At 38.7% G+C, this 61,889-nt stretch overlaps 4 protein-coding genes and 1 pseudogene across 4 annotated transcripts; all 5 read left to right on the plus strand.

Moving 5' to 3' along the window:
• The first annotated feature begins 5,763 nt into the window (after positions 1–5,763).
• LOC128365139 (arrestin domain-containing protein 3-like) lies at positions 5,764–7,907 on the plus strand. Its single transcript, XM_053325783.1, has 4 exons — positions 5,764–6,196; positions 6,623–6,725; positions 6,841–7,106; positions 7,244–7,907. Exons 1-4 carry the CDS (start codon positions 5,987–5,989, stop codon positions 7,337–7,339), a joined length of 675 nt encoding a protein of 224 aa, XP_053181758.1. The 5' UTR covers positions 5,764–5,986; the 3' UTR covers positions 7,340–7,907.
• A 1,891-nt stretch (positions 7,908–9,798) lies between these two features.
• Positions 9,799–12,758, plus strand: LOC128365142 (arrestin domain-containing protein 3-like). The gene is made up of 6 exons (XM_053325789.1): positions 9,799–10,149; positions 10,242–10,311; positions 10,549–10,696; positions 11,129–11,231; positions 12,143–12,408; positions 12,544–12,758. The coding sequence occupies exons 1-6, from the start codon at positions 9,855–9,857 to the stop codon at positions 12,637–12,639; spliced, it is 978 nt and encodes a 325-aa protein (XP_053181764.1). The 5' UTR covers positions 9,799–9,854; the 3' UTR covers positions 12,640–12,758.
• Positions 12,759–35,973: 23,215 nt separating this feature from the next.
• On the plus strand, positions 35,974–41,164 carry LOC128365136 (arrestin domain-containing protein 3-like). Its single transcript, XM_053325780.1, has 7 exons — positions 35,974–36,256; positions 36,977–37,024; positions 37,530–37,590; positions 37,831–37,981; positions 38,725–38,821; positions 39,333–39,589; positions 40,151–41,164. The coding sequence occupies exons 1-7, from the start codon at positions 35,998–36,000 to the stop codon at positions 40,403–40,405; spliced, it is 1,128 nt and encodes a 375-aa protein (XP_053181755.1). The 5' UTR covers positions 35,974–35,997; the 3' UTR covers positions 40,406–41,164.
• A 3,717-nt stretch (positions 41,165–44,881) lies between these two features.
• Positions 44,882–48,900, plus strand: LOC128364936 (arrestin domain-containing protein 3-like). The gene is made up of 6 exons (XM_053325554.1): positions 44,882–45,134; positions 45,271–45,331; positions 45,416–45,563; positions 45,672–45,768; positions 47,810–48,066; positions 48,637–48,900. Exons 1-6 carry the CDS (start codon positions 44,882–44,884, stop codon positions 48,898–48,900), a joined length of 1,080 nt encoding a protein of 359 aa, XP_053181529.1.
• Positions 48,901–50,837: 1,937 nt separating this feature from the next.
• LOC128364937 (arrestin domain-containing protein 3-like) lies at positions 50,838–52,895 on the plus strand (annotated as a pseudogene).
• Positions 52,896–61,889: the final 8,994 nt, after the last annotated feature.

Consider the following 61,889-nt stretch of genomic DNA (forward strand, 5'->3'; position numbering starts at 1 on the left):
TATCTCTTAATAGTTCCTAAACCCAGACTCTCCTGTTTTCAATGAATAAAAGTGCATAAAAATGTCTCTGTAGAGAAGAAAGGGGCGTCTGAAAGCTTATGCATTAGCTAAACTTTCCAAGACTGTTACAAGCAAACCTCAGCAACAGAGTGGCCCTGCTGCAAGGCAGCTGGCGATCTTCATTTCATGAGAAGTGCGTATATCTAGGTCTCCTAGTACCACTGGAACAATGAATTCTTTCCACTGGATGTTGAGTCTTTGAGTAGCTAATGGACAGTTAGACTGAATAACAGAGATGATTAAAGTTTGTTGATTAAAGCATTTTTTTTCTTTTTTTCTTCCTGTTTCAAAACATGGCTGAAGTGCTTCATAAAGACTCAGATATGACTGTCTTGTCAAACATTTGTCTTGGTAAAGTCTCAAATTTAAATGAAATCCCAAAACAGGAGATTGGTTGATGTAATTAGTTCCACTGAGATCCTGCAAAGAAGTCTATTACTCACAGTGCTGTTCATCTATCTATCTATCTATCTATCTATCTATCTATCTATCTATCTATCTATCTATCAAAAATCCATTCTTGAACAGCTATTTTAAAATACAGAAGATATTCCATCAAAGATATATATATATATATATATATATATATATATATATATATATATATATATACACATACTAATATATATATATATACACATACTAATATATATATATATACACATACTAATATATATATATATATATATATATATATATATATAATTACTAATACACTCACTCATCTGCAGTCAAATCTCTGAGAAGTAATTTGTACTCTATGTAGTGCTACTGTAATGCCACACCAAAGAAAAAAATCTCATACTTGAGAAGAAACTGCAGAACCTGCTTTAATTCTGTATTTGAGAATTAAAGCAGGTATAAAAAGATATGTGGTCAAGTTAAGTTGTGCCGAGAGCTTTTATATGCCCTGTGCTGTCAGTTTTAATTGATCATTACCAGCATTTTATGGCTGCAGTGTGTATCATAAACCCATCAAAAAGGCAGTTAAACTATTTGTTATTAAAGCATGACACAACATTATGTTTTAAATTGTCAGTGCAGTTTATTCTGAGAGTAGTTTTGAAATAATTTATTTGCATCTGGAGGAAATATGACGTTTGGGTCAGTAGTGGCAAGTCATGTTGTAAGTTCTGTATAGTCATGGTTATACTGTATCTGAGCATCATAATTAAGCATTCAGTGCCATCTAGTGGTTATAAAATTACAGCTGGTTGAAGGACCAGTTCACCCAAATTACAAAAACAACCAACCAAGCTAAATAGTTTGGGTCATTTTCTCAGGTTTTCCAGATTTTTGTCTCATCATGTTAGTATGTTATGTCATGTTATTATAGTCTAAGTTCATTGTTATTTTGTTCACTGTGCTTGGAGCTTTGAAAAATAGTTAAATCCCTTAAAGAGACAGTCTATCTCCAGAAACAATGTTGAGTTAGTATGGGTAATATCACTCTAAACAGTTTTTATAGGAACTTTCAAGAAAACAGCATTACATTGTTGAATTCTGCTGCTAATGTGCATTAATTCTGAAATATGAAATTGTACTGCCAAAGTCCTTTATGGCATTTATACATTTTCTATCTTGGGATACAATCTGTTTTTCATGATAAAGATTATTAAACAGATCAGATCATATTTTTTGGGGGGATAAAAAGTCCCATAAGAATAAAAAAAAACATTTAAAAAATTAGAAAGACTCAACCCATAAGCCAAAACCTCAAGATTCATCACTTATTACAGCTGACGTTAAACCCCCCCAAATTGTTTTCATATTTCATCATTAGATAAATAATTTTCAGAGAAGGTTATATGAGCTACACAGTCTTTATATTTTTAACATTCAATCCCTGTTCCACTCTACTGTCATTAAAAAATAAGGTGTCAGTAATCACGCTCAACCATGGGCCAATGTTTTAAGGATTTTTCACTAGGGGCCAGCAGAGCAGTGGAAACGCAGGCCTATATGTTTTATCTATTTCTTTTTACAATTTATTTATAACACTGTTTAGAATTGTATTTATTTAGGTTATTTTAATACTCAAGTGGCCTGTTTCATTCATGGTTGACTGAAAGTATTGTTGTTGTTGCATCAACACATCATTGCTGTCAAGACTGCTGGCTGTTTGTGTTTGCTAACAACAAATATGTTATGGTCTAATGGGCTAAAGTTGTCAAATGAAAACAATGCTAGAATTTACTGTCTGGTAGGTTTATTAGACTCACTTTAGGGGGAGATGTTTTTTATTTTGAGAAGTTATTATAGATTTCTGTCATGTAATCTGTACTTCTTAAGATGTACCTGAGAATTGTGTATAAATGCTAGGCTGCTATATAATAATCATGGTTGTTGTTGTTAAAAATAAAAAATACAATACAATACAATACATGTGTGCAATGTTCCTGGGATTTACATACATGGACAGGACCAGTCTTTTTTGTGGGAACAACAAAAACAATCAAAAAACTATTAGAAATGATTGATTGTTGGAATTGAAATGTGACTAATTAATTACTGTTGATTGCAGAGTGATTTATTAATGTTTAAATTTCTTAGTTGAAAATGATCAATGTGCCTTACACTATAATATCACAAAACATGTAATACATTTAAACATATTACATATTCCATCATTTAAAAAAGTCTCTTTACATTGCATTTTTCCCATTACAACTTGGTGTTAGTGTTGCTTGGTGGGTGTGCTGCGATAAAGCATTTATTCATTTTAATTATTGAAAAATAAAAAATAAAATAAAAGGACAGGCAAATGAGAACAGATGTGACATCATTCAGACTTTCAGTGTTTTGGTATTTTATTTACTTTTTTCCCCCAGGTCATTTGTAGATTTTCATTAATTTTTCATTAGTCCAATGCAGTGCACTGATTCCTGCAGAAGTGAATGGACATGGGAGAGGGTCCATCTGCAGTCTTGCAGACCTCCACGACACACCCACTTTAAGCTACTATATGACACATCGGCTCTGATGTAGTTACCATAACTACATTTACCCTAGACCAGAGGTTCTTAACCTTTTGCAAGCTGCCCCCCCCCAAAAAAAAGCTGGCTCAATGCAGTTGGGGCCCCCCTGGCGCCACCCACTCACCTTGCATAGATAGATAGATACGTAGGCCTATTATCATTACTAGGGTATTGCTATAATTGAGAATTGGCACCAGACCTCTGATATGAATGTTTTATTATTGTTATTATTAGTAGTATTATTATTACTAGGCCTAATAGTAGGCATATCATCTGCATTTGTTTTTACAGAAGCTTGCAGGTATACAGGCGATGTTAATGTGAGACCTGAGCCTGCTTTGCCTTGCCTGTATTCTTGGTGCAATGTTTGATAAACATAGCCTCAAATCATCCTCGATTTGTGCACGATTGCGGTATTTCGGTTTGAGTCCAGTCACTTTTGAGACTGGATGCGAAGTGATGGGTCTCTCCTCTCTGCTCTGACTGCAGATGTGACTGCTGCGCGAGGCTACTGTGATACGTGCTTTCATGTCAGAGTCTCCAAAACACCAGAAAACTCGCCAATAACACCGGGAAAAGTCACTATATTTGCCACTAGTCACCTTTGAGAGAAAAAGTCGCTAAGAGTTGTCAACACTACTGCGTGCGGACGTAGCACTGACGTCACATCACAGATTCAAAACACTACCCTCTGTTTTAATTGGTAGATTTGACATGAAACTGTGTGGTTGATTTGTCTGTGTTATAATAGTACAACCGCATGCATTTCGACATGGGAGGAATCTGCTGCATCTCCCCCCCCACTGCCCTAGACCTAAGTGAGTGGGTGCGTGATAACGGGAAGTTACCGTCTCTTAGTCCCTAGACCTACTAGCCCTGCTTGCCACGCCCGTAATCAAGGGCAGCGGCCAGGGCCAACCCTACATGTTTGGAGCGTGCGCACTGGGTGCAGTCTGTCATTGTAAACAGATGCATAGTATACGTTTCCCTTAAAATAAGTTCACGATGTTCGGGGAGACGTTCAAAAACTTCAACATCAATTTTACCGGTTTGAACGAGAGGACTACTTTCACCTATGGAGACTTTATAACAGGAAATTTTTTCTTCGACCTCGCAAAGGAGACAAAGATCACTTCACTAACATGTACACTGTTGGGATTAGTACATGTCCACTGGACTGTCAGAAGTGGATCAAAGAAAAGGAGACACACACGACACTACAGTGCAAAGCTGGAGTTGTTCAACTTTAAAACTGAGATCCTGCAACAACACAGAGGTATGCACTCATTCACTGAGTTTGGATAGGCCCACATGGAAATGGTGAAAACAATTAGTCATCATTGCTCAGGAAAGTACGGAAGCGCATTGCATTCACTGGATAAAAAAAAATAATATAAAAAATATAAAAATTTAGACACCTTATCTCGTAATTACGAGAAAAGATCTCGTAATTACGAACCCAGATATTAGCGTATTAACGTTATTAGCCACTAACAAGTTCCTAGGACAATTTAGAATTATGAGCTGACAAAGTCTGTGGAGTTAAGTCTGTGTTGTAGCCAATTTTCACGTGTGTGCTGGTTCTATGTATGTTGTTGTTTTGACGTCACCTGAACAGCTGATCACACACAGTGGACAGGGAAGCCACACAGTTTTACAACCGTGTGTCTGTGTGTGCGCAAGAGATAATATGCGTTTTATCAAATCACTGCAAGTTTTATTAAGTTAAGGAGCGTGGGCGAGCTAAACGTTTGATGTCATTCATTCATTCCTTCATTCGTTCATTCATTCATTCATTCATTCAGAAATGACAATGTTGAAAAAAAGCATGGTAAAAAAGCATTAGTATCTCCCAGTGTCTCAAACCGAGAAGGAAGTATTGGCAGATTAACTGTGATAGCGCCATCATTGCCATACGCTTCCATACAACTGAGAGTGGAAGACGTACGAGAAAAGATCACGTAATTACGAGATCGTTTCTCGTAATTACGAGATAAGGTGTCTAATTTTTTTTATCCAGTGAATGCAATGCGCTTCCGTAGGAAAGTCACTCAAAGTCATTTTATTGTCTTTTAGGTACTGATGGGACAGTAAGACTTCCGCCTGGCACACACAGGTTTCCATTTACATGCCAGATCCCGCAGGGGTGGGTATAAGCCGACTTCATATCCAGTGTAAACTTGTCATTTCTTGTGTCCGTTACAGAAACTCACCACCACATATACTATTTAAGATAAAGTCATGTTGAGTGAATTGTCAGATTTATGTAGAAAATGTTTAACAAAGCTCATACAGTGAAGGGGCAGGACCACACCACAGCTGCTGTGCTTCAGACCTTTCTTTACTACCTAGCCCTCTTCTCCACCCTTTTCTCTCTTTCTATTTCTTCCTCTCCTTCATAGAGTACTGTAGGGGTCCGCATTGCCCGGGTGCTATGGCTGACTTCCTACAAGCGTCCCCACAACGCAGTCATCAAGCAGAAGAACCATGCTCACTAATAAATTGTCTTTTCTTAATAGATCGTTGTGCTTAACTGCATCTTGTTGTTGGTATGGTCCCTGCTAGTGCATTGATGATAGATAAATAAGGGTGTAAAATAGGAGGTTCAGAGGAGGTATGCTATCGTGATGGGCATCGGTCAGGATGCATGGACACAAGACCGTGAAACTTGTCTTCACTCAAGAGGTTTATGTCAATAATGTAGATTGTGGCAGTGAATGAAAAGGGGAAAGAAAAGACACACATGGGTCTTAATATCTGAAAGAAAAAGATACAAGATTAAATGAAGTTTCATGGTCATTGTGTCCTTGCATCCTGTCCGATGCCCATCACGATAGCATACCTCCTCTGAACCTCCTATTTTACACCCAGGCCACATCAATATGTTTCCTATCATGTGACTGCCAGGTTATATCTTGAATCCTCCTTGTTTCTTGCATGAAAGTTGAATGTCTTGTCTGCAGGTTGCGTCTCATTGTTTTTCACTTTTTGTTGTTTTGCATCAATGCAGAGACTTCCCGTCAACCTTCCATGGCGTTCATGGAAAAGTAATGTATTCCCTGACTGTCAGCATCGGCAGACCCTGGCGTCTGTCCAAAGACTTTGTTACAGAGTTGAACTTTGTAAATCGCATTAATACCAACCAGCCAGAGCTGCAGGTAAGTGATAGCTCCCATTCATGGCCAGATTCCCCTGCCAGTGGCCTATAGAGATTAACCCTGCAGTGCTTCTGCTCTTTGTGCAGTATGTACAGTGTTTCTGGAACATCATTAGGGAAAATGCAACATGTAAAACTGTAACTATAAAGATCTGTATACTAGATTTATCATCTTCAAGACCGGGCCTTGAGGTAAACCTGCGGGCTCTACTTGATGCTGTGCTTCATAGTGGTTTATAGTAGTAGTAGTAGTAGTGCATATTCTCAGACATATTCTTGTTAAATTATCACTGATTCTTCTTTGCCTTGGGCATACACAGCTAATAAATGAGATAAAAAGAAAACAGACCTAACTACTGTAAATATTCCTTAAATGCTATTTATGTCTGCTTTTATGTCTGTCCATTGCTCTGTTGTTCTTCTGCAGTCTCCACTCTCAGGCACCAACACCATGACGGTGTGCTGCCTGTGGTGTGCCTCAGGTCCTATCACAATGAAAGTCACTACGGAAAAGAAAGCCTTCGTACCAGGTACTTTTCAGGGGTTTCCAAAATCCACCCATCTGTTTTTTTTAAGTGGAATGACGTATGAAGGACAAGCTCAGAGAAGTCAGTGAAAATAACACTGTGTTTGCTTCTCCTCCAGGTGAGACTGTGAGAATAATCGGTGTGTTAAGTAATGGTTCATCTCGAACAGCTACCCTAAAAGCAAAGCTGCAACAGAAGCAAACTTTCTACACCCACAACCAGGTCAACCGCAGGGTGGTTCAGAAAAGCCTGATGTTTGTGACTGGGCAGCCTGTCAGTGCTCCATTCTCTGGCATGCACACTGAGATGATGCTCACTATTCCCAACACAACGCCACTCACCATCTCCAACTGCAGCATCCTGAAGGTTGATTACACAATTGAGGTAAGTACCAACAACAGACTAACAGAGCAGCTACACAGTGCTGGAAAACAAGCTGCCAAATTACACATTGGTTCTTTAATGCAATCAAATGATGAATTTCAAGTCTGTCCATCTTGTTTTTCTCATGTCTCTTACAGGTGAGCCTCAGTGTAAGAGCTTCCCCTGACCTCCAAGTGCTGTTTCCTATCATTGTTTGCGACAGCCCTGTACAGTCTCTCTCCTCAACTTCTTAGTGTATTCGAGAATATCTTGAAATGATTCAAGAAATGTTTACCTATGTTGTTCAGTTTCACAACATGCCGTAACTGCTCCGTCTACTAGGAGAGAGTTATTACTCAGGGTTTTTGTGTCAGGCTCAGCTGGCCAGGATGCTGAGCATTGCCTTTTTTCACTGCTCAACACGTAATTTGTGTTGAAACATCACTTATGTGGTTACAAATGTTTTGTTTTTGTATGTTTCAATATAGTATTTAAATGTCTCTAATACTATTCTGTTTATTACTGTGTTATTTAGTTGCTAATTCTTATCATTCAAAGATCAAATATGATACATTTGTTTTTATAACCTGCTTGCTATTGTATATGTCTCTGTGTGGTTTAACATTTGCCAGTGCAGACATGATATTCTCTTGCCTAATTTTGTTGTGTTATTTTAACCTCAACAGTTTTATATTTGATATTTATTGTTTCAAAGACTGTCAAACATGGTGTCCCCATGTTTTCACAAGACATATTTGAACTTGTTACCACACTGTTTTAAAGAAAACTATAAACAAGATTAAACAAGAGATTGTATCTGTGCCAGTATATGACTGTTTTCTTGCTTTCTTTGATTTTTCCTTGTTTGTGAAGCAGTTTTGTTGAAAAGTGCTATATGTATAAAATTATAATAATTATTATTAAATCACTGACATGGTAAAAATGCCTTTATTCATACCATGATGACTCCGGAGTACATTAAATAAAATACAAAAAAGCCAAAGTCAAGGCATTTTTATTTATATTTCCAAATATCAGTGTTTCCTCCAGCAGCTTTAGAGATACAGCATACAATACCCTCTATCCTTATACCCTCAATTCAAATAAGGGGAAACTCTCATAAAAAATTCTTCAATGCAGGAAAAAAATGGAAGAAACCTCAAGAAAAGTAAAAGAGGAAGAATCGTTCTTTTACAATGAACAGACAAGCAATACAAGTGTAGACCAAAAAAGCTAATATTATGGAAAATCAGGATGATAAAATTATAGTTTGTAAACAAAACAACAACAACAAAATAAGTAACTTCATCAACTTATGTGGAGACCCTGGTAATAACCATATGGCCTATTCCAGATGACTTGATGGGTCTAAATGTTTCATTGCTGATGAGTATGTCAGTAAGATATTGTGGATCCAGCCAGACCATGTCAAGATGAGCATTAAAATCTTGAAACCAATTCTAAATTTAACAGGAAGCTAATGTAACAAACTAAGCACAGATGTTTAAATGTGTGTATTTCTTTTTTTCCAGTGAAAACTCTAGCAGCTGCAATCTGGAGTAGCTGCAACTGGTCTAGATGTGTTTTGATTTTCCTGTGAGCAGTGCAGTACAGTTTATTCGACAGGAAACAAAGGCAAAAAGGAGTTTTTCAGTGTCCTCCTGGGATCAAATGTTTTGTATCTGGTTTTAAGTGTGCTGCTAATGTGGTTCTGGAAAGTGAGGTTAGTGTCTAGGATGACACCAAGGTCTAATATGGCCTAATAGATAGAATTCACACTTAACTAATGAATGTCCCAAGGAGGGCTAGTACTGGATAGTTATATTGTTGAGATTTACTGGAGTCTTGTATTTATTTTGTTATCTACAGTATATTTGTGAAAAACTATGTAAAATTTTCTGATGCAAACAAACAAAGTCAAAGCTTCAGCTTTTTTTTGTCAGGGGTCAAATGTTCTTAGTAGAGGTCCAGATTTGGCCCATGGACCTCTGTTTGCCCACCAGTGCTCTAAAGTCATCTCCATGACCTGCTGACCTGGAGGATCTTTTCATGTATTCTCAAGATTCTCATTCACTGTTTGACCAAACTATCAGAACATCAAACCTGTACCTACTAGTAATCTATCTATCTATCTATCTATCTATCTATCTATCTATCTATCTATCTATCTATCTATCTATGATTATATGACTATTTAATTACTGTACATTGCAGAGCGATTCACTGATATGATGAATTCCACAACTGAAAATTGAGCCATTGTAATGTCACAAGACATATTTTATAATGGAATGAGGCACTAATAGATTTCAATGCATTTTCCCCATAACAACTGTGTGTTAATGTTGCAGAAAATAAGTGAAACATTGCAGCGCTGTGAGTAGCTGGTGTTAAGTACGCAGTTTACGTAGTTTTAGTTCGTTTTCATGTGGCGACATGCAATGCAGGCGCCAGATGCTCAGTATGTGTCAGTGATGATGTGTAGCTGCTATATCCATGATCGGGCCACGCCTAAAGTCATAGACTGTATAAAGTCAGGTCTGTTTTTAGACGGAGCCTGCGCAGTGTGTGCAGCTTGTTAATTGCATTTCTGGTACGTGTAGACAGTTGAGGGACAGTAGCTACGGCTTGTTATTTATCCTTTTGAATTCTGAAAATAAATGATCGTACCTCAGGGTCAGTTGTGTTTTTGAGAAACTAAAACGAAAAGAAATCTGTGTTTTTTCCTCCTCAGAAGAGTTCATTTGTAACTTCACACCGAGTCTCACCATGTTCGGGGAGACGTTCAAAAACTTCAACATCAGTTTTGCTGCTTTGAACGAGAGGAATACTTTAACCAGTGGCGACGTGTTAACAGGGAATATCTCCTTCGACCTCACATCGGAGACAAATGTCAATTCAATAATAATGACACTGACGGGAGCGGCAAATGTCCACTGGACCGTTTCAAAAAGGGTGAACAACCATCGCAGCAGGGGAAGAAACAGGAGAACACAGACGAGGCACTACAGTGCAAAGCTGGACTTCTTCAACTTAAAAAACATTATCGCGCAACTACACAGTGGTATGCACTCACTGAGTTTGGATACATGGAAATGGTGAAAACAATTATTCATTGCTCGGGAAAGCCACTCAGTTCGTTTTATTGTCTTGTAGGTACTGATGGGACAGCAAAACTTCCGCCTGGTAGACATGTGTATCCATTTGCATGCCAGATCCCTCAGGGGTGTGTATACAACATATACTATTTACTGTAAGATGAAGTCATATTGAGTGAATGAATACTCAGATTCAAGTGGAAAACGTTTGTTTAATATCTGGGGCTAGATAAATAAGCCCCAGCTACATCAATATGTTTCCTATCATGTGACTGCCAGGTTATAACCCTTGTTTCCTGCATGAAAGTTGAGTGTCTTGTTCTCATATCATTGTTGTCACATTGTGTTGTTTTGCATCAATCCAGAGACTTCCCGCCAACCTTCCATGGCGTTCATGGAAAAATAGTGTATTCGATGACAGTCAGCATTGACAGACCCTGGCATCTGTCCAAAGACTTTGTGACAGAGTTGAACTTTGTAAATCGCATTAATACCAACCAGCCAGAGCTGCAGGTAAGTGATAGCTCCCATTCATGGCCAGATTCCCCTGCTAGTGGCCTATAGAGATTAACCCTGCAGTGCTTCTGCTCTTTGTGCAGTGTGTATACAGTGTTTCTGGAACATCATTAGGGAAAATGCAACATGTAAAACTGTAACAATAAAAGTCAGGGAACTACTATAGAAGTTGACACATTGATGTTCTTCAAGACTGAGCCTTGAGATAAAAGCGCTCCAGTTGATACTGTGCTTCAGTAGTGGATATTCTCAGAAATATTTTCAGTCAAATTATCACTGACCTGCAACCAGTCAGTCTGCATCCTTACCTACCTGCCTTTCAGTCTGGACTTACACAGCTAATGGATGTGATGATAAATAAATACCCTAAACTACTATAACAATTTCTTCCATGCTATTTATGTCCATTGCTCTGATGTTTTTCTGAAGATCCCACTCTCAGGCACCAACAGCAAGACACTGTGCTGCCTGTGGTGTGCCTCAGGTCCGATCACATTGACAGTCACTTTGGAAAAGAAAGCCTTCGTACCAGGTACTTTTTAGGGGTGTAACAGTAAACAAAAATACATTTTAGATACAGAAGGAAAAAAGAAAATGTGGTAGAAAATAACATTTTTGTATCATATTTTGAAAATTGTGAACACAACAATGTCTCATTGGCCAACACTAATACTGAAACATTCAAATTGTGCTGCATTGGAAAAGGTTTTTTTTTTTTTTTTGCAAAGAGTTAGGACACATGCTGACCGCTGCTTTATGATAATTTATTGTCTTTATATATTAAGTTGTTCAAACTAGCTCCACCAGCTTTCGCGAGGCTACGAAAGTTACTGCAGTAGCAGCAAAACTAAATGGGCAGATTTTGTTGACTTGCTCAGATTTAGTTGATTTGGTAATTCTCCTTCGTTTTTGTGGTTCTACTTAGGGTAAGTAGGGTATGTAGTTAAATGGTTTCTTTATTTGTCCATTTTTATTGTGTTTCTTAATGAAATCTTCTGCATAAAACACATAAACACCAGATTTTTATACTGAAAATTGATTGGATGCTCAATGCTGTGTATGTGTCTGATTTCCTGCCCAACTCAATCTGCTGTGTGAAGCTTGACCATGGATGTATTATAAGAGCTTGACACAAGCAGCCAATTCTTCACAGTGGTCACTTGTGGTATTGCATCGACCGGTATAGTAAAAGAAACATCTGTTAAACTGTTGACAGTTGGATTAATGGGCTTTCGGTCTAGTTGGAAAATTTTTGAACCGTTGGGGTTTTGGAATAATGTGGTGTTGGACCAATGGCATGGCACCATACTGTGGTGGTTTGGGATGAATACATGTGCCATTATACCCCTAGCTTCCATTCCATTTGCTTAGTGAAATACGCATGAAGGTAAAGTTCAGACGAGTCAGTGAAAGTAACACTGTGTTTGCGTGTGTCTCCTCCAGGTGAGACTGTGAGAATAATCGGTGTGTTCAGTAATGGTTCATCTCGGACAGCTACTCCTAAAGCTAAGCTGCAACAGAAGCAAGTTGTCTATACCCACAATAAGGCCCACCACAAGATGGTTCAGAAAAGCCTGATGTTTGTGACTGGACAGCCTGTCAGTGCTCACATCTCTGACATGCACACTGAGATGATGCTCACTATTCCCAACACAACGCCACTCACCATCTCCAACTGCAGCATCCTGAAGGTTGATTACACGATTGAGGTAAGTACCAACAACAGACTAACAGAGCAGCTACATAGTGCTGGAAAACAAGCTGCCAAATTACACATTGGTTCTTTAATGCAATCAAATGATGAATTTCAAGTCTGTCCATCTTGTTTTTCTCGTCTCTTACAGGTGAGCCTCAGTGTAAGAGCTTCGTCTGACCTCAAAGTGCTGTTTCCTATCATTCTTTGCGACACCCCTGTACAGTCTCTCTCCTCAACTTATTAGTGAGTATATTTGAGAATATCTTGAATTCATATTTTACGATGTTTTATATGTCTCTGTGTGTTTTATTTTTCTCTGCAGACATGTTATTCTTTTGCCTTACCTAACTGTATTGTTTGATGTTACCCTCAACATTATATATGGTGTTAACTGTTAAGACTGTCAAACCTGAGGCCTGTACAACGAAACTGGATTAACATACCTGGGATATTGCTCCGTTACCTGGGATGACTTACCCAGACATTCACAATCCTGATAAGCAGTACTACGAAGCTGGTTATCAACTTGGTAATTGAACCCAGGGTTTTCCAATCTGGATCACATAAAAGGGGTGGTGTTTGCAACATCTGACCAATCACAAACATGCAGAAACCCTGCAGAGCAGACTACTTTACTATGGAGGAGCAGACAGTTATTCATAAAACAATATGAAGAATTCAAACACATCATCCAGACCAAAAGCAACTCTGATGCAGTAGCAAAAGCCAGGAAGGAATGCTGGCAGAAAATTGCCGACATTAAGTTAGTTTCATATTCAACATTCATTTGACATTCAAAATACAAACCTATTATGCTTCAACTATTTGAGTGAATGATGTCAAATCAACTGTATAACATACAGACTATTATCCCTCATGTGCCTCAAGGATTCTTTTTTAAATATATATTTTGGTCAATTTTTACAATTAAAAAATATGAATACAATTCTGCTTTTCTGCACTTTTGCAGCGATTACTCTCAAGATGTTCTTATGGAGACTTTTTGTCAGGTTTCCTAACACAAGTTCTAAAACTGGAGTGGTGGTAAGGTTATTTATTTTGAAAATTAACAAAAAGATGTATTTGAAAAATAAGCCTTGTTGCACATGAGTGCATAATCTGTATGTTATACAGATTTGACATCATTCACTCAAATGGCTGAAGCGCATAATAGGTTTGTATTTTGAATGTCAAATGAATGTTGAATATTAAAGTAACTTAATGTCGCTTGAAAGTCTGTACCTTTCGTATAGGATGTCATCAGGGACATCTAAAGAATTGCATCTCCCTAAAAACTCTTTCTCTCCTAAGCGCTCCTCTCACAATCTGTGCACCAATGTCAACAGGATCTTCTAAGAATGGGCAGGCCATTTTCCAAGAGAACTGGTCAGGAGGTGGTGCTTTTATACTCATTGATCTCTTATCCAGAACATAACCTGCTCCGGAGCAGGTTAGCCATTCAGCACAAGTTACCATGGTGATTTACCCCGGTAAGAAGTGATCCAGCATTGTAGGACGGAAAACCCAGAGTTAACCCTGAAGTTACCTCGATAAGAGAAAATCCAGCTTCGTAGTACAGGCCTCTGGTGTCCCCATTTTTAAAAATCTGGTTTTTAACTTATGGTGTCAGTGAAAAATGTAAATTACAGTCATGAAGAGTGTGGTAATGTTTTTTCATAACCAGTGTGTTTTCTGAAGGCCTGTTTGAAATCGTTATCAGTGTTTTGAAGAGCTACTTAAACAAGAGATTTTCATCTGTGCCAACTGACATGGTAATAATGTAAACATGTCTTTATTCATACCATAACTGACTCTTGAGTAAATCAAATAAAATACAATAACACAAAGACAGCTTTGTGTAAAGTTACGACAGCTTTGTTTATATTGCTAAAGAGTTTTCTCAAGGTACAATCTGTACAGCATATCATGCACTCTATCCTTAGACCCTCAATTCAAATGAGGTGAAATAATTTTTTTTTTAAAGAAACCTCAAGATAATCAATAAGAAACAGTTTTTAGTTCCGCTGTTATTTCCTCAGTTCAACTTCCATATACATATTGTTTCATGTGTTAAGTGAATAGAAACACATTTTACTTACCAATCTTACTACTCTATTAATCTGACCAAATTTGAATTTGGGCACATGCATCGGAATACTCAGCTAAGCTAATTCAATGCCACACCCCAAATTACTTTATGCTCCCTTCAGTAGGGACAACACCCCAAGTACTGTGTGAGCTTAACTCAGTCTTTTAATTATGTGTCATCGTGAATACCATTAGTTTAATTTCCTTGAGGAAAAACTGCCTCTTCTTTGTTATTCAGCAGACACTCCCTGTAAGTGAGCAAGTGGTATGCTTCAGGAACTTCTACTGTTCAACTGTCCCCAATGTCTAATCACTTTATGAGTGAAAAATATTTGAATGTTTGTTTTAAAATATATTACAGCTCGACATCCATAGTTGGTGCGCATATTAACCCGCTTTAGCAGTGTCTGGTTTTGGACAGTCGTCCCCCCCCCCACCCCCCACCCCACACACGCCTAACTGAAATGGATGTGAATAAATTCATGCTGAAAGTTGTCTCTCAGCAAAGACTTAGCTTACTCTTTTGTTTGCTTTTAGTAAATGTCAAACCCCTGGAGTGCTCTACTTGTGTGAACATGATTAAAGGTCACATTATGAAGAGACTCATTTGCTTTAAGTAAGAGTAAAAGAAAAAAGTTCTATTTGACTTCTATTACATTACCATTCTATTACAGCAAGATAAACATATGTAGTGTTGTGCTTTTGTGGGGAGATGTTTGTTAGTTATGATGTATCATGAGTGTTTTACAGCTTTCCCCTGGATGAAAATATGGTGCAGTATATCGGATATGGTGGGGGGGGAGGGGGGGGGGGGGCAGCAGTGTGCTGAATTACAGAATGAAGAAGTTTAGAAGTTTAGAAGCTCCTCTCTCTGTACATTCCACGTTAACTTTTCATGGAGATTTTTGGTCACAATTAAAATTAAAAGTTGATATAGAATCACAGAATTGAATAGAAATAACAATAATAATTAATTAATTAATGTCAAATGCCAATAGGATAAATGCAAAAAAAATAAAAAATCGAAAATGTTCCCTTTAAGCTTTTAATTAAAATATTTCCATTTAAGTATTTTCAATTTCCATTTTGAGTTTCATATATTTTGTTTCCTTTTTCTTATTTCCATTTCCATTTTCAATTTCATCTTTACCATTTTAGCTTTTGCATTTTTTTACATTTTTTTTAATTTTAGTTTAATTATGGCCTGATTATTCCTAGTAATGTAGTGAAACAATAATCTTTATTAAAAAAAAATCTCATTTAACTTTGTATTTGGATGTTTAATTTGAATTATGACCAAGAACATCATCCATAGATTTCTGTGCCATATTAATTACCCTTTTTTTTGACAAAATGCCACAAAACTGTCAAATGATCATCATTGCCACACACATTTCACATAATGCTGTTGTTTCTGGATGATAAATATGATGACAGACCCTGACTATATCACTGTTAAAATTGAAGAAATTACTGATATACATACCACTTCTGCAAGGTCACTCATATACTGGTAATAGTAACTTGACAACTGGTTTAGCCACACACTCACATCTGTTTACAAGACAGCCTGAAGTACACTACACTACAGTAATATTCAGTTTTAATTATTTATTGTAGTGTAAAGTACATAGCCGTAACAGGATGTACTTCTCCTTCACACCAGATATCTTGTAGAAATTTGCATAAATTGAAACAGCTACATTTTCAGCCCACTCACTCTTTACCTATGATGTGTTTGAGATGTGTGTTGACATATTCTTAATGTAGACACACCCACATATAATCAGTAGTTGCCTGTAGTAGCAAGTTACCATTCATGTTGTTGCCACCCACCCACACACAGAAAATAATTCATTAAACTGTATTGTTTTACCACTGCATTTTTTTAATACAAGAAACACTTTTATCACAAATTTCTCCCATATCTTTGTGTCATTTAGTGGTACTTTTATCATTTTAATTGATGATATATAAGGTTGTACAATCTCACCATCATCATTACAAAAAAAGAGATACATACTAGTGAATTGAGGGAAATCAAGACCCTAACAGACCAAAGATTGAAGTCATATGTGATGCCTCTCTCTTTTTGACCCTTTGACAATAAAAAACACATTAACCTCTTAACGCACGCCGTTCCGTCTACGGAACGGGACGGATGTTAGGAGGTAGCCACAAGTTCTTCTGAATATTTTAAACACCAACCCTTAAACATATATATTCATGCCGTACATCGTTGGAAAGCTTAGATTGTCCTGATTCATTCAAGACCACTCACGACTTATATGGTTGCTCACAGCCGTAATAGTATTACCGATTAGCTCGGCTAGCCACTCAGCTAAGTGAGAAAAGCTATAATGCCTACATACCTTCAAAGTCTTCCCTTTATCCACAACGATCATCTTATGACTCTGGACTTTCTGTACAGCTCGCCAAGTATCCATTCTTGTGAAATATGAAATCCGTTTCCATAAAACCGGAATATTTTCCTCAATATGTCCATGTATTTAGTCCAACACGTAACGTAATAACACAAATAACAAACCATATACAGTCCGTTTACGTCATTTCCTGACCTGCGCGTCCATCTCAGAGTACACGTGACTAGATGTTTACGACCGTGAGCATAGACATATAAAGAATAGACACCGCAGCGACCGCTACTGCCTATTGGCGCTGACGAGACGTGGGGCCGCCATCTTGGACCGGTCACCCGCTCCACTCAGTGTAATGTGTTTGACAGGCGCAATGAACTGTCAGCGCAGTTAATCAATCATAACTCACTGAATACTAAACTGATTTTCACGCGGTTTCTTTTGCTGCAAACGTCATACATGTAGCTATGATACAGGACACATCGTTTGGCGTATATTAATATTCATAGTGGGTTTAACAGTAATTGAAAAGTCTTGATATATGATGTATTCGGTATTTAGCAAAACACTCACTATACACACACGTTAAAATATAGATAGAGGCAGAAGCAGATCGTGGCAGTAAAGTCAGCTGTTTTAATAAGTTGAAGAAACAAAATCGGGCTATATACATATATAAACAATATATGGACACATTATATACCTGCAGTATATATAACAATATGACCAGTACATTACACACAATGAACAAACACTGATAACACAAAATATTTACATGTGAGGGTAGGAAGTATACTGTGTGTGTGTGTGTGTGTGTATAATTAAGTGGTATAATACTGTAATATTGTTAATTATATCCAATAGTATGTTGTAATAATAAATACAGATATACATATATATTTTAAAGAGAGATGAATAAATAAACAATGTAGCATAATAATGTAGGGGGAAAATAAAATAAAAAGAATTGGATGACCTCATGTAATAAATTGATATAATAGCATAACATGATATAATGTAACATAGTATTAGATAACCTAGTTTCACATAACAAACTTAATATAATATTTATACCTCCATATAATAAATATAATATGATATAATATATGACATGATATAATATGATACAATACAATATAACCCCTACTATAATAATATGCTATAATACAATACACAATAAAATAAACTATAATATAGTATACTATGCTATAATACAATACACAATAAAATACACTATAATATACTATAATACTATAGACAAAACTATACTATAATATACAATATTACAAGACAATAAAATGCCTTGTACTGGGCAGCCCCCAGACCCTTAGGAGGAAGTCTGCCTGCTGAGGAGTGGCATTTGTTGACCCCTAAAACCCTTGAAAGAGTACTGTTTTGCTCAGCTTCTTTCTTGTGCTCCCTTTCTGTAATTCAACAGAGGTGATTTTTGCTATGTAGTGCAGCCTGATCTTATGAAACACAGAGACAACCAAAGACAACAAGTTGTAGTGGTGGTTGTCGATGCCAAACTGTGTCTCCTCAACGTGTTCCCCAAGCAGAAATACATCCTCCGTGCCAATCTCCTCCCGGACAATGTGGGTGACCGTTGACAGCTTTGGAGTTGTGGCAGCTTGGCGAATCACCCTCTCTGCAACTCTCAGCACCTTATGATAATGATAATAATAATAATATTAATAATAATAAACAGTGCTCAAAGACACTTTACAGAATAGAGAAAATAAAGACAAAGAACAAAGCAACTTTAATATACAAAGATTCCAATATTTTAAAAAACAAGATAATTAAATCAAACCTTCACTGTGCCTTGTGATGGAACTTGTGAATAGGTTTGTTTGCAAACTCTTCTACAGTCAGATGTTCTGTATTTTTCTAGGTGAGGTGGGCATGAGACATGACAGGTATCTTACTGTTGTTAGGATGGATTACATGTGACTAATACAGTCTGTGCCACCTGTGTAAAATTCACTGGTCAATATACTACCAGTAATATTTGTTTTATTTGTACAATAGCATTCTTTTGTCAGTTGTAAAGTCTGTGTTATGGAAGATGACTCATAAAGTCTCAGTTCATAGCCGGGTGAGCACCGGCACTAAGCAGAGCCTAGCTAGCTGGCTGTCACTGGTGGACATAAATACAGTAAAATAATATTCTATTTACAAAATACAAGCAATAGTGATGTTCTTACTTGTGAAAAGTAATCCCCCGAGCCCGGTTCTCAACAGTCCGCCGATTGGCACAAGAATATGCAGCGCAATGCTCTGGCATCTTTCTTCTCTCGTTTACTCTGCTTGTAGGTAACTCGCAGAATGACCGGTCCAAGATGGCCGCCGTATTTCTCGCGCACCAGCAGTCAATGCGGCGTCTATTCTTTATATGTCTATGACCGTGAGCCTCTCCTGCTTCTGACGACACCACACACAAGCCAATCGGTGTTTAGGTTTAGGCAGTACATGTCTCCAAAGCCAATGAGGACATGTGACCGACAACAATGACGACATGGCTTTGATTGACTGCTGTTCTAGCCTATGGAAATATTCGGTGAAATGAAGTTGATAACCTTTTAGCCAATAGTCAGAGGTTTCCAACGGTGTATGACACTAAGCTATCATGTTTGGCTGTCCATAAACAAACAAATTACAAATTGGCAAATTACAGTGGAGCAGCAGCATTACACACAGTGACGATAACAACATATAGTATAAGAATATAAAGGACAAACTATACATAATAAAATAGCAAAATAGCAAATAGAAAAAAATAGAAAAAATACATTAAAATAAAGTGTAATGTACAAAAGTATATACAACTAATTGGCAGTGTTGATTTTAGTGCAAAGTAAAAAATGTGTGTAACTGTGTGTAGAAAATAAAGTGCGTAGTAGAGTTTTTTAGCTGTTATTATACAGTGTGACAGCATGTGGCAGGAAAGAGTTCTTGTATCTGCCCCTTTGACAGCGGAGCTGTAGCAGCCTGTGTGAGGGTTAGGGTTAGGTGGTCCGCTGTCCGTCCACTATGTGATGGAGAGGGTGCTGGTCATTGTCCATGATGGATAACAGTTTGTTCAACGTCCTCCTCTCCACCACCGTCTCAAAAGACTCCTACCTGAGACCCAGTACAGAGCCCTAACCCTAACCATGAGACCCAGTACAGAGCCCTAACCCTAACCCTAACCCTGAGACCCTCTGATCCAGAGTGTCGGTGAAGGCGTCTTCTTCCTCCTGAAGTCGATCACCATCTCTCTGGTCTTGTTGACGTTCAACCTCAAGTGATTCTGTTTGGACCACTCTACAAAGTTGTCTATCAGTGTCCTGTACTCCCCCTCCTCTCCCTCCTTTATACACCCGGCAACAGCTGAGTCATCAGAGAACTTCTGCAGGTGACATGACTCAGAGTTGTACTTAAAGTCAGTGATGTATAAAGTGAAGAGGAAGGGAGAAAGCACAGTCCCCTGTGGAGCTCCTGTATCACTGGCCACCACATCAGACAGGACACTGCCAAGACGGACAAACTGTAGCCTGCCTGTTAAGTAGTCAGTAATCCAGGAGATCACTGCGTCGTCAACACCCATCACCCGCAGCTTCTCACCCAGTAGCAGAGGCTGAATGCTGTTGAAAGCACTGGAGAAATCAAAGAATGTGATCCTCACAGTGCTTACTCCACCATCCAGATGCATATGGGCTTGTTGCAGCAGGTAAATGACAGCGTCATCAACTCCTAAATGGGGCTGATAGGCAAACTGCAAGGGGCCCAGAAATGTCCTCACCTGTGGCCTCAGCTGGTCTAAGACCAGTCTCTCCAGGACTTTCATCACATGGGATGTGAGGACGATTGGTCTTTAGTCAACTGGGTCGGATGGCATGGACTTCTTGGGGACTGGAACCAGGCAGGACGTCTTCCACAGCATCAGGACTTTCTCCTGACTCAGACTCAGGTTGTACAGATGTCTCAGTACAGGAGACAGCTGGCTGGCACAGGGGGAAGAAGGAGGGGGGACAGATGGAGAGGTGATGTGCAGGAGAATGCTGGGGGGTGGTTCTAGCCATTTGGGACAGTGTGGGGGGGCGGGGGTGTCGGAGGGGTGGCAGGAGGTGAACTTAACCTGTTAGATAATGATTAAACTGGTTTGCTCTGTCCAGGCTCCCTGTCCAGGCCAGGCGGGTGTTGTAGATGTCCAGAAGAGAGGGGAGTGAGGCTCCAGTGATCCTCCCTGCTGCATTCACTATGCGCTGGAGGGTTCTCTTGTTGGAGGAAGTGCAGCTTCCAAACGTTGGCAACACAAACTGCCTGTGTTCTACCAGTACCAAGGTCCAATAACCACTTGCACAGGGATGTGTTAAGGCCAAGACTGCTGGTGGATGATTGTGTTGAATGCTGAGCATTTACACTATTATTACTTTATTTTTTATTTACAGTATTACTACAGTATTTACATTTACAGTATTATTACTGTATTTTCATTTACAGTACTACTACTGCATTTTCATGTATAGTATTATTACATTGCATTTTATTTTACTGTACTTTCATTCACTGTATTAGTTCTGCTTTTAAATTACAAAATTGCAGTATCATCTTCATCTGATTATTTTTTAGATAATAATTCTGTTGGCCAAGGCTGTCATGCATGTACATTAACCATCTCAAATCTCCCTGCATTGTGAGTTTTCTCTAAAAATGTTTAACCTATATTACAGGTCCAACGTGTGTTCCATTTCCTCTTGATGCTTTGTAAGTACTGTATCTCTGGACAATTAAAATATAGGGCTACCTATAGACTGCTTCCTCTTGTCTAGTCAGTTTGGTGACTGTAAGACAAGCTACCCACTACTAGAAAAAATCTATATCAAAGTATAACTTATAAGCAAAGCATTAAAATGTACTTGTCAACTCCTTAAATCAGTGGAATGATTTGACTTTCTTATCATGGTATTGTCTTGACAATATGAATTTTTCTGGATAAGATAGTTTGCAAACATTTAAATAAAAGGTATGGCTTTGGCTTCTGTATGATTGGTTCTTTAAAAAATTAAAAAATTGATACACTGCACCTTAAGTCAACACCACATTCCACCATTTACCTAAAGTAAAACACTAATAACACCTTTTAAAATACCATACCCACAGGATTTATTAATATAAAAACATGCAGAACAACCTAAATACAATAATACAAACATTAAATAAAGACAATACACAGTCAAAAAACAACAGCAAAGCAAAGGTAAGAGTCAGCAAGACCAGCAAGACCAAGCCTGTCCCTACAACAACAGTAAGAGATAAGAGAAGAAAATCACAGAGAATACACACAGTTGTAATAAATATGAAAAACCAGAATTAATAGTTCATTTTTGAAAAGAAAAACATGAGAAAACATAGCACACACAACCATAATAAGGCCTATTGACCTTTTTTTTTTTTATAAAATATGTATAAAACCCGTGGTACGTTGGAATGCAGTTGGCTAAAAAGGTCTAACACAGAATTGGGTGACTTCAAAACAATATGCAAACAGTCACATACAGTCACATACTGGTTGCGATTAGGAGAAGGAGCTAATGTAAAATTGAAAAACAGGCTTCAGGGTGTGTCTTTTATCCAGCCAATTTCACTAGGACATAAAATAGATTGTGGGGGACAAACCCTCCAAAGTCTGATTGGTGTTGTGTCTTTGTGTGAAAGATATTGCTCACTTTATAAATATAAATACATATCATTATACTGTAACTTATCATGTAGGTGCTCAAATGTATAAAACATTTTACCATTTAACACATTTTCTGAAAATATTTTAACATGTTAAATCATATTTTTTGAATATATATATATATATATATATATATATATATATATATATACACATATATATATATATATATATATATATATATATGTATATATTAGATTAAATTATAAATGACTGATGACTGTCTTGCTGGCTTTTCATGATAAACATTTCTGTAAGCGTTCAGGATGCATTATGATACAGCACAGGAGACAAGTACAAGTTTTTTTTCAGCTTGTGTTGCATGTCTACAGGCTTCAAACAAAGTTTCCATTTCAACATTTCCGTTTCAATTTGTTATAGATAAGCTAAGCTTGTTTTAAACAGAATATAAAGTGGTATTTATGTAGCATTGTAACACGTATGTATTCATTCAGTACAGGCTCAGGTTGGCTCAGCATGAGACCAAATAAGTCATAGTCTTTATGATCTTTATCATAGACTATGATAAGAGAGGGGAGGAGGCATTATTGTGGAAATGTTCGGTCTTGACTGGGGACACCCACTGTGGAATTTACCTGTTGTTATTTGGTTATATATTTTCTCACCAATATTGACAGTGTACCAGACACATCATGTTCACCCCCGTGAAGAGCCTCAAAGTCACCTATAAAGCTCCTAACAGGACAAACACCTTTACTAAAGGTGACTGCATTTCAGGCCAGGTGGCTCTGGAAGTGGACAAAGTATGAAAATTAGAGGCGAAAGCTGACGTCAAGTGGTCCGAGCAGTTAGGCCATGTTACATGTTACAATTACTGACTACTGGACTACTCCATGGCCAAGTACTTCAACATCACTCATTACTTCATCCAAGACAAACATTGCAAAGGTAAGTTTATCTAATTTAAACTTATGCTCATTTCTGCATGCAAGCTTATTGCCATAATATGCACCCCTGCAGTGAAATGCACCCCTTCGGATTCGCCTTAATATTGCAACCAAACAAAGGGGTAAACTATCTCACATTTTATTTGTTTGTGAATGGAATAGGAAATAAGATAATTGGTTACAGTGTAAATACCTGATGATCTTCTCAACAAAACATGCAACACATGACGGATAATAACAAACTCAAACCAACATCTTTTTCATTCCTCAGAAGTGCATTCTATGGAAATATACCCTATAATTTCAAAATGAAGTGGCCTTTTTTGTGCAAGTTGTCTAAGTGCAAGAACAGAAGAATATTAGAATTTGAGGATTTTTTTTGTTCTTAAAAAACTGTAAATGTAATATGTTGGTGTTATTGACTGCTGGTTGGACAAAATTAGACATTTGAGGACATCACTCAGGACTTCAGGGTGTTATGATGAATGTTTTTCACCAATTTTATTGACCAAATGATGTAAAAAGATATAATAAAAATAATTTTTCCACCATACAGTATGTAAATATGTGGTTAGAACTAAACCATTTACTCAAGTAGTTATAGATAGATAGATAGATAGATAGATAGATAGATAGATAGATAGATATACTTTTATTGATCCCAAGCTGGGAAATTACAGTGTAGCAGCAGCAGCATTACACACAGTGACGATCATATAGTATAAGAATATAATGAACAAACTATACATAATAAAATAGCAAAATAGCAAATAAAATAAAATAAATAAAATGTAATGTACAAAAGTATATACAACTAATTGACAGTGTTGACAGTGTTGAAGGTGCCAGAGCCAGCCTTCTTGATGATCTTATCAAGTCTGTTAGTGTCGCTGGCTCTGATGCTGCTGCCCCAACACACAACAGCAAAGAAAATGCCACTGGCAACAACAGACGGGTAGAAGATCTCCAACATCTAGCTGCACACGTTGAAGGATCTCAGCTTCCTCAGGAAGTAGAGTCTGCTCATCCCCTTCTTGTACACAGCCTTGGTGTTAGATTTCCAGTCCAGTCTGGTGTCAATCACCACTCCTAGAAATCTGTAGTCCTCCACCTCCTCAACCACCTCCCCTCTGATCCGTAGTGGCTGTGAAGGCGTCTTCTTCCTCCTGAAGTCGATCACCATCTCTCTGGTCTTGTTGACGTTCAACCTCAGGTGATTCTGTTCAGACCACGCTGCAAAGTTGTCTATCAGTGTCCTGACTCCCCCTCCTCTCCCTCCTTTATACACCCGGCAACAGCTGAGTCATCAGAGAACTTCTGCAGGTGACATGACTCAGAGTTGTACTTAAAGTCAGTGATGTATAAAGTGAAGAGGAAGGGAGAAAGCACAGTCCCCTGTGGAGCTCCTGTATCACTGGCCACCACATCAGACAGGACACTGTCCAGACGGACAAACTGTGGCCTGCCTGTTAAGTAGTCAGTAATCCAGTTCACTGACAGGCAATCAATGGACAACTAATTAGCTCATTTAGTCGATTTTTGAAAGCAAAAAATGTAAACAAATCTTTAGGTCGACCTTCTGATTTCCCCACTTTTATTTGTAAGTGATAGTAAACTGAATACCCCCTTCTTTTCCAACAGCATATCTTGTTGCTTTTCAGACAATATGGTTGTTGGCACAGGGCGTCACATCTACCCATTCACCTTTCAGTTCCCTCTTCAGTAAGTAAACATTGGATTAATGGTTCCAAAATGAGTTTGTGCCCTTTATCATTTCCATATTTAGTTTTTAGAACAATATCATTGGAAATATGGTATTTGAATAATCTTCTGAAAAAAAAAAAAAAAAAGTTTTGACAGATTTTGCAACCACCAAGAAACAGCAATTTGTTTTTATAGAAATGTGTCTAGTCGGCCACAGATCTACAATTCATGAACAATTGTTCTTCTGGCCTTCTGATGTTGTGCATTAGGGAAATGCCCTCCTTCTTCAGAGGATTATGATGGTAAAATCATGTACTTACTGGAAGCCATCCTGGGTAGATCAATGTGGCTTGATAAGACAGATTCAACGCAGATCAACTTTGTGTCAAAAGTGGACGTGACAAAGGACCCTGGACTAATGGTAAGTTCTACAGTAAGTTATATCTTTTACATTCCTGTCATTTTAATGGGAACAAAGAATCTAGTTGGGTTTGTGGAAGCAGTTGAATGAATAAAATTCAACCTTTATCTAGTACCTGCCTGGGCTTGTTGGTGTTTTCATTCACCAACCCCACCATGCATAAACACCGGCTTAGACATGTACGCAAAATACTGGCAAGGGCTCACAGCGAGGCCTTAAACCTAAAGATATTTGGTTGACAATTTAGCATTACACCTGTTAAATTGACTCAATACAACATTTAAATGCAGACAGGCAGTGCAGAGCAGAGCAGAGCAGAAGAGAAACGGAGGCAGCAATGTTACCTGGTTGCTATGCTACAAGTCCATCCTCACACCTGCACACTGTTGTCTGGGGGCTACACACCCACTGCCCAAAGGTTGATTCTCAGAAGCACCTGAATACAGCAAAATAATAAAATAACAAAATACAGGCAGAGGACAGATAAATACATACACCGCACACTTTTAGTAGGTCAGTGATAATCTTTGTATAATATGTTGTTGTGTTTCTTTTTAGGAAACCCTGCATTAATTGTATTATTCAATTTGTGTTTTCTTGCAGATACCACAGCATGAGTCTAAGCTACTTTTTGCCTCAGGAACAACAATAATTATGGACTTCCAGGGTGAGAGCCTGCAATGTAATATTCACACTTATTACTCTCAGCCAAGGGTTGTTTTGACATGTGGCATTGCTGGTTTGTTTTGCAGGAGAGGGATTAAAGGTTGCGACTCGCATTATGAACAACTCATCTCATGAAATCAAGCCCAAGTATTGCGTGTACAGAAAGCATAGCTTCTTCGCAGGTGGGAAGAGAAGACTTTATACTAAAGACATCCTTAAAGAGGTGGGACAGCCCATCCTTCCATCTGCAAATAAAAGGGTCACAAGGGTCATCACCATCCCCCATGATATGGATCCCTCCATCCTCAACTGCAGCAACATCAAGGTGGAGTACAGGCTGAGGGTAAGCGCTACAGGACACCAGCAGAACAGAACAGTGTTTGTGTGTGTGTCTTGTCAAAGTGTTTATTATAATTAGTTTATATATTGAAAGGAAAGCTAATGTAGCATTTCAATAAAATGTCGACCTTGTAATAATTTCAGATTTAATTGGAAAAGTAAGTAGAAAAAGAAAAGCTGTTACCTCTTTAAATTCTACATAATTAAAAAAAAATCCCAATTAAACATCTACTACTCCCTGAAGTTGTTCTGGCTACTGTGATGCTGTGTTCTAAATATTTCATATTTGAGTTATGTAGCAGCAATGTTGAAAATTAAAAACCAAGGGGTATTGGTTGTTAGTATGCTTTATTTATTTAGATAAGATTCTCCTGGCCTTCCAGCACAGTGACTAAAACACTTTCTCAATGTTTTTGCTGTTTAAACACATCGAAATAATTGTCTGTAATCTTATGGCTGCACTTTTCAGAGCCCAAATGTTATTGAACCCAACCCTCTCTCATCAACTGAAGTGCTAGCTGAAGGAGTGGGTTGCGCACACATAATGAAGTGTAAAAAAAAAAAAAAAAAACTGCGCAAGACCAGTTTAACCTTGTAGAGCAACAAAACAAGAATTGCTTAATGTTTGTTACTCATCTCAGTGAAAGATGATCAGATCAAATAAGAATATGTTAAATGATCATAATCCTATGTCTGAGAGGTTAGCTGTTCTGTCAAAAGAGAGAAAGGTGAACCACACAAGGATCAAACCAAAATAAATAATGAACTAGCGCCATCTTGTAACTCAAATTATATAATGCTTTCAAGATGCATATGCCATTATTTTCCCTGGCAATGTTAAGAAGGAAAAAAATGTATCAACAATAATATTTTCCACAGGTTTATCTGGATGTCGAATTTGCTTCAGACCCGGAGATCAAGTTTCCCATAATCATCCTCCCAGCTTCTCAGGCTCCTGCTGTTGTTGCATCAAAAGCAGCATCTAAAGCATCACCACCTGCTTCTGCATCTAAAGCATCACCACCTGCTTCTGCATCTAAAGCATCACCACCTGCTTCTGCATCTAAAGCATCACCACCTGCTTCTGCATCTAAAGCATCACCACATGCTTCTGCATCTAAAGTGTCTGGCAACCCAAACCTACCAGTCCAGGGTGTTCTACCACCACAACAACCATCAGAACCTGAACCATCTGATCCCCCACTTTCGTATGATGAATGTGTATTGTACCCTCTCATGATGGATTATAGCAATAAATAGCATTGATGGGACTGTGAAGATACTTGGACAGTTCAAGGAAATGAATGTATAGAGATCAAAATTACAATTACTGCTTTTTTTCAAATGTGAACCTATATTATATCATCTTTGTTAATGTGACAATGTGTTTTATAGCTCAATTTCTTCATTATACATTTAACTCTAGCTATGCTATTTTAATATAATTGAATGCTACTTGATTTTGATTATGGAATCACCATAATCAAAATCAAGTAGCATTCATTAACATCCTGTGATAGAAGAGTGATTTCTGATCAGAGTGAATAATCACAATGATGACGTTCAGGCACTTCATTTTGAAATTAGACATTTTTGTAGTAATTCAGGAGATAAAGCTGCAAATAGGAACTTTCTGCTTGTTCTTTAATTCAACACGTTAAGTGATATCTAATTAATATGAGTCTGCAAACCACTTTTTGAATGTAGCCATTATTTGTCACTTCTTTCTTTTCACATAAGTACTTCTATGACCATTAAAGTACATCTCAATCTCCATACAACATGTTTTAGACCTCTTATATATATTTATCACTTGCTCCTGTTTTGTGTGTACTATTTTATTCCACACTACCTTACTGAGAGGTAGGTTCATATTTTATGAACATTAACACAAAACAAATGTCCAACGCTGTAAACATAGTGTCTGATCTGAAAAAACAAAATGCTGGTGAAACTGGTTTATTGCAGCTGTTGAAAGAAATGTCATAAATAGCAGAGCAAGTGGGCCCAAATACAGAGATTGCAGTCTGATTGAGGCTGAAGAAAAATGCCTTTATTCTTGAACTGAGCTGCAAAACAAAAATTGGCTGAGCTGAGGAAAACAGATCACAGAGCAAGACTTGAACAAACCAGGGCAAACTCAACAGAACAGATGATCCAATAAACAATAAAACTGAACTACACACCAAGACTTAAATACAGACAGATGTGATCCGGGAATGGGGAACAGGCGACTAGGCACAAGGGCAGGTTGGGAGTTGATTGGCTGGGAAGACACAGAGCAGGGCAGGGCTAATGAACATGATGCAGGGCAGATGTGGACGGAAAAATTGGTCTGGGAGGAATGCAGGAACACAGAGGGGAAACACAGAGCAAACTGAAAACCAAAAACCCAGAAAACACCATACTCTTAATACAACCCAGCTACAATAAACCATGGATGAAAACACATGAATATAAACCCAAGTACAACACCATCAGCTAACCAATAATATAAGGCAGTCCTTCGTACCAACAACACAAATGACCAAAAGCACTGGACAACACAGGAAACCAAGAGAACACAAACACAAACACCCAGGCATTAAGATTCGTCTTGGGTGATCCGTTAACAAGTGGACAGCACTACATACGAGTGTAAATGACCACCAGGACATATAGTAATCTGATCACTCAAACTACTTGCTGAGGTGGTCTGGGACGCATTTGACCAAATATCTTTTGTAGTGTAAACGCAGGAGGTTGTGGTTGTCTTGGTAAATGGTTGAAAGAATGAAAAAGAGCACATGGAATGATGATGTATGTGGTTGGAGTAATCTGATCAGTTGGAATAGCCCATACATGTACTACTTATTGAAACATTTGTCTTAGCTGTTGACTCTTTAGCCTGAACTAAAACAAATCTGGCACTTGTCTGACTGATTTCAGTGGTTGAGATGCATAATAGAGACAGGTGTGAATGGCAATGTGTCATGGCTGTCCACTACTGATCGGATCACCTGAGATGTATGTTAATACCAGGTGTAAACAAGAAATGATTGTTCCTAATAGGTAAATATATCCCTTGTGTTTTCCTTTCTCTTGCTACCAGTTCACGATTATGATTAATTAACTATATGATACATTGCAAAAAAACAAATTAACAAGGACCAAACCAGAGAAAACAGAATCTCTTAAATCTGTGTGAACTCTTCTTAAACATGTTTGTGTGCCACATCCTTGCTTTTACCCTAGATAGTTTTCATATAAAACAGTAGATGTTTAGTTTATATTAGTTGGAAACTGTGATTTTTTCACACACAAGATTGGTCACAATTGCATTTCAGGGTTTATAATATACAGCATTCACTGACATTATGCATTTCATTTAAGCAAATGACACCTTGAAAAAATGAAAAAAAAAAAAGATTTCCCCAATTATTACTAAGGCAATCTCCATATTCATATTCATTGATTTTATTTCAAAAGACTTTACAGGATATCAGTCACTGAAACATTTGCCACCACCCAAAGACAACACAACAGAATGGAATTTTGCTTGTGGTGCTCAAAATATTTGAAGAAAATCAACAGTCCGTATCTCCGTATCACAGACAGTCTTAAGTATTTTTTATTATTCCTTTCTGCCTGCAATGACTTAACTGGCCACTTCCTGCAGGAGCTGGCAGTCAAAGAAGGTATAGTAGTGACACCTGAATAGGCCTGTACCAAAGCTACAACAACAAGTCTAGATAAATTGGGTACAGTTAAGTATTTGATATTTCCTCACTTGAACTGGAAGATGTTCTGGTCTGGACTATGAAAGATGTTTGTTTTCTGTTTTAAGTATTGTTTAAGTTTTCATTATTTTACAGTAATATAAGCAATGTTTAAATGACATGAAATGAATTTGGATGTCAGTATGCTTTTGTGTTGAGCTATTTGTTATTTATTATGTGCCTCACACAATTTTTCCCTGACTGAAAGTGATATAGTGGTGCACTATATCTGATATCCTATAGGGGGAAACGATGTGCTGACTTACAAGTTTTGAGGCTCCTCTTGCTTGACATTCCTTGCTTGCTTTCTATGTCATATCATCTTACACATTTCTTGACGGAGCGCCAAATAGTTCACATAGTGCTGTTGTTTATGGATGATAAATATTATGACAGGCCCTGACCCTAACCCTGAAAGTTTAAGAAATTACTGAAATCCATCAACTCCAAGGGAGCTCTTGGACTGGTGACAGTAACTTGACAACACTTACTTTTAATGATTTGTTATAAAGTTTCTAGATAATAGTAACAGACAACAGGTAGGACATAAATAAAACAAATATTACCATTTTAATGAACTTATATATTAACTGACATATTAATAAAAGAAATAGTTATACCGTCAAGAATAGGTTTTGATTTGAAAGGTTTCAACTTGATCAAGACTTCTCACATATTTCTGTAAATAAATGTATATTTTGTGCTTTTATGGTGCAAACTGAAAGATTTCAACAATGTTAATACTCTGTCCTGACGCACTTCTCCTAGACTCCATATACAGATGTTTAGCTTTTTTGGGATCATGTGTTCAGTGTCTATGCTCTTCTATCTTGTGATTGTTTTTACTCGTTTGTAGTCACATCAGATATCTTGTAGAGATTTGCATAGATTGAAACAGCTCAGCCCGTTCAGTCTTTTCCTTTTTTCCCCTTGGACTTATGTCGATATATCCTTCATGTAAACACACCCATATCAGCAGTAATCTGTAGTAGACTACCATATTGTTGCCAAGCCATGCACACAGAAAGTCATTCATTAAATCTTTTTTCTTATAAATCATCCAACAATTCAATTCTCATAAATTATGATGATGTGTGGTTTAATTATTACAGCCAATTAAAGCCAAGACTTTATTTCTATGCAGAGACACACCTTATAACATCAAAATAATTTTGTTTCTTCACTATCTCACCTCACAACTGCTGCAGAAGTATTCATTATGTGTTTTGCTTAGCAGTCAAGATATGATGTCAAATAGGTTTACTGTTAAGATTTTTCACAGAGTCATATCTGCACTAGCAAAAGTGATATTTTCACCAGTAATGATTACGTTGCAGGACAAATTACATTAAAACTCGTGAAAGATTCGTTTTTTATCATTAGAAATGATTATGATTTATTTTAATTTGAAAATCATACTTATTCCCCATTGTCGAACAAACTGATATTAACTTTTTGAGATACAAGAAGACAGACGAGGAATACAGGTGAGAGGTGACTGGAAAGGACAGGTAGATACGTGGTTTATGAGCATAATGATTAACTGAATAGCCTTAATGAGGGGAGGAGGAATTATCTTAAAGTATCGTAATGTTTTCCTCGGGGTTTAGACCCACCCACCGCGGAAGTTCATTTAAGAAATCTGTCTCAGCAACATCGACAGAGTACCAGAAACACCATGCCACACGTAAAGAGCCTCAAAGTCACCTATGATCCTCCAAATGATTCAAACACCTTTACCAGCGGTGATTGCATTTCAGGCAAGGTGACGCTGGAAGTGGAGAAACAGCATGAAATAGACTCCCTGATGATTAAATTCAAAGGGAAATCCAGAGTCATGTGGACCGAGAGGTATGGCCAAGTTACTGTTGTTTACCACTCCAAGGACAAGTACTTCAGTATTAAACATTACTTCATCCAGGACAAAAACCACAAAGGTGAGTTCATTTAGATCAAACTTATGCTCGTTTCCGCATACAACGATATTTATTGTCATGTTGTGAAGGGAACGGAAGAGAAGAACATGTGTTGTTAATTAAAAGTTTTCAAGAGTGTTAATACCTGATGCAAACCTATTCTTATTCCACAACACCTCAGTCTGTGGAAGTATATTATCTAATTGCAGAATGAAATTGGTATTTTGGGTGTGTTTGTTTTTGTGGAAGTTGATGGCAGGTTATTTTCACGTCTCATTTGGCTCAATAATCGAAGCTTTTCTTACCAATGTTTATGTTAATACTGCAGTGTGTGCTTAATGGGGTTAACCTATAGACTGTTCACAAGGGTGACAAAAAAAGAATGAGCTTTCGAGACATATGTGAAAATACCTCATAAACAATGTTGCTTCGTTGCTGACCAAAATAACGGACGTGCCATTCTGCCACTCTGCCATTGCAACCCATACTGTGGTCAGATGAAGGATTGCATCCACAGTGACGAGAACCGAGTTACCATTTCCTTTCCTCACGCACGGGAACTATGTAAAGATATACCAGAGGCGGTCCTGGCTAGTTTTGCGCCCTGGGCGGACCGACCATCGCGACCCCCCCCCCCCCCCCCCCCCCCCTCAGCACATGCACAATATTGAACTATCTATGTTATTTTATTACATTACATGTTATTAAATACAAAAGTTAACAAGAGTAGAGAAAGAAATTAAGATAAATAAATGACATGTAGTATGTTAACACCAATGTAAATTGCACAAATCCTTCACCACACAAAAATAAGGTGAATAAATGAAATATAGTATGTAAAACTTTTTTTTGTTTGCATTTTATTTATTTATTTATTGCATTTTCACATAGCCCAATAACTTACATGTAGCTATAACGGGTCTGTATTAATTTTATAAATATATTATTATTTATTTGGAAGCAGCAGTTTGTGTTGTGTGGCCTGGGATCATAATCATCACAGGCAAGGCAAGGCAAGGCAGTTTTATTTATACAGCGCATTTCATACACAATGGCAACTCAATGTGCTTTACATAAAACAGAAACATTAAAACATACAATTACAATCTCCATATTCACATTCATTGATTTTATTTCAAAAGACTTTACAGGATATCAGTCACTGAAACATTTGCCACCACCTGAAGACAACACAACAGAGTGGAATTTTGCTTGTGGCGCTCAAAATATTTGAAGAAAATCAACAGTCCGTATCACAGACAGTCTTAAGTATTTTTTATAATGTCACGACCCCTTCCTTTCTGCCTGCATTGACTTAACTGGCCACTTCCTGCAGGAGCTGGCAGTCAAAGAAGTTATTGTAGTGACACCTGAATAGGCCTGTACCAAAGCTACAACAACAAGTCTAGATAAATTGGGTACAGTTAAGGATTTGATATTTCCTCATTTGAACTGGAAGATGTTCTGGTCTGGACTATGAAAGGTGTTTGTTTTCTGTTTTAAGTATTGTTTAAGTTTTCATTCTTTTACAGTAATATAAGCAATGTTTAAATGAAATGAAATGAATTTGGATGTCAGTATGCTTTTGTGTTGAGCTATTTGTTATTTATTATGTGCCTCACACAATTTTTCCCTGACTGAAAGTGATATAGTGGTGCACTATATCTGATATCCTATAGGGGGAAACGATGTGCTGACTTACAAGTTTTGAGGCTCCTCTTGCTTGACATTCCTTGCTTGCTTTCTATGTCATATCATCTTACACATTTCTTGACAGAGAGCCAAATAGTTCACATAGTGTTGTTGTTTATGGGTATTAAATATGATGACAGGCCCTGACTATATCACTGTCAAAGTTTAAGAAATTACTGAAATCCATCAACTCCAAGGGAGCTCTTGGACTGGTGACAGTAACTTGACAACACTCACTTTTAATGATTTGTTGTAAAGTTTCTAGATAATAGTAACAGATAACAGGTAAACAAAACAAATACTACCATTTTAATGTACTTATATATTAATTGACATATTAATAAAAGAAATAGGCCTACCGTCCAGAATAGTTTTTGATTTGAAAGGTTTCAACTTGATCAAGAATTCTCACATATTTCTGTAAATAAATGTATATTTTCTGCTTTTATGGTGCAAACTGAAAGATTTCAACAGTGTTAACACTCTGTCCTGATGCACTTCTCCTAGACTCCATGTACAAATGTTTAGCTTTTTTGGGATCATGTGTTCAGTGTCTATGCTCTTCTATCTTGTGATTGTTTTTACTCGTTTGTAGTCACATCAGATATCTTGTAGAGATTTGCATAGATTGAAACAGCTCAGCCCGTTCAGTCTTTTCCTTTTTTCCCCTTGGACTTATGTCGATATATCCTTCATGTAAACACACCCATATCAGCAGTAATCTGTAGTAGACTACCATATTGTTGCCAAGCCATGCACACAGAAAGTCATTCATTAAATATTTTTTCTTTTAAATCATCCAACAATTAAATTCTTACAAATTATGATGATGTGTGGTTTAATTATTACAGCCAATTAAAGCCAAGACTTTATTTCTATGCAGAGACACACCTTATAACATCAAAATAATATTTTTCTTCACTATCTCACCTCACAACTGCTGCAGAAGTATTCATTATGTGTTTTGCTTAGCAGTCAAGATATGATGTCAAATAGGTTTACTGTCAGGGCCGGTTCTAGGCAGGCATATATGAGGGGGCAGTCAGAAATGTGAAGGGGGCATCATGTGTACACATCATGCTCCAGCACTTTTTTTCTGTGCTTATAGTAACGATGCTTTCTTCATTGAAAGCGGTCTATGTGTCCAACCCCAACCTGGAGAAGTGGATTGCACTTTGTCAGGCCTCTACCTTCAGACCTGTCCAACTTGGGTATCCAACCTGAAGACTAACTGAGGCATGCAAACCCCCTGACCACAATAAGGTGGCAATCACTCAGGGGGGGGAAACTGAAAAATAAAAATAAAATAAAATGAAATAAAACATTCTTCATCCAGAGTTTATCAACCAACAACATAACATTTATCTTAACTGGATGGCCTAATTTTCAAATAAATGTTAACCTAAAGTAGGACTTCACACCCTATAGTCAATATTTACAAAACTGAAAGGTAGTCTTATGAATAATAATAAAACATCTTCTTCAGACACAGGTCACTTGTGTTCAGTTTGTCACATGCAGTGGACGTGGACACTCATCTCTATGCTTGTAACGCTGCTGCTCCTTCAAAGTCTAACCAGAGACATTATAATACACCTTAGAAGGACTTTGGTCTAACCCACTCCGTGACCGTGCTAAAACCTGACACCAACTGCCAGGGTACGTCTTGGCTCATTTGCATATTGCAACAGTGATTGGATGTTTACTGAGGGCTGAGGTGTGTGTGCGGGTGTGTGTGTGCGCTGCGCAGCCTGTGAATACACGCACAGCGGAGGGACAGAGAGATGAGAGGGTAGCCGACACTGTAGGCTATCGTGTGTGTCCCTTTTTCGGCGGATAAGGACAGGTATCTACGTGGACTAATGATTATCTGAATAGCCTTAATGAGGGGAGGAGGAATTATCTTAATGTATCGTAATGTCTTCCTCGGGGTTTAGACCCACCCACCGCGGAAGTTCATTTAAGAAATCTGTCTCTCAGCAACATCGACAGAGTACCAGACACACCATGCCACACGTAAAGAGCCTCAAAGTCACCTATGATCCTCCAAATGATTCAAACACCTTTACCAGCGGTGACTGCATTTCAGGCAAGGTGACGCTGGAAGTGGAGAAACAGCATGAAATAGACTCCCTGATGATTAAATTCAAAGGGAAATCCAGAGTCTTGTGGACCGAGAGGTATGGCCAAGTTGTTGTTTGTTACCACTCCAAGGACAAGTACTTCAGTATTAAACATTACTTCATCCAGGACAAAAACCACAAAGGTGAGTTCATTTAGATCAAACTTATGCTCGTTTCCGCATACAACATTTATTGTCATGTTGTGAAGGGAACGGAAGAGAAGAACACGTGTTGTTAATTAAAAGTGTTAATACCTGATGCAAACCTATTCTTATTCCACAACACCTCAGTCTGTGGAAGTATATTATCTAATTGCAGAATGAAATTGTTTTTTTGTGTGTGTTTGTTTTTTGTGGAAGTTGATCGCAGGTTATTTTCACGTCTCATTTGGCTCAATAATCGAAGTTTATGTTAACACTGCAGTGTGTGCTTATTGGGGTTAACCTATAGGCTGCTCACAAGGGTGACAAAAAAAGAATGAGCTTTCGAGAAATATGTGAAAATACCTCATAAACAATGTTGCTTCGTTGCTGACCAAAATAACGGAAGTGCCATTCTGCCACTCTGCCATTGCAACCCATACTGTGGTCAGATGAAGGAATGCATCCATAGTGACGAAAACCGAGTTACCATTTCCTTTCCTCATGCACGGGAACTTTGTATATGTAAAGATATAGTGCAGGATGTCTCAGGTACATTTTCAACAGGCACTGCTGTTCATTGAATCAACTTCAGCACAGCTCAAAATAGTTTGCAGGCAAAATGATAAATGAAATAATTTTTATTTGCAGCATTGTATGTGGTAATACGTTTTTGGACAGCCCAAACATCAAATATTAATTCAGTGTGTTCCTTTTCCTTAGAAGAGGACCACGACCAGACACAACTGACCAATGAGAATAAAGGAAACTGTAAGTATTTCACAGTTATGTAGGCCTATCAGTCTGTGCTGAGGCTCTGGTGTGTTTCAAGTATCAGAAAGATCCTATGTCAGGGTTTTAATTTAGTGAAAAACAGCTTGACTGATTAGATTGTTCATCTACATGATTTGATTTGACATTTTTACAACTCCAGTCAGCTCCCTGCTTAGTGAACTGAGGCACCTTGTTGATCACCCACTCAGTTGCCACTCACCAATCACAAATTCATAACAACCCACCCAGAAATTGCTGCTAGTGTTAATTATCAGTTTTTCCTTCTTTGCTTTTGTTTTTTTTTTCTGTTTTTGTTTGTTTGTTTTACCATGGAGCTTGTGAAAAAATGTTGGGAAGCTTGAATGAGAGGTGTGTTGGTATTCTTTTTTTCCAATTCCCATCACTTTTATTTCTCATTTGATTTGTACAGCTAAAAGTTGTAGAATAGACAGATGTCTGAACGTCACCTTCTTTACCAACAGCATGTCTTGTTGCTTTTCAGACAGCAATGATCTTGCCCCAGGGCTCCACGTCTACCCATTCACCTTTCAATTCCCTCAGAAGTAAGTAATCATTCTTTAAATGTGTTATTGCCCTTCATCATTTTCCTTTCTAGCTTTTCAAACTTAAGAAATATGGTACTCCAATAATCTTCTGAAAACAAGTTTTGTCAGATTTTGCAACCACCAAGAAACAGCATTGTGTTTTTATAGAAATGTGTCCAAATAAATCATTAAAATTTGGTCATACATTTACAATTCATGAAAAATTGTTCTTCTGTTCCTTTTGATGTTGTGCATTAGGGAAATGCCCTCCTCCTTCAAAGGTTCTGTTGGTAAAATCGTGTACTTGCTGGAAGCCAGGCTGGGTAGATCAATGAGGATTGACAAGAAAGATTCAACGAAGATCAACTTTGTGTCAAACTCAGACATGACCAGAGACCCTGCAGTAATGGTAAGTGCTACGTTGTATCTTTGACATTCCTGTCATTTCAATGGGAACAAAGAATCTAGTTGGGTTTGTGGAAGCAGTTTAATGACTAAAATTCCTGCATCGGCTTGTTGGTGTCCCACCATGCAAAAACACCGGCTTAGACATGTATGCAAAATACTGGCAAGGGCTCACAGAGAGGCCTTAACATATTTAGTTGTGGAAGATGAATGAAGAGAGAAGAGAACAACGCAGTGAATCAGATAAATACAATACTATTATCTAACTGTTTCACAGCAGTCATGTCTAAAGTACAAATAAACATGCACGCAGCCCCGTGGAAACGTGCCACATTGTCTCTGCTCTGTGTTTAAGTCTCTCAGCCCGCTCAGTAGACACACAGACAATGCAGCTCTTTATACATCTACGACACAGAGAGCAGAAAAGAGCAGAGCAGAAGAGAGACGGAGGCAGCAATGCAACCTGATTGTTATGCTACGAAGTCCATCCACAAACCTGCATGCTGTTATTGGCTGGGGGCTACACACCCACTGCCCAAAGGTTGTTTCTCAGAAGCACCTGAACATAGCAAGACAATAAAAAAAGGACAGATGAATACATATACCACACACTTTTAGTAGGTCAGTGATCATTTTTGTATAATATGTTGTTTGAGTACTGTATTCCACTCTTTCGTGTACCTACATGGCTAAGTGACAAGTTAAATCCTGCATTAATTGCATTAATCAATTTGTGTTTTCTTGCAGACACCACAGCATGAGACTAAGGACAAGAAATTGAAACATTTTGCCTCTGGAACAGTAGCCATGGATGTGAATATTGAAAAAACGGGTTACTTCCAAGGTGAGAGCATGCGATGTAAGGCTACGTTCACACTGCAGGCCTTAATGCTCAATTGCGATTTATTGCTCAAATCTGTTTTTTTTGTTTGGCTGTTTATATTACACTTTTAAATGTGGCCTGTCTGCGGACTGCTATGTGAACAGCTCATGCTCCTGAAGTGACCCGCATGCTCAGTTGATCATTAATGACGTCACGCACAGAACAGTGTTTATGGAAGCGAACATGGCAACAGCTGGTGAAGTTACTGGTAGTCTCATTTTTGGTCTAATGATAAAAACAGTATGTGGCGGCAGCCGGCAAATTTCTGAATCCGATATGTATCCGATTCAGAACCACAGTGGCCTGAATTGGATTTGGAAATGTCAGATTCAATGCGACTTGCGCTGTCACATTTGAGCGGACAAATCGGATTCAGGTCACTTGTAACTGCAGTGTGAACGTAGCTTAATATTGGCATTCAGTCTCAGCCAAGGGTTGCTTTGACATGTGGCATTGCTGGTTTGTTTTGCAGGAGAGGGAATAAAGGTTGTGGCCTGCATTCAGAACAACTCGACACGTGAAATCAAGCCCAAGTACTGCGTGTACACAAAGCATAGCTTCTTCGCAGACGGGAGGAGAAGACTCTCTACTAAAGACCTCCTTAAAGAAGTGGGAGAGCCCATCCCTCCATCTACTAATAAAAATGTCCAGAGGGTCATCACCATCCCCCATGATATGGATCCCTCCATCCTCAACTGCAGCAACATCAAGGTGGAGTACAGGCTGAGGGTAAGCGCTACACACCCACTACTGAGCCTCTTGTCAAAGTGTTTATTATAGTGTCAATAAATACTGTACCTAAATGTTTCATCTTTGAGTTATGTAGCAGTGATGTTGAAAATGAAAATGAAAAAATGAAAAAAATCAAGGGGTATTGGTTGTTAGTAAGCCTAATTTACCTAGGTGAGATTCTCCTGGCCAGGTCCAGCAGCATAGCGGGTATGCCCTTTACACACATCATGACATCTTTTTGTAATCTTACTGCTGCACTTTACACAGCCCAAATGTTATTGAATCTAACCCTCTCTCACAGAGCTGTTTAAACTTGTAAAGGAATGCCCCAAGATTTGATTTTTATTTTTCACTCATTCTCAAAGAAAAATGTGAACAAACAAACAAGAATAAATTACATCCTCAGTGCACAATAAGCATAATCTTCAATTTGAGAGAGTTTGTCTGTAAAAAGAGCGATAGGGAGAACAACAAAAGGATCAAACCAAAAGAAATATTGAACTGCTACCCTCTTGTGACTTAATGCTTTCAACAATATAACAATAATATTTTCCACAGGTTTATCTGGATATCAAATTTGCTTCAGACCCGGAGATCAAATTTCCCATCATCATCCTTCCAGCCTCTCAGGCTCCTGCTGTGGGACCACCACCTACTTTTGGCGGTTTTGGATTTGAACCATTTTGCAACTCCAACCCACCAGTCTGGGGTGTTGCACCACCACAACAACCAACAGCACCTCAACTGTTTGATCCACCACCTTCCTATGGTGCCTATGCAATGTACCCTCCCGTGACGGATTACAAAAAATGAACATCATTGAGATGTTGAAGATCCTACGACATTTCAAGGAAATGAATTAAAGGTTTAGGAATGAAAATGACATATTGTATCACCTTCATTAATGTGACAATGTCTTATAAAGTTGTTAACTCTAGCTATGTGGTTTTATTATGACTCTGGGAACATAATTAAAGACAAGTAACAAACGCTATCTCCCACAGTGATAAACACTTTTGTATGATATTAAAAGGAATATACTATATAGCAACAAAATATGCTGCATTGTTTCTAAAATAAGCTTTATAGCAAATAGCAGTAAGGAGAAGTTAATTTAGATACTTGCAGAAATAAGAAAAAAAACACCTTAGGTTTCTTCTTTTAATGATTTTAAAGCAAATCATTATTTTATGCTGCAACCTTATATTTAATGCTCTATTCTAGTCTAGTTAGTATTTATTTTATTTCTATTTCTGTGATTGAGTGTTTGAGGTTGTAGATATTGTATTTGGAGCACCTTTGGTAGCTGAATGGTTGAGGTACATGCTACAGGCAGTGTCTCTGATTCGATTCTGGGCATTCCCCTCACTCTCTCTCTCCATGTTTCCTGTTGGTCTCTATGCCACCTGCTATTTAATAAAGGCAAAATAGCAAAAAAAAACAACAAGCAGATGGCATCAATTTCATAATAATCCAATTGCATATCCTGGTCTACATATTTCTGTTTGTGTGATATTTTCTGTATGATATAATTTGAAATATATGTATTAATATACCATTGTTGTATTAGCAGACAGATATTCAACAAATATATCCTCTGCATTAAACATTGACTTTTTTTTAAAACATGTCTCTCACAAATCTATGGAGCCCCTCTGGTGTGATGGTAAAAAAAATTCAATTGTGGCCACAATATAGCTATAACGTGCGCAGGAAATACTAATTTGTGGCCACGAAATAAGTATAACGTGCGCACGAAATACTAATTCGTGGCCATGAAATAGGAATGATATTAATATTAATGTCATTCCTGGACAGCTGGGTAAGCAAATCGAGCGCACCTTCTCTCGAGCCTGCAATAGCCTACGTCCGGACCAAATTCTGTTCACAGTTTCAGCTTGAAATCAGTTTTAAAATGCTTTCTTTGAAAGTAACATTAGGTGTGTCAGACTCTCAGCTGAGGGAATACATAGGCCATAATCAGTGGCGTGCACAGACTTTTTGAAGGGCGGGGGCGAAAAGAAAAAGAAGGGCACATACACCGCGTTTTTGCCACCCAAGAGGGCAGTTTAGTGTGTTTTGCCAAGCAGGAGGACGCCTTTGTACACGTTTTGGCTCCCAAGAGGGCACTTTAGCGCGTGTTTTACAACAATTGGGCCATGGGGTGTGCCCCCCCTTGCGCACACCACTGGTTATAATATGAACCGCAGCGTTTAATGATGCCACCGGACGAAGCCGTGCAGTTACAGTAGCGCTCACTGTATCACGTTGCCAAGGGAACCTATAGCCTATCAGTGATCAGAATCTAGTTTGTATTGATTTGCGGGTTGTTGTTGCTCTGACTGAACTGCTGAATGTGTCTGTAGTGTTCTCTGGACATTTGTCCTTCAATAAAATCACAGAAGATTAAAAGTTCACTATATTATTGATCAGTGTGACGTTTACCTGCAGATGAAATAATTCCTTTAAACCATTATGTTAACACTTTGATGTTTTATGCTTGGTCCTGACTTGCTGAAGTCCGTTTTACACTAATATATTACAGCTAATAGAACCCTGATTAGAAAATTGTGCATTCCTGCTACCACACACAACAGATAATATTTGATCAATAAAAATGCCACAGCCCTTCAGTTCACACCGGACGTGTATTTCTTAATAGGTAAAAGTCTCCCACATGTCTTCTTTTCACTCTGATACCAGTTCATAATTGACACAATTCACAATTAATAAATTAAAGGATACACTGAATAAAAAAACAGGGCAAAAGAAAGAAATCCCATAAAACCACATCCATGTGAATATTAAATACATTTGAAATGTGCCACATCCTTTCTTTTTCCATAAACAGAATTCACGTAAAACAGCACCTGAGTTAATAAGTGTTTGATTTAGATGATTGGACATCCTTCATTAGAAATATGTTGAAGATCATGTGACAGCCACTGAAACTTTTTCCACCACCAAAGAGACAATAGGACTGAATTGAAATGTTAGTGGTGCTCAAAATACAAATAATGACTGATTTGAAAAAAAAAGCAGTGGTTGTGTGAGACAATTCACAGGCCTGATAATTTTTCAGTATTTTTATACGAAATAAATTTCAATCAGGTCAAAGCACGTGCAATGGGCCTACATGGAAATTTTGACATGACTGGAAAAATGTGGACAAACCAGATATTTCTATGCAGATGTTATTTATATCCTCAACACAAAACCACAAACGTGTTCGTAATAAACAAAATGAGTAAATGATATGGCCATTGGCTTTATTTGGATTCTGAGAAATCTGGGCCGTTTGGGACAACAGAAGAAGCAGTGACATTAGCCTACCCATGAGCCTCATCGGCTATTACTATGGTGGAGATGCCACCAAAAGCGGTGTAACATTATATAGAATTTTAGTTATTCATTTCCATTGCCCCCTGTTAGTAACCCAGTTCATAGCTGCCACATTTCTTTGGAATAAATTTCCATCATGTCAAAGCAGGTAGCAATTTGCAGTACATGGAAATTTTGACATGACCGGAAAATATGTCACATCACACATATTGAGAAAGCGCAGCATGTGACAGTCATAAACCCAGATTTACACAGATATTGCTCCCCGCCCATTGACGTAGTTGGCACAGAGGTTGTTCATTATCAGCAGCACTGTGATTATGACATAATGGATACATGGTATGGTCAGTGGATCATGTTCTGGTGTCAGACATTCTATCCTGATGAGGGTGCGTAAATATGATCATATCATCCCCATCCTAAAATCCCTTCACTGGCTCCCTGTCCCACTCAGAATTGAGTACAAGGTCTCCCTCCTCACCCACCAGTGCATTCACAGACATGCCCCCCTATACCTTAAAGAACTCCTCACGCACCCTTCGCCCTAAAAAACAAACACCTTCCAAGCCCCCAGAGCCAAGCTCCCCACCATGGGTGATCGGGCCTTTTCCTCTGCAGCCCCGAGGCTGTGTAATGCCCTCCCTGACAACCTGAGGGCCCCACAGACTGCAGATGTCTTTAAAAGAGACCTAAAAACTTGTCTTTACTAAAGCATCTTGCTAAGTGTCTTTAATATGTTCTCTCTTAAATTTTATTTTCTGTTCTGTAGCACTTTGAGATTGTTGAAATGTAAAGTGCAATACTTATTACTACTAAAGAATGCCAACACAGTGGGTAAAAATTCTTGGCAGGGCATCAGATGCCTAGATCATATTCTGTTTAGGTTACCTCTTGGGAAACACCTGACATGTCAACACTAGTATATAGACTGGTCACTCAGCCTCTCTGTATCATCAAATGTACCCTTGAATGCTGTTTGCTGTAGCTGACAATCTGGGCTTGTATTAAAAACGTGTATTAAGAAAGAACTCGTGAGTCGCCTCATCATTGCATCTTCAAGATCATCACAGAAACATCTGCTTTCAGACATCCAATTGCAATTTAAGCTATTGTATCGGGTGGAGGTGGCAGGACACAATTGCCGCACAGAACACTAGTGAGCAGTTTTAAATTATCTTTATTATAGTCCACAAGGTAACTGAACAGGTAGACAGAATGTGTAGAGCAACAGACAGGGCTCATGGTCACCAAAGAGAGTTGGCAGCAGATAATATAATGCCAGTAGCACTCACGGACATGAGGCTGACCAAGCTGGAAGTTCTGGGCTCTCCTGACAGGATCGAATCCAGAGGACGCCACACAGCCACAGACAAACAGGAAGAAGCGATACTCGAGGTCAGGGACAGAAGGCTGGTGCGTTTACCAGGGAAGACACGAGGAGAGGAGGTCAAAAGCAAGCAGGGTTGAAACCAGGGAATCAGCCCATGAATAAATGATGGAAGGTCTGGCATATAGAAATTGCAAATGACGATCTGGCAAAGAGTGAGTGGACAACAGGAGTATATATACTGGCTTGATTACAGATGGGGTACAGATGAGATTCCAGGTGATTACTGATGAAGCCCAGGTGAACAGAGTAAACAGATGGGTGTGGCTGATCAGCAGGGGTAGCGCAGGGGTGTGATGAATGGAAATTTACCAGCAGCAGAAGAAGAGCAGAACAGACTGTGACAGCTATTGTGTTTCCTTATTTGGTAAACTACTGTGAGTTTCCCACTATGTGCGCATGTTTGTTTCATACCTGTGAGCAAAAAACAGGTTTAACAACATGCTTCAGATCCGATATAAACAGGGTGTTCAGTAGCTGCACAGACTTTGCAAGACTTGGGTTTCAACTTGGTTTAACAAGAGATTTTTATTTTCGACTCCGTACTTCTCTGTTGGAAGATGGCCATCAAAAATTTCTCAATTGAATATGATGCCATCAACAGCAAAAACATTTTCACAAATGGAGATACCATTAATGGAAGAATCATCGTTGAGGTTTCGAAACAAATTGAAATCAAATCGCTGATTTTCATTGCGCAAGGAAGAGCTCGGGTTTGCTGGTCTGAACATTATGGGCAATATTATCATCACGTCTACTGGTCTGATGAAAAATATTATGACGTCAAACATCATATATTGAGAAAAGCTGATGGTAATGTATAAAGTTAATAGATTAATTTATTTGTGAAACATTGTAACTAATGCAATGACTTGTGGTTAATGAGCCATTATCAATATAATATACTGATACTGAAGACTTTATTTAATAAATAATAACCCTTCCCCAGGCACAGAAGTCCTTGGTAAAGGAAGACATGTATTTCCTTTTTCCTTCGACATTCCTGATAGGTACTTTTTCTTTTATCTTTTAATCTAATCTTTGTTTTACTTCACATCCGGTTGTTAATTTATTTATTCATTTGTACATAACAGAAAATTACCATCATCGTTCAAGTCCTGCATAGGAAAAGTTGTCCATAAGGTGAAGGCAGAGCTCAAACAATCAATGAAGTTGACAGAAAAAGCTAAAGTCCATTTCACATTTGTGTCCAAAGCAGACATGGACATTCCTGGACTTATGGTAATAAATCATTAATGTTAAAATATAAGCAATTTAAATTATGAAATGAAATGCAGAAGAGACAATTATTTGACTAAATTCATCTAAAGTGGGGGTCTGTTCTTTTAGGAACCTCAGTATGCTTGCAAGGATAAAACTCTCCAAGTTTTTGGCTCAGGAACTGTTGCAATGGATGTTCGTACAAAGCGGATGGGATATGAGCAAGGTAATTATTTCATCTGGTAATGTTGTTTCTTACCTTCCCTCAAAAATCCTGCAACTGAAGGATTTTTTGTCATTTTGAGTCACTTCCTTCCTTGACACACCTTTATTTGTCTTGGAGAGTAAATATATGATGTTTGTAATATGCAACTGTTATGCAAAATGCAACCATGTAATCAAGTAATGGAAGACCATTTTTCATTTAACACTGTTGATTAGTGTTGCTCATAAGCTGAATTGTGATAATATGATGACATTACAATAGCTGTTCTTCCTCAAGCTGCTTCTTTCATGTGTGGACGTAATCTGAATCTGCAGGCAACAGGATACACAGGTTGTAAGGTATGGGGGAGGGCCAGTAGGTGTCAAACACCAAATATTTGTCCAGTGTCCCATGATAGTAAGAATATGGTTGTACCTGCTAGCTCAGATCACTGGGATATACCAATCAACTCTAGAGGGCTAGTATCTGTATACAACTCAATAAGCAGAAGGAAGTTTAATAAATCCACATCCTGTTAGTATTTCTCCCCATTTTTTAACCTACATTGAAGTATAGCATTGAAGTCAGTGAAGTTTTATTCTGTCCTCCCATTTATGATTTTAATGTTTTCTATCTTTTTTATTTTGAGTGTTCTAACAGATTCTGGCAGATTTTATAACATTGTAGTTGACTCTAGTGACATTTTTATGACAGTATAGTCTATTCATTTATTTGAATGTGCATAATAAACAGGTGAACCTTGGGCTGGGTCACATGAGTATGTGCTCACCATAGATAAAGGCAGATACTTCTGTTGTTTCACAATGAATGTTCCCCATTGACTTTGTTCTCTATATAACAGCTGAACTGTCCTGTTATCAAACTGGACTTTACATTTTTGCACTTGTCACTTTGATTTATCTCATATACTTAATGTCTTCACAGTCCACATTTCTTTTCCACTGTCAATATTTGATTTCAAGTTTTACATCCCATTTAAGAGTAACTGGCCATGCTTATAATTATTGTTTAATGCTGTTGTGCCACAAGTTAATTATTTTGTTATCTTAAGATACGAGATAATCAACCTGTTATCATAGGAACACAAAGGTTGAATTTCTCTTAAATAAAATAATGAAATAAAAGATGAAGAGTGCCATACCAGCATGCATATGGTACCTTCACAAACTGTAGCAACTGACTCAAGCTGAAAATGTCAGATCAAGGAATGCATTGCTATTAATGACACCTGTGTCACAGCTGAATGGCAGGTTGGTTAACTCCTGTAATAAGAACCATAATGACAGATTTGAACCCAAAACACCCTTAAGATCCACCTGAAAACGTCTTGTGCTTCATGTAAATTGTTGAACTGTCCATGGAGAAGACAGGAATGAACCAATGAGCTCCACCCAAGATATATCCATGTTAAATTATCTCATTATTTCAAGAAATCGACATTTCTTTTTCCTGAGACTAAGTCATGATTTTGAGATAACAGAATTTTAGAAATAAAAAAAAGTATGACAGTTCTTGGCCTCCATACCATTTCTTATAATGGTATCTATATTATAATTATATTTGTTGCTTTTTCCATAATATAGTGAATACTTAATTTCAAATCCCATTTTTACAATTTTATAATTCTATATTCACATATCATGTTTGTGGGAACAAATGTCCAGACACATTCTTTGTATGCTTGCATACAAAGACTAATAAAACAAATCCTGACTTTGATTCTGATATTTCTCAATGCATCTGGTTTTAATCACAGATAATATGTGTAAATTCACTAAGAAGTTGTTTTTTCTCAAGTGTACTCAACAGTGTGTCAGATCACTGTGGTGTCACTGTTGGGTGTAACCAGACACTGCTTTTGGTCTCATATTAAGTTACTCAGTAATGTCTCTCTTTTGTGTCTTTGGTAACAATTTAGCATAGTCTTATGTTGCCTAGATGACTGCTCAAGCTCTCAACTGTATATAAACAATAATAACTGCCATGAAATACAGATGTGGTAGTTTAGAAGTTGACCAAGTTTCTTTTCTCAATCTTGTAGGTGAGGCTCTTCAAGTCACCGCTGAACTCAAAAACCAATCAAGTCGTTCTGTGAAGCCCAGATTCATTCTGTATGAGAAGAAGAGTTTCTTTGCCCAGGGTCGAAGGAAAGTGCAAACACATCAGATCCTGAAAGTGAAAATTGAAGCTGTTGCTTCTGGTGGCAATGAAACTGTGACCAAGGTGATCACCATCCCCAGAGAACTACCTCCCTCCATCTTGAACTGCTCCATCATCAAGCTGGAGTACAGGCTGAAGGTAAACTGCACTATATAGTGAAAGGATTTCCTTTTTCTGAACTATTCTTCTGTTGTTATGCTCAATTACTGAATTGTTAGAACAATTACTGTTAGCTAGCAGCTATTCAAGCTCATAGGATTTTTTCATTGTTGCTGTTTTCATTGTCTGAATGGTTGTTATCTTATTTTTACTTTAAGTGAGTGAATGGAGTTTCATTTTTCAGTAACTGGTGACATGAAAATTAAATAGTAATTTTATGAACAAACCTTTTCAAGGGATATTATAAGCAGTTTAGCTACGCCATCCAACATTATGCATAACAGGAAAAAGGTCAGTAAAAATGACCAATCCAACACTTCTGACTCATAAAAAGGTATATCACATAAACATAATCAACACAGGTGAAAATGAATGAACTCAACAAATCCAGGTCAGAGAAATCCTAAACCAAAGGGGACCTCTAGTGACAAAAGAAAGTAATTAAAAAACAGAAGCCTCACTGATTTGAAATAGATTGATAGGAGAAAAAATATTCAGTTATGGATATCAACATTTCTATCTTATAAAGAAAAAAAACTTTTTTCACAGGTTTATTTGGATATCAAATGTGCTACAGACCCAGTGATCAAACTCCCTATAGTTGTCCTACCGTCCTTTGAGGACCCTGCTATGAAGAAACCACCTGCCTCTGCTGCCTTTGGATTTGAAGCATTTGAAAACCCAAACCAACCCAACTGGAGCATCACACCACAACAACAAGCAGCACCCCAACATATGGATCCCCCTCCTCCTTATGGAGCATATGCAATATACCCCTCTACTGATCCTGACAAGTATCAAAGTGCAATGTAAATACCTGTTTTCAGTCCACATCTTCCACCACTGAACATTACAGGCACCACATCATTGCTGCATCCTGGCAGCAAGAACTACAAGTATGAGCATGGAAACCCTCAGCTGTGTAAATATTGTGTATTTGTGTATGTGTGTTAATTTAGTTTGATGGTCATGAAAAATAACCAATAACATTTTAAGGCTGTTTTACACTTTTATAGGGCTTTATATAAATTATGAATAAATATTGACATGTATTGTTTACATTGTGAAAAATAAATTAACACACTGAAACACTAACACTGAAATTATCAAAATTCAAATTCAAACATATTATTAAAAATTATTTATTCAATCTCAATATGAACGTTCATTGGAGTTCATTTTTGTCGTTTTTGTCATTTTTTTTTTTTTTACTTTTTAATGATTAAAAGTCTTTTTTATCTCATGATGACATTTCCTTTCACCTTTCAGCCCAACACATGCCCTACGCTCTCTTAGCAAGCATCCAGATAGTGTAGCTATCCATCCCCTGTTGGTGAGATCAAATACAATGTCAAAAGTAATTCTGAATCAACCAAATAAACACTCCTTTTATTTATCTTAACAAGGCTGCACATGCCTAAGCTGGGTTGCAGTCATTCAATACAAAAGTTGAAAGTCAGTGTTAATGGTAAGTATGTAGCCAACAGAAGCCAACAAGTGGTCTATACCAATACTGTATACTGAATGCTATTTTTTATTAGGCATATCAAGGCTACCATATTGTAATTTCACCTTATCCTCTTCTGTGATCTTTCATTGGTCACAGTGGACACAGGACAAGCATCAGTTAAGTGTGTTGTCAGTCAGTCTATCCAACAGTTTTAACCTTCGACTGTAATAAATTACCTCATGTTTCAGTTATGACATTTCATCAAAATAATTATTTATACCGTACATGAATAAGTACTCTCCCTCCCTTCCCACCCTGCACATATTCAAGGTCAATGCTATCTTACAGATAAATAAAAAAGTTAATGAAAATAAAATAAAATAAATAAGATAAGATTTAAAAGAAGCAACCAGGCTAAACAAAAAAACAGAAAAACTAGAAAAGCACAGAATGTACCAAATGGCTGATGAGGTGACGATTCAAGGGATGACAGTATTGCAATCAATGCTGTTTACATACAGCAAAAATGGGTTCCAAGTCTTTTCAAAAGTATTACCTGCACCGGAGAGAGTTAATCTGATTTTTTCTTTCTTTTTCTTAAAAAAAATACAAGACATCCTTAATCCAGTTTACAGAGGTAGGCGGACCAGTAGATTTCCATTTTAGCAGTATCAATCGTCTAGCCAATAAAGTTACAAATGTGATCATGTCCTTTTTTTAGCAGGTGTTAGGTTCAAAGAAAATGGCAGCACACCAAATAGAGCAGTAACAGAGTTCGGAGCAATGATCTTCCCAATAACTTTAGATAGTATGTTAGATATTTCTGACCAAAACATTAACTTAACTTTGTAAACATGATGTTATACAATACATAGATAAAATTGCACATTGATGTACTGTGGATTTACTGTGGACCACATTTACTGTGGTTTTCAATTGTATTTATTGAGGAATACCAATAAGTGTACACATGGTACACTATTCTTTTGTTATCATCTTTTGTCTGTTGCATCCATAGTGGTAATCTCAATTTATTTTGTATAATTTAGCCTGCAAAACTGCTGGATAGGGTTACCTATGTGAAAGTGACACCTTGTGGTGTGATCACATGACCATGTGTGACACAGATACAGGTGCTGGAGAAGTCTGCTGCTATAGTGCCAGCCTTGCCTGCACCCCTGCTATTCAGCAACAGGGTCCCACTTCTATACTTCAGTTCATGGAGTGAGTTAAACTTGCTTTCAGCAAATGTATAGGATTTATTTTGCACAAAAGATCAATCACCCTCTGTAGTCTTAGCATGACCGTAAAGCATCTGTCATTGGAGTACAACAAATTGAATGAACAAGGAACCTTCACTTCTGGGGACACCCTTTGTGGACGAGTGATAGTTGTGTCCAGCAAGGAAACCAAAGTACAGAAATTTTTAGTTAAAGCCAAAGGGAAAGCCAAGGTTGCATGGACTGTTCAAGATGGACAAACAACAGTAGCCCACAGAAACAAGAAGAAGTATTTTTATTTTGAGCATATTATTCTTCAGGATAAAAACAAAGGAGATGGTTTGTATGGTTTCTTACTTGTGCCAAAAAGTAAATAGTTTTAAGCTTTTGTCTGTTGGACAGTGTTATAAAATTGATGAATATTTCTGTCAATCTGAAAAAAATGCTGCAAACTTAACACAATGTCTCTTTTTCAGGTTCAGAAATAATTCGGCCTGGAAGAAATGTATATCCTTTTACCTTTGTGATTCCAAATGTGTATGTGTTCTTCTATAGCCTTGCTATTTATCAAATGTATATTTAATGTTAACACTCTCTTACCAGCTAGTGAAATAAACTACCTCTCCTCATTTATTTGGATCATTTCCTTACAGAGTTATGCCTTCATGTTATGTTGGAAAATGGGGCAAGGTTACATATAGTTTGCGAGCACACCTGACTCAGTCAATCTGGCTTGTCCACAAAACCAAAACTGAGTTCCCTTTTCTAACCAAGTCTGAGTTCCCCTTTGCCTCCAAGTCAGAAATGATTATCCTTGGACTTAAGGTATGGAATTGACCTTCTCTTGAATTTCAAATCAAACTGACAATGCAGTTAATGCCAGCTAAAATTGTTATTTAGAGGTTTCACTTCCTGATATTGTTTCTTTTTAGGAGCAACAATATGCAACCAGCATTTCATTTTTGGGCTCTGGAAAGGTTACTATGAATGTTACATCAGAAAAAATGGGACTAAAGCAAGGTAAACAGATTTCATTGAAAATGATATGATATCTTTTTCTAACTGATCTTAACTGAAACAGCATTTTTCTCTCTCTTATATCTAAATAGGTGAGGCAATGGGAGTCTCTGTAGAAGTACTCAACAACTCAGCTTGCACAGTAACACCCAAATTCTACCTGTGTCAGGAGCAGACTTTTGTTGCTCAGTCCAAGAGGACCGTACATACAAATGACATCCTCTTTGGAACAGGAGAGGCTGTTTCAGCTGAGACCAGTCAGACTATAACCACTGTTCTGAGTATCCCGCCACAGCTCCCTCCTACCTTCTTCAATTCCTCCATGATGAAACTTGAGTACAGACTCAAGGTACTTATGCTGTATGTGTTCAAAATTATAATGGGATTCATGCACTATTAATACTATGTCACATATACAACTTCATCACTGAAGCAAGCAGAGAGTAGTAGAGTAGAGTAGTTGCAAAAACATTTCTATGCAAGAGTTTTTGTTAAGATCATAAGAAGTGAGCATGAAGACAGCAGCACCACACAGTGGCTGTATGACAGTAAGACACTGGGAGAGAGAAAAGGGAGGAAGGGTTAAAGGGGACAGCACTCATGGCTTGTCCGCCTCCACACACTAACAAATGTACATGTAGGAAGAAGTGTCATATTTCAGCCCAACCTGTTCTGTCAAGCCATTTTCTCAAAAAAGTTTAGGACAGTGTTGTCAGTAAACACTGGTGTTGGTGGTCACAGAAAGAAAGAGAAACGTTTTCATACTACACAATAAAAAATGAGAAAGAAGGATGAAATCTGTAAATGTAGCATGCTTTCACAGGATTATTATAAAATCCATCTGGATTTAATTAGTTCAAGTAAGTCTTTGCATTTTCTCTGATGTATTTGGTATCCATAAGCTACAAACTGTACTATTTTTTAACTTGTGTTTCTTTGATTGCAGATCACTCTTGATGTCCCTCTGGCAAGAGACCCAGAGATCAAACTCCCTCTGGTCATTCTGTTGGGTTCACCAAAACCACATAAACAAAAACCAGAGATCCATCTGGTTTAGAAAGCTAAAACGATGCCCTAGATCAAGAAACAGCATGTTGTATGACAAGGAGCGACAGAACTGAAAAGAGCAAAGTGTGTCCAGTCAATATAGATGCATTTAAATAAGTAGATGTTGCTTAGGAAGGTTCAAACTACCCTAAGTGTGAATCTGCTGACTGTATGTTCTTATGTCCACCAGATGGGGATGTGAGCCACAAAGTAGCCTACCAGTAATAGTTGACTAATTAAAAGAGTATTAAATAACGTTTCAGATATACACTGGTTTTATGTCAGCTCTACTTGTCCTCCAAATGTTGATAAGCTTATTGTTTGAAAGCTCTGAAATGCATATAATATCAGTGGCCTTAAACAGCTTTTGCAGAATTATACAAGTATACCCAAGTGTTTTGTAAAAGTAATTTCAACGTGAGTCCAAAAACTCATTTTTTTAACTATGTTGTACTTCAGTGATTTTAAACTCACACTAGTATGGAATAAGCTGAATTTTGATTTTGGGGGTGAACTAGTCCTTTAATAGGATATCTTGTCAGGGAAGAGAATGAGGTTTTCTGTATGAGAAACTGGACAATTTAAAGAGATATAACAGTTTTGCATTTAATATAATCAGTTTTACATTAGTCATCTCTTAACAACTGTGGGGAATGGAAATTCACACAGCACAGCAGAGAGACAAACAACACATCCGTACAAGCTGAGAATAAGATGTTAGGGGTTTCTCACGCTCATCCTTGTTCATGGACTCATTTTGCAACAGAGGAAAGTATTGAACAAAGGCACATTCATGATTCTAGCAGTACATGTGTTACCCAACCGGTGGTTTTTAAGTGAAACCAGGCCCATGTTCTTGACAGAGACTCAGGGATCTTTCCCTGCCCAGGGACGGGAAACATGTTGAGAGCTAAGCAATCTATGGTTGGGATCCATCCTGGAAACATTAGATCTGGCTATTGTGACACCGCATACAACACACCCACCTACCCGGAGAGAGAGACAGAAAGAGAGAAAACAGTGTTGGGTTCTGACTCAGCACAAGCAGGCCTCACGATTTCATTTTCAATCCACATAACAGAAAAGAAAACTGACAATGTACTACTCTCAATGTCATAAATAATACAGAACAAGAACCAACGCAGGCTTTGGATTTCACTTCTATGATGTTCATGTCCCTGCACTGCTATTGAGGGAAATTAATCAAATTCATTCATATTTCAGTTCACATGGGCTGTAACTAACTTGTCATCATGTGTCACTTGTTTGAAAACAGCGGAACCATGAAATCACATTCAAATATGTCCAAAAGCTTTTAAATTGCTTGTTACATTTAGATTATTGTAAGTTACTGTGATAACTTTGACGGTATAATGACTACATGGGTGGAGTAAGATGGACAGCCATTAATATAATTTAGTAAATGTTGGAAAAATGTAAATGAAAGGCTCTAAATGTATGATTGGATAGAACAGAATATGGTTTTATGCAGCAGTGTGCATGCAACAGATTTAACTAATCCTTGCAACCCACACCTGCATGAAGATGGAGCAGCAGTGAGGTTCATGTTCATCAATAAAAAAGAAAAGAAAGTATCAGTGTTGTTTGGTATGATGGCAGTGGACAGTGTGACAGATTCCTCTGATCCCTGAATCCTACACCTGCGTGAAAACACCTCCAGAGCAGCAGTGTGGTTCATTTTTTGGCTGCACCCGTGGGTCTTGGCTGTGCTGTAGCAGAGCCTGCCTGGTAACCAGTCTGGCTCTATGGACAGTGTGCAGGCTGTCAGCCAGCCAGCTCGCTACACACACACACACACACACACACACACACACACACACACACACACACACACACACACACACAAACACACACACACACACACACACACACACACAGACACACACACACACACACACACACACACACACACACACACACCTAGTTTTGGAGAAAGGGGTTGGGAGGTGTGGCCTCTGGCACCTCCCACCTTCGTAGCCAGAGCGAGTACCATGACAACCGTGCGGGCCTGCTGGCGACTCCCTGTCTTCATCGGCCACGGTTGCCATGGTAACTCCCCACGGGGCTCCCGCAGATCAGCGGGATGGGCGTCCAGTTGACTAACCCTCTCCCAGCTGGGGAACGGCTGAGGGAGAGCAGGAGAGCGGAGTGAGGGGAGGGGCGGGTGTGTATGTGTGCAGTATGTGTATGTGTAGGATGGCACCGCAGAGCCTGAGGATGGAGAGAGAGAAAAACAGTGTGCTAAAGAAGGAGAGAGAGAAGAAACCTCAGACGAAAGATAGGAGACAGTTAATCTGACCTGCTGAAGTGACCTATCTTGCCTACTTACAACATTTGCACTGCTGGCCTGGGTGGCAGAAAAGCTTTCATTAAAACACACATTACGATTGATACTGAGGTAAAAATATTCCTCCTCTCCTCAGATAGCAGGAGTAGCTTTACTCCAACACACCCTCATCTAACTATGTGTAGATGTTTACATTATTCAAAAGAATGTCCCGACCTTATTGGTCAGTCAAAAAAAGATTCTTCTTTCAAGAAGTGTGCATCTGTCATCTTTTTACTATTTTCAAATCATGTCAGTAACAAGTACCACTTTTTGGGTTTGGACCCAGTGTAATAGGGCCACACATGGCTCTGTGTCTGTAGTGCGGTTGGAGAAAGAAACAGCATCACTGGGTCCGTTGGCTGTAGAGTACTGAGGGGCTTTTTCTGCTCTCTAATTACTCCAAGCTGTGTCCCCTTCAAGGCTCACAGACACAGTTTTTCATGTGTGTGAAGGAACAGGAGTGACTAAAGCTAAATATATTTCAAATCTGTGTAAATTCATCATGCATGCTTTATAATCAAATTAAGAAAGAGATGAATCAATCAAGTACATCATAATGAAGTATTTATTTTGGAAAACGAGAGAGATAAACTTTCCATAGTAAACATTTTCTGATCTGTTGTAAGTGCAGAAAAGTTTGATTTCTTCTTTTTCATATAAATCCTTATCATATTTTAAACGTATAAAAAGTGACACAAGGCAATTCTGTCAGTGTTACAGAGGGCAATTTGCCAAAACATCCTATACTAATTCAAATAATCTACAGTTTCTCAGTTTATTTTTCTCTAGTTATACGTGCAATAATACTTCTATCCTAAAACTAGCTCTACATAAAGTGTGTGACTATATTGTGCACTTGTAGTGGTAACCTTTGGAATTACAAATTGTTTTACCATTTAAAAAAAATCCCTTGACAAGTTTGATTACACAAAGGATATAAAAACAAAAACCAGTTCAACTTTATTTATGAAACTCAGAGAAGCACCCTCCCCTGCATAGGTGGACATTGCATATCTTGCAGCCGAACACACTTTCATGTCGAAGTCCCTTGTTGGTGCAGTTCCTGCAGCGACGGGAGCGCTCTGACATGCGCTCCAGGCGGTGTCCATACTCTATGGGAGAGTCTGCATGTCTCTTCCGTGCTGCCCGCTCCATGCCTCTTGCCCCTTGGTAGTCTCCAATCAACTGCTGTGCCAGGCGCACCCGGAAGTGGCGTTGGGTGAACTGCTTGCCGTTGAAACCGGCTGGTGGCGTGCCCCCTCGGCTCTCTCTCAGGATGATGTAGGCGTTGACTATGCACAAGTTGACATAGAACCACAGGAAGTAGCGCCACCACTTCTTACATGGCCTGCCAACCTGATAGCATTCCCTCAGCTGGTCACACAGGTTGACACCCCTCATGTTCTCCTGGTACAGCAGCAAGGGCAGAGGTCGTGGCACACCAAAAGACAAACCTGAGCTGTCCATGCTGTCACTCTCACCCTCCCCGTCTGTCTCACGCTGCTGCCGTCCTGGACTGATTCCCACAATCCCCGGTGCAGAGTTGGTGGAAAGGCAGCTAACCACCTTCACATCCCGTGTCACCGTAGCAACCAGGTTGCCACGCTGGCACTGGTAGAACTCACCCTGGGACAGCTTACCGACATTGCGGGGGCGGAGGACCTCTGGGTAACCTTTGCGTCCTGGCTGGGTGGGCCCGCAGGCGTACAGTCCATCCCTCAACAGCCTCTGGAGGAGGGGCACAGAGGTGAAGAAACTATCCATGAAGAGGTGGTGGTACTGACCTTCCAGGCCGCGCACCAGGGAGGTCACGACCCTGTAGCCCAGGGAGGCCATTGCTTCATCCTCACTACACTTGCCTACGTAAATCTTGGCCCGGTGGCAGTAGCCTGAACGTGAGTCACATAGCATCCACACTGTCAGCCCCTTCCTCAGGGGCTTGGAGGCCATGTACTGGGTGGGGGAGAAACGTCCCTTCATCACAATGGCACACTTGTCTATGGTCAAGCAACGACTGGGCATGTACGCATCCCACATAGTGTTCTCCACCACATCAAGGAGAGGCCTGATTTTGAAGAGGCCGTCATATCCACGTTCTCCACGCACAGGCTCAGACTCACGGTCACACAACTGGAGATACTGAGTGAGTTTTTCAAAGCGCCTGGCTGTCATTGTCTTTTTAAAGCCTGCATTGCCTATGAAAATGTCACTTGCCCAGTACATGCCAGTGTCTGGAAGCTGATTGATGCCCATAAGAATGTTCAGACCTACATAAGCTTTCATCTCCCTCACATCAGTGGGGTGCCAGTGGGGGTCTGATTTTCCACTCCTCCTTTGCCGATAGAGGGCGTAATTGTTTGTTTGTTCTACCATGTGTTCAAAAAGAGAATCTGGGAAGAGTATCCGGAAATAGTCACGGGTGTCAGCATCGTCCCCCAGCGAGTGCTGAGGGCCACTGACAGCAGAGAATGGTTCGATTGAAATTACCTGGTCAGGTTCACCCCAGAAGTCGGGAGAAGTGCAGTCCTCATCCAAGTCATCTTCAAAGCTGAAAAAACTCCTGCGCTCCTCCTCCTCCAAATCGGAGAAATCAATATCCGAATCGTTTGAGGTGGTATCAGAGCAGTTAGTGGAGGTAGAATAATAACAGTCCTCTGCGTACTCTTCCTCATCGTGCTTGATCCCATTACTACCAGTGACCAAAATTATGTTGCAGCCTCCTCCTGCGATGAAGCTGGCCGGGTCTGCAGTCTCCACCGCGGCTGCTGTGCTCGTGAATCCATTCTCCCCCTCGCCGTCCTCCTCCTCCTCCTCCTCCCGCACTTCGTCTTCCTCGTCCGAGTCTGGCTTTCTGTAAGGAATTTCAAACCACTTCACATCGGCTGAAAGATTTAGCGGAGAGTCTTGGCTGTCGCACACCGTGGTACTTTCTGTGTCCGCGCTAGTTTCCAAAATAGTAAAAAGCTCTCTCCCTTTTCTTGCCGTCGCCATGTCGGGGTATTAAAGTGCCCCTGCATGAGTCTTTTTATGTATATTTTTTCACCGTGGAAAAATAATCGCACAAACCGGTCATCCGAAATGAACTGACGTGCACTTAACGGCAGCCTCTTCGCGAAAACTTGCTGGTCGTGAACCTATGCGGCGTCTATAAGCTTGATTCTCATTGTTTCCGCTCCTGGCTTTTCTGGGCTTTGTAGCGCAGTGTGGCCGCAGACGTCAGAAGCTGCATGCATGTCCTGCTTTGTAGGGCGTTTTGCGACTGCAGCTGGTGGGGTTGCTAGTTCGCTAGGCTGGCAGATGGCCGCTTGCTGTTCTAATGCCCGCTGGCATTCACCACTGTCAATAAGCTGGATACCCATCTCAGAGGCCGCGGAGATATAGAAACCTCTGCGTAAAATGCAAACATCAGAATCATATACTGTCAATCAACTGTCTAACCTGACAGTTGGCTGTATGGAAACTTTCTAATACCCACTGCACACAGCTCCCTAAACTGTTATGTTCTCGTTTCGCCCAAAATCTTTGTTGTATTAAAGTTTATTAAGGCTTTTATGTGTGCATCTATAATAAGGAAATGCGTAAAAACGCACACAACATGAATAAAATGCAATGATGGATGTTTCCACATTACACAGGACCCCTTATTCACCCGTTTGCTAAACAGACTACACACTGAACTCAGGCAGAGAAGCAGCTTGTTCATTCATAAACATGCTTCTTCCCTCTGACAGGTTCCTACATGAATCTGAAGCCCTATAGGCTATTGTGGAATTAGGGACCTCCCTCTATTTTATGAATGTGGGCAGATACTCTTGTGTTTCACTCCAGGACTGAGGTTGAAAAGATTTCCCCTGATGAGATTGATTGATCCTTTGTAGGTTATGTCACTGTTTCTAGGTTACAGCCTGATTATTATGGTCATTTTCTGTGTGAATGTTGACCAAATCCACCTCTACATTACCAGACACATGTAGCAGTAATACACCTTTAACACTTGACAATTGACACATGTAGACATGTTTAAATTAAATTCCGTTAGATGCATTTCACTGTAATGATAATGATAGCTCTGCTCATGACCTTCAGTGATACTTGTGTTTACTAATTAATGGCAGAATAAACATCCCACCTGTGATCCCCTGCCTACATCTGCAGCGTGCTCCCCCAGGTGTAACACCCTTGTGATAAGTAGAGGGAGCTCTAAATAGCCTTTGTGATGTGTGATGTGAGACAAACTGGGGTAGATTGTCCTTTTCAAATACTGTGTTAAGATCCAGGATGGTTTTTGAAATGTTCCTAATATCATAGTGTTATTGCTAATTAAATACAATGCAGTATATTCTGCCTATTAATTGATATTCAGTGTTGTTAACCACACACAAACAGCTGTTCAGTTGGTTTTATTATGACAGAAGGTTGAAAATGTAAAACAGGATGTTTGACTAAAAACATAGAAACTCTGGTCATGGATTCCTTGCTCACTTGGGAGGAGACTAGTTAAATCATGTCTTCTTGTATGGGGGATGGGCTGCAGGAAGGGTCCTTTCCAAATTCTTTTAGCTGTGGCCTGAGTCTACATGGCTGGCTGAGCACTGGGTTGCTGCCCCTGGGCCCTGCAGTGGAGGCACGATTTATGCGTCCTTCCTCACTAGCTTATTGCACAGATTCTTGTTGTCTCAGTAGTATCATATTGCTTTTCTGAGCTACAGGCCTTGCTGCTGTTTGTATCTGCAGAGAAGGGATTGAAGCTGTTCAGGCAGTGTACACTGGGAACCAGTATGTTGGAAAACTGTGGAAAATGAGGGAGGTTGTGGTCCTCCGATATCTAGCCCAAAAATAGAAGTAAAGAGAAAAAAATGGCTCACTCTAGCATTTCCAGGCCCCTAGAGCAGAGTACTGCAGCAGACCCCTCAGAGACTCCCGCGGTGGGGTGGAGAGACGCCGACCAATGGGGGCTCAGGCGTTCTGTGAGTGTGTGTGTGTGTGTGTTCGTGTATGTGTGTGTGTGTGTGTGTGTGCGGCTAACTCAGCTCTTCCACAGCTGAGATCCCTTTCTCATGGTTGAGTTCAGAGATGGTTTCTCTCTCTCTCTCTCTCTCTCTCTCTCTCTCTCTCTCTCTGTGTGTGTGTGTGTGTGTGTGTGTGTGTGTGTGTGCATCTGCCAGCATGTGGAGCAAATGGTGCAACCACTGCAGCCCCTGCTTAAGACAGACCAACCCTTCTCTCTGTCATTCCCTGAGACAGTGTAGGCAGTGTACATATATATATATATGTATGTATGTGTGTGTGTGTGTGTGTGTATGTGTGTGTGTGTTTGTGTCGCGATGGACTTGCTTTTAGTGATGTCTTGTTCCACTGCCAGCGGCATCCTTAGTTTCAGTGTGATAGGAAAGCAATAATAAGCCGTTAGATAGATTTATTAGTGAGTAACTTGGTCAAGCAAAATAGTGATTATGAATTCATCCATTAAAAATATTTTATCCAAGTAAAGTAATATACATTTTCAGGATAATTGTTCTTTAGACACAGCATCATACATCTTAAGCACATTTCCCTCAGCTTGGTTTCATCTTCCCTGACAAAGTCTTCCCTCATCAGGATTTCAACTTGTACTCTGTCTTGCTGTAAATATAGAAAGCCTGATTACCTGCTCAAATAAGCAATGTGATGTGTAATCCTGACCTTGAGAAACACTCACCTGGTTGCTCCCTCCCCTTTAAGCAACAGTGACACACCACCCTCTTCTGGTGGTTAGAGAGTAGTGACTACTCATCAACACTTTGGTAAAGCTGGAGTGTGTACTGTATTCTCACTTTGAAATTATAATCATGATAATGATAAACCAGTGTTCTTGGTTGTTCTTGGTTAATTGTAATGATATCAGACAGAACATGGAAATAAAGTCCTGGTTTTGATTATATCTTGAATACATCTTTTATGAAATCATGATGAAGATCAAACTGTTATGGAACAGCTTTTACACTTTGTGTTTGTTGTGCAATCTACAGTGTTTATCCAACTTCAATAATGCTGCTTTCAAAAACTAACTAAACACACAATGCAAATACAAATCACACATGTAACATAACACTGTCATAGAGATGAAGGTTTTCCTTAAGAGCAAAAATGCCATAGTAGAATGAACCACTAGATGGAGGTAAAAGACAGAATACAGAAGGAGGAAAGAGTCTTAATTGTACTCAACATAATGTTTAATACTCTGTATATGTACAAAGTTCTCTTAATAAAGCAGTGGATGCAAACGTTTTAATGAGAGTATATATCTGCATCTCTGCCTCAGACAAAGTTTGGACTTGGCTCTTGGTTGTGGGACCATGTGTTTCTCATTACGCCTGTTGTGCTGGACCAGGGCTGACAGACCTGGTCAGAGAGGCCTTGGCTCTGGACTTGGCACACTTGCAGAGGCTCTGCTGGTTCTGGTCTGGGCCAAATTCAATCTTTGACATATCCAAACTGTTATAATTAATTGCTTTAAGGCACAAAAATCTGTCTTTTTAAACTGGCTTCCATTTAACAGGTTTTATATTCACTGAATGTATATATATATATATATATATATATATATATACACATTTATTTATTGAACGCTCCTTTGTTGAGCTGCATACACATGTAAAATGTATTTCATTAATAATTTGACGGATTGCTGAACAATTGAAATGCTATTATTGCTGTTAACACACATATATATACATAT

This window comes from Scomber japonicus, chromosome 9 (assembly GCF_027409825.1).
Source record: "Scomber japonicus isolate fScoJap1 chromosome 9, fScoJap1.pri, whole genome shotgun sequence".
NCBI classification, from domain to species: Eukaryota; Metazoa; Chordata; class Actinopteri; order Scombriformes; family Scombridae; genus Scomber; species Scomber japonicus.

Bases quoted from the DNA above. Each gene is read 5' to 3' on its own strand.
- LOC128365139 (XM_053325783.1), top strand. From the start codon at position 5,987: ATGTCTTGTCTGCAGGTTGCGTCTCATTGTTTTTCACTTTTTGTTGTT. The intron at 6,197-6,622 runs GTAAGTGATAGC...GTTCTTCTGCAG, and splicing joins CCAACCAGCCAGAGCTGCAG to TCTCCACTCTCAGGCACCAA. The intron at 6,726-6,840 runs GTACTTTTCAGG...CTTCTCCTCCAG, and splicing joins AAAGAAAGCCTTCGTACCAG to GTGAGACTGTGAGAATAATC.
- LOC128365142 (XM_053325789.1), top strand. From the start codon at position 9,855: ATGTTCGGGGAGACGTTCAAAAACTTCAACATCAGTTTTGCTGCTTTG. The intron at 10,150-10,241 runs GTATGCACTCAC...ATTGTCTTGTAG, and splicing joins TATCGCGCAACTACACAGTG to GTACTGATGGGACAGCAAAA. The intron at 10,697-11,128 runs GTAAGTGATAGC...GTTTTTCTGAAG, and splicing joins CCAACCAGCCAGAGCTGCAG to ATCCCACTCTCAGGCACCAA.
- LOC128365136 (XM_053325780.1), top strand. From the start codon at position 35,998: ATGCCACACGTAAAGAGCCTCAAAGTCACCTATGATCCTCCAAATGAT. The intron at 37,982-38,724 runs GTAAGTGCTACG...GTTTTCTTGCAG, and splicing joins CCAGAGACCCTGCAGTAATG to ACACCACAGCATGAGACTAA. The intron at 38,822-39,332 runs GTGAGAGCATGC...TTTGTTTTGCAG, and splicing joins AAAAACGGGTTACTTCCAAG to GAGAGGGAATAAAGGTTGTG.
- LOC128364936 (XM_053325554.1), top strand. From the start codon at position 44,882: ATGGCCATCAAAAATTTCTCAATTGAATATGATGCCATCAACAGCAAA. The intron at 45,332-45,415 runs GTACTTTTTCTT...TGTACATAACAG, and splicing joins TCCTTCGACATTCCTGATAG to AAAATTACCATCATCGTTCA. The intron at 45,769-47,809 runs GTAATTATTTCA...TCAATCTTGTAG, and splicing joins GCGGATGGGATATGAGCAAG to GTGAGGCTCTTCAAGTCACC.